General features: G+C 34.6%; 4 protein-coding genes and 2 pseudogenes across 11 annotated transcripts in view; all 6 read right to left on the reverse strand.

The window, feature by feature from the left end:
• Positions 1–617, reverse strand: part of LOC103551489 (olfactory receptor 6C3-like) — a 5,707-nt gene extending 5,090 nt beyond the window's left edge. Inside the window, exon 1 of one of the 8 annotated variants that reach the window (XR_011540098.1) lies at positions 458–599. The gene's annotated coding sequence lies outside the window, so the exon portion shown is untranslated. Of the gene's footprint in view, positions 1–150 lie in introns of all 8 variants that reach the window. The other 7 variants (XM_008521023.2, XM_070619618.1, XM_070619622.1 and 4 more) reach the window with 7 other exon arrangements.
• A 20,463-nt stretch (positions 618–21,080) lies between these two features.
• On the reverse strand, positions 21,081–22,016 carry LOC103551490 (olfactory receptor 6C74-like; annotated as a pseudogene).
• Positions 22,017–29,625: 7,609 nt separating this feature from the next.
• On the reverse strand, positions 29,626–30,567 carry LOC103551491 (olfactory receptor 6C4-like). The gene has a single exon (XM_008521024.2). It carries the CDS (start codon positions 30,565–30,567, stop codon positions 29,626–29,628), a length of 942 nt encoding a protein of 313 aa, XP_008519246.2.
• A 15,267-nt stretch (positions 30,568–45,834) lies between these two features.
• LOC103551519 (olfactory receptor 6C3-like) lies at positions 45,835–46,626 on the reverse strand. Its single transcript, XM_070622163.1, has one exon. It carries the CDS (start codon positions 46,624–46,626, stop codon positions 45,835–45,837), a length of 792 nt encoding a protein of 263 aa, XP_070478264.1.
• Positions 46,627–50,226: 3,600 nt separating this feature from the next.
• Positions 50,227–51,178, reverse strand: LOC139073318 (olfactory receptor 6C1-like; annotated as a pseudogene).
• Positions 51,179–58,220: 7,042 nt separating this feature from the next.
• On the reverse strand, positions 58,221–59,169 carry LOC103551520 (olfactory receptor 6C3-like). Its single transcript, XM_008521041.2, is given in 2 exon segments — positions 58,221–58,948; positions 58,951–59,169. Coding segments are annotated over 2 exon segments (933 nt in total). The 5' UTR covers positions 59,156–59,169.
• Positions 59,170–72,089: the final 12,920 nt, after the last annotated feature.

A 72,089-nucleotide genomic window follows, 5' to 3' on the forward strand; every position in this document is an offset into this window, starting at 1 on the left:
CCTATAAGATCATATCCACTCCTACCATTTCAGACTCATTTCATATCATCCATTTTCATTTTTTCCATCGAGAATAACTGTTGTTTTTGCTTCTTACTTTTGCTTTAATATCTGACACTTTCTCTTCTCCTTCAGAGCATTCACACTCACCTCTGTATTCTGCCTCCTGGAAGTTGTTTCTTTGGCACCTCAATTTACTTCTACTCATTCAGCAATTCTACCTTAACTTTACTGTCATTCTGGCAGTCTTCTCTGATTCTTTGATTTTCTCAAACTCTTATATGTTCCCATAATGCCCTGTGCTTCTTCTTTGCAGTAGTAAATACATTTTAATTGCTAACGAGGTCACATCTTTGCTAGACCTTAAATTTCACAGTGTAAGTTGCACATGCAGTTATTTAAATTAAAAATATGAATTAATTAAATATAATATAAACTCTTCAGTTAAATTAATTACATTTCAATACTCAGTAGTCAAGCGGAGCTAGTGGCTAATATATTGGACAGCACAGATTGTAGAACATTTCCATTAATGTAGATAATTGTGTTGGAGAGTTGTTTCTTCTTTTCGTTATGCTTAAAAAACTAATGAAGTGTATAGCACCTGTTCTAGTTCTAGAACCTAGGGCCTGTGTGACTTTTGCTCTGACCTCATCAAATTGTTAACCATTTCTTGTAATTGCTAGGCATTTTCTCACACACATACACACGCGTACATTTATTTAAGGTTTCATCTAAATGTCATGTAATCTTTGAAATCTTACCTGTTTGCAAAGCCAGAATTAGTTGTTCTCTCTTCTCTGTTTTCCTAAATGTTTGCACTCTTATCTTTCTCTATTGCGATTTTTTGTACATATGTGTGTTTCCGTTAAAAAAGCTACCTAAAGTTGAGGCAATAGCTTTGGTTAATTCGTATTTATGTATCTGGGTGTCAAGTAGAGATACACAACACCAACCTTGATTGTGATTTCTTATCCTTTTTATGTAATACTGTATTTGAATTGCTAATAAAATTTTGTTGACAATTTTTGTATTTATGTTCGAGGGAGATATGGGCTGTAGTTTCCTTTTCTTGTAATTTATTTTTTTTTTCTGATTTCAAATTGGGGTAATGCTAGCCTCATAAAAAGAGTTGGCAAATTTTCTCAACTCTTCTGATTTCTGAGAGAGTGGTACAGATTTAGTATAACTTCTCCCTTAAAAGTTTGGTAGAATTCACCAGTGAAATCATCTGCACTTGGATTTTTATTTTTGGAGTGTGTGAACTAGACATTCAAATTATTTAATAGATATGGAGATACTCATGCCTTCAGTGAATTTTGGTAGTTTGTATTTTTTAGAAATTGGTCTATTTCATTTATCAAATTTATGTGCATAGAGTTGTTTATAATTTTCCCTTATTTCCTTTTAACATCTGTAGGAAAATTCTCATATCTTCTCCTTCTTTCCTGATAGTAGTAGTTTCCGTCTTGGTTAGCCTTGTTGGATGTTTACGAATTTAAGTAATCCTTTTTTAAAAAACTATCTTTTGGTTTCATTCACTTTATTGTTTTCGTGTCCAGTGGATTCTGCTGTAATATTTAGTATGTCTTCTCCTCTGTTTGCTTTATGTTTATTTTGCACTTCTTTCTTAAATTTTCTAAGGTGGAAATAGTGTTTTCTTTTCAATACTACACATTTACTTGTGTGTATACACACAGATACGCAAACACACACATATATATAGCGTGATTTTAATTGTTCCCAAAACTATGCATTCAATGCTGTAAACTTTTTGCTATTGGGTATGATGTTTATATGAGCATTTGTGTACATGTTTTTGTGTGAATGTAAGGTTCAATTCCTGGAAGTAGAATTTCTGGATCATGTTTTAACCCATATGGTAATATAGATAACTTTTTGAGCAACTGCCAGACTGTTTTCCAAGTTGCTGTTCCATTTTATATCCCCACTAACAACGGATAAGAGTTCTAATTTCTGTACATCATCAATAATACTTGTTATGTATGTGTATTATACCCACTCTAGTGTATGCCATTGTGGGTTTGATTTGTATTTCCCTCTTGACTACTGAATTCAAGCATCTTCTCACGTGTTTTTTACTCATTTGTACATCTTCTTTGGAGAAATGTCTACTCATTCGCCTATTTTTTGTTGAGTTTTGGTCCTTTTATCATTAAGTTGTAGGAGTTATTTCATGTAAATTATCCAGGGATGTGCAATACTTGTGAAAGAAAATGACAAAACTTTTTTTAGAGACAGTAAAGAAGACCTGAATAAAGACACTTCATGTTCATGGATTGACTTAGTGTCAATTAAGATGGCAATACTTCCCAAACGGATCACAGATTTAGTGTAATACTTATAAAAATCCCAACTACTCTTTTGCATAAGTGAACAAGACAGTACTAAAATTCACATGGAATTGCAAGGGACCCTGAATAGCCAAAATAATATTGAAAAAGAGGAACAAAGTTGAAAGAGTCATACTTTCCAATTTCGAAACTTACTATAAATCTACAATAATCAAACCGGTGCGATACTGGCCTAACAATGCACATTGAGATCAATAGAATAGAACTAAGAGTCTTAGAACCATGCATGTATGGTTAATTGATTTTTAATAAGGGTGTCAAGATTATTCGATGGGGAAATAATAGTCTTTTCAACAAATCATATCGGTATAACTAGATACCTATACACAAAAGAAAACTTTTATCTCTACTTTATGCCAAATACAAAAAGCAACTCAAAAGAAATCAAAGACCTAAATGTAAGAGCTAAAACTATTAAACTAAACTATTAAACTAAAACTATTAATTTATTCAAAGAAACCACAAGTATAAATCGCTGTGATTTTGGGTTAGGTAATGGTTTCTTAAATGTGACAGCAAAAGCACAAGCAATGAGAGAAAAAAATAGATAAATTTGACTTTACTAATATGGAAACCTTTGTGATCAAAGAACACTATTGACAAGGTGAAAAGACAACACAAAGAATGGAAAAATATACATAAATCATATATCTAATAAGAATCTAGTAGTTTTTAAAGGGCTTATTAGGTTTTCAGGGCATTGAATACATACATACATAGACTAACTTCCTTCTATTAACCATGGAAAAGCAGATGGTTAGTAATGTTGGCCTAAAAATAGTAAAATGAATCAGAACACAAATCTGAACTTAAATTATTTCTATTCGGAGCTGCCTGGATAATAGTTCGCCATCAAATACCTTAATGATGTTTCACTCATATCTGTCTGATGGCATATTATGTCCAATATGGAGCTCTATACATTTCAGGGATGTCCTTATAGCTCACAGTTTTTATTCGACAGCATATCAAGAATACCCTTTCTTAACAGGCGTTAAATATACGGATGAGTATGTACAGGAGTGAGCAGAGGGGAAGTCCCAAGCAGACTCAAAACATTTATTTTTTTTTTTGAGGAAGATTAGCCCTGAGCTAACTGCTGCCAATCCTCCTCTTTTTGCTGAGGGAGACTGGCCCTGAGCTAACATCCATGCCCATCTTTCTCTACTTTATATGTGGGATGCCTAGCACAGCATGGCTTTTGCCAAGCGGTGCCATGTCTGCACCCGGGATCCGAACCCGTGAACCCCAGGCCACTGAGAAGCAAAATGTGCCAACTTAATTGCTGTGCCACAGGGCCGGCCCCCTCAACCCATTTTTTAAAAACTTTTTTCATTTGTACCAGATACCCAACACTCAATAGTTCCCTCAGTTTATTCTCTGAAATATCTCTGAAAGCATCTCCCTGAGCTACAGATTCATTGCCACTATTGCGTTTTAACCCTCAAGTAACTCATTTAATTTAACACATTAGCCCTCTAACTTGTCTTCCTGACTCCAACGTCTAAAAAACCAACTTCAATACAGTTAACAGAAAGATTTTTAAAAAATAAAAATTTGATCACACAGATTGTTGAAATAAAATAGAAAAGTCTCATATGAGCCACCTGCCTTAGAAACACCTATAGTCCAGGTTTCTATACTGTACTCCAGGTAAATTGAAAATACACTTTAGGGATGAGAAAATGGACTTTGTATATAAGTATGCTAACCAGTGATTCTTTTTCACTCCAAATTTTCAAGTCTATAGACCTACCAGTTAAAGTCCTAGTACATTTTTGTACATACAAGCTTTTAATGAGTTGAAGCCTGTCTTTTTTTTTTTTCTTTTTTGAGGAAGATTAGCCTTGAGCTAACTACTGCCAGTCCTCCTCTTTTTGCTGAGGAAGCCTGGCGCTGAGCTAACATCTGTGCCCATCTTCCTCTGCTTTATACGTGGGATGTCTATCACAATGTGGAGTGCCAAGCGGTGCCATGTCCGCACCCAGGATCCGAACCAGTGAAACCCAGGCTGCCGAGAAGCAGAACGTGTAAACTTAACTTCAGCACCACTTGGCCAGCCCCGAAGCCTGCCTTTTTTCCTTGCCTTTTGGAATTCTATCTAAACTGAGGCAATGTTTTCCCTCGAGAGCAGCTAACATTTATTGACAGTTCCTTCTGGGCCAGATGCAGATCTAAAAGCACTTTATATGTAGTATCTCATCTCCTGCTCAAAATAACCTTATAAAATAATAATTATTATTATTACTTCTATTTTATACCTGGAGAAACTTAGCAACAAAGAATTTGAGAAATTTGAACAGGCTCACACACATATCTGAATTTAAACCTTGGCCAATTGGCTCAACAGTCTACGCTCTTAATGATCAGGCTTGTGATAACAGCAAGTGACATTTAAAATACTTCCTAGAGCCCTAGTGGTAGTGCATGTTGTAATATTTATGTCTATAAAATTGTATTGTGATTAACATGGAGTTAAAATTGCGTTTTTTGAGGAGGTCAGTATCGTGTCTCGCAGAGTAATTGAAACTTAGCATTTATGTTGATAACCAGAAGAGGAAACTCTTCCAATAGCACAGAAAGGAATGCTAATCATAAAGAGAAGTAGGAGGGAAAAGCCACATTGTGCTGAAAGGTTTGGTTAAAATGTTAGGAGAAGGTTAACGAACTGAAGGACAGATTTAGTAAACTTAAAAAATGAGTAAAATCTTTTATTTACTTTTTCTCCGAGTTTAAAATAATTTTTTCTTTATTTATGAAAAAGAAATCTTTTGGAGAGTATCCTTGAAGGCTTGTTTCACTTGCTGGTTCCTTCGAGTATAAATGAAAAGGTTTAATAAAGGGGGGACTGAGGCGTAGATAACAGCTACATCTTTGGATAAAGTCGCCCTTTCCTTTGCTGATGGCTCCGTGTGAATAAAGATACAGCTCACATAAGTAGGGAAACTACATTTATATGGGAAGAACAAGTTTTTTCTGAGCAGAGGGGTTTTTTAGAATGGTCTGGATAATATATGTGTAGAAAAAACTACTAACAGCAACGTGACCATGAGTGTTCCACCAGCTAACACAAATGAAAACAATTGTAGAAAATGAGCGTCTGTGCAAGAAATCTGCAGCACAGGGGAAGTGTCATATACGAGATGATCAATTACTTTGGAAGCACAGAATTCTAGTTTCGGTCCCAAGACCAATGGTGGAAAGGCAATCAAAAATCCAGCTGTCCATGAACTGAGTACCAGTTGGTAGCACATTTGCTGTTCATAAGGATGGGGTTGTGTAGAGGTTTGCAGGTTGCCATGTAACAGTCAAAAGACATGGCAGCCAGTAGGTAATACTCTGTAACTGCTAATAAGGGTGAAAAGAATAAGTGAGAAAAACAATCATTGTGGGAAATTATTTTGTTTTTAGTTAAAATGGTGGTCAGGAATCTGGGAATACAGACTGTTGTCAATAAAACATCCAAGAAGGAGAAATTTGAGAAGAAAAAACATGTGGGAGTCTTGAGCCAGGTATCCAGCAAGGTGAAGAGGATAATGGATAAATCCTCCATCCTACTCAACATATAATTTAGAAAGAGAAATATAAAAAATCACAGTTCGCAAGTATGGGTCATCAGTCAGTCCCAGGAGAATGAATTCTCTCTCTCTTGACTGGTTCTTCATTTCAGATTTGAATCCCATTAAATAGACATAGGATAACAACTCCAAAAGTGGAAATAACCAGATTTTTTAAAAGCTACAGATATAAAAAAAAACATATTCAGAAATGTAAACAAGTTCAAAATGTTGATCCAATTTGACAAGACAGAAGCTATCTAGAATTACAGCACAGATCAAACTAAGCAGATCAAACAGATCAAACTCTGTTCCATTTAAGCCACAGCTACCCTTCAACACTACTAGATACTTTCTTTTTCCCCATTTGAACTTGAAAGATAACTTCATTTGTGGCTGATTATTTCTAAATGAGCTAAATTCTGTTTAAATGTTCTAAGTAGAGAGAACATAAGAATTACTTGAAATGTATTTTCTATGCATATTTCATATATTACTGGTAAAGTTCTCATAACATCTAGACAAGTATACCAGTATCAGTTTGCAATGTTTATTCAAAAATTCTTAGCTCATCAAAGTACTTTTTCAATATATAGTACAGATAGAAATTATGTATGTTCTCTCTGATTGAAACACACCAGTATATGGCATTAATTATTTTGTTCCATTGCAGCACTTCTCCATTGTTTTTTTTTCTCGTTTCAGTTAATTATTATTTTGTGGGAGTTTCAAGTACTTCAGTCTTCTCATACTTAGTTGTATCTAATCAGGAACTATTGAGTATTTCATCCACATGGAGAAGAGTATATGACAATTTAAAAGTCACAGGTAAAATGGTCAATAATATTAGACCTACAGTAATCAAGTTTTAAAAGCAAAATGAGTACAGGGAATATGATTAAGAATGAAGCAAGCCAGTAAGCAAAGACAAGGAGTGTGTAAACTCTCTGATTCATGATGGTCATAATGTCATAATGAAGAGGTTTGCAGATGGTGATATAACGGTCACAGGACATGGCAACCAGAGGGTAAAATTCAGTGACTCCCAAGAGAATGAGAAAAAATAACTGAGCAATGCAATCATTGAAGGAAATGGTTTTATTTCCTGAAATAATGGTACTTAGGAACTTGGGTATACCGACAGTTGTGAATGAAACTTCTAATAAAGAGAAATTTCTAAGGAGGAAATACATGGGGGTCTGGAGGGGGGAATCCAGCAGGGTGAGGGTGATGATGGTCAGGTTCCCAGTGATGCTGAGCATGTGGGTGATGAGCAGAAAGACGAAGATGACCACCTGGAGCTTTGGGTCATCTGACAGTCCCAGGAGGAGGAACTTTGTTATTTCTGTCTGGTTTCTCATTCTTCAATTGCTTATTTGTTTTTTTCCTGCCAGACCTATGGAAGGAAGCACAAAGAACAAACCTGAAGAGTGGCTTAACATATATCCAAGAGTGGAGCTGGAATTTGGCTGAAATAGTGTGTCGTTTCACCTCAGGGGAAATTTAAAGCAAATTGATAACAGTGATCCTTTAATTTCCTCTGTTTTACAGGTGAAAACTCTTTGGTTGAGGCTGACTTAAGAAAAAAAGTATCACCAGGCTTGCAGCAGTTGGGCAGGGATTTGTTCCCAGACTTTTCTGACTCCAAATGCCAGCTGTGAACTTTCAGAGATGTGCCTGTGAGGTTCCTGCCCAATGAGAACCCCTTTGTGCCATTGCTCCAATCCCTATACAGGTTTCTCAGTCTAAGTTAAAAGTTTCATTACATCAAGAATCCTCAAAAATGGGAAATTTACTTTATTAATTTTTAAGTGACTGTTTTGTCTTCAGCCATCTATCAACTTTTGCTCACACTCAGCTTTTCCAACTCCTACTACTACCGTGTTGGAAGTCAGAAACACTAAAGTCATTGCCATGAGCATCTTCAGATGTAGAGACATAGGGGAGAAAGAGGCGCAAAATAAATTAAGCTGGAAGGTCTTAAATTGGGGTTGTTTGCGTCCGAATCCATGGCGATATTTTATGCCATTTCAGCCTACTTATGTGTCATTTTTATGACTTTTATTCCTATACAACTTATTTTCCTTTCTATTTGAAATAACTATTATTATTATTATCATTATTATATTGAAGAATTTTCCGCAGTTAAAGAGTTAGATGAGTCATCTCCAAGAAAGCTAGGGTTGAAGCTGGCCTAGTTGTGTAGCGGTTAGGTTTGCATGCTCTGCTTTGGCAGCCTGAGGTTCACTGGCTCAGTTCCAGGGTGCGGACCTAGGCACCGCTTATAAAGCTAACCTGTGGCAAGCATCTCACATATAAAAATTAGAGGAAAATGGGCACAGATGTTAGCTGAAGGCCAATCTTCCTCAGCAAAAAGAGGACAATTGGAGGCAGATGTTAACTCGGCATTAATCTTCCTTAAAAAAAAAAAAGAAGAAATCTAGTGTTATTAGTTAAATTTCTTTATTTGTATGTGCTTTTAAAATAGTAAATTTTAATTTTTCTCCTTTTAAATAAAATTTAAATGGCATTACCGTAGATATTTCCATAAGGAAGACTGAGGATATCTAGGTTTGAATCCAAGACACTGACTAGGTCTGAAAGTCGATCTGTGCTTCATCTATAAATACGCAGTTTATTGCTCTGTATACAAGCCTATCTTCTAAGGTTATTGTGAGCATTAAATAAGTTAATATATGTGAGGCTTTTATAGAGATGCTTAGCATTTAATAAAAGCCCTGCAAGGCTCTGTTCAATGGAGAAAATGTTCCCTAACCACTAAGCTGAAAACCTTGAGATTAAGATGGTGTCCTGCATAAAAAGCTGCGTCTAAGATAAATAATAATGAATAAATTTAGCACCAAGAGAATCACATAGAAACAATGACAACAAAATTGAGGTCGAATCACCTGGTCGTACAGTACCTGTCAGGCATTCTAGGCAAGTGAATCCTAGCCTTGTTCTTCCACTTTGTGTGCATGGTGACCTCTCCCACCATGGTACATCTGCCTTCTCCACCCCATCACCAACCCCATCCAACCCCCAGACACAATCCACTGCTCTCATCTTCAGCTAGGATTTGATCAGCACATTTGAGGCATGTTAGGTGTTTGTAGCACGCCAACATTGCTACCAATGGCCACTTTATTTCTCAGCCCCTGATTAGCAATAGTAAATTTTATGAGAATGATTGTGAAGCTTGCATTAAATAAAATACATATATCCAGCTGGCATTGTAAGTAGCAGATTTTAATGATACTCAAATCCACCTCTTTCCTTATTCCCACAGTACTGGGTTTGATTCTCATTGTTTGAGTTCATAAAAATCTTATAATCATTCTTCCCAGCCCACCACACATCCTATGCTGAAATCTCCAGTGAACTGGTCCACTGCTCTGGCATTTCTGAAAGTTGGGACAGAGTCTCACCTTCAAAGCTATTGCAACCTAATCCAGTGCCTGGTATAGTCATGGTCGTTTCAAAAGAAACACTTGCATAATTAATTAATTACTGTTGAGTTTGTTGTTGAATCTCCTCCTGCCATAAGGTGCGGTTCTCTATTTTATGCCAAATTCTAGGCTGTACGTTATGTAGGTTGCATCTTTGTTTTACAAGATGTATCTTCATACTTTACCTACTTGTCAAGATGTATTTATCTACTTGGCCTAAATTCCCTGTAGTAAGTTAATTTATAACAAAGGATATGTAAAGGAAGTTAATATTTTTGATACATAATTTAAAATTATATATCATAAAATATTATTTCAAAGTTATTTTCCTTAAATTCCCTTACAATTCATCCTTTTAATTAACTTTACTCTTACTCAGTGCCATCACTCTTCCTTCATCAGGGTTTGCTTTTCATTGAAAGAGCTAGTTTTTCATAACACCTTGAAGTCACAAAATTCACTGTCCTCAAACAGACAAGATTTGGTTTCAATCTCAAGATTGAAATTTAAGCAATAACTTATTGACATTAGAGATCTAAATTTTAAAAAATATATATTTTATATTATTAAAATTCCATAGTCAATAATGTATCATTGCACTCTATTTTTAACCTTATTTCAACTTTTTCACATATTTATTTTTCCCCTTAAGTTTCCTGTTAATTTTAACACTTTTCTGAATAATAATACAATGACTTACGCCTTTTGGCTACTGATTAACCCTGTGAAGGAGTGTATGAAGAGCTGTGAAGAAAGGTGTTAATAGTCAGGGTTCATGGCAGCTTCACTGAAAATTAATGTTTATATAGCCAGTCTTCAAGGAGCAGAGAAAACAGGCTTAAAGAAACTCTAGCAAGAGATATCCAATAACACAGAATTGCAGATAGGATATTATACTTTTTTATGGGAAAATGTTTATTAAAATTCAGTGGATTGTATTCATTTCCCAACATCAAATAAGTCTGATAAGAATTATCTGCATTCATTCATTCGTCGCCTTTTGAGAGAAATAAACTTCAACGTTTAACAAGGTGCATATAATTCCTAGAGCTTTCAGCCATCCCAAAGATGTAGGCATGCAGAGTGTGAAGGATATCTCCGAGCACTTAACTCATCTTTTCAGCTTTTTATTTCTGAATGTGGATCCATGTTTCTCCCTGGAGGAACATGGTTTATGTTATTAGCTTTATATTTCCTTCCACCCATTTCATCAAAATCAATTCTCACTTGCCTTCTAAGAATTTCTGAGACAGGTTCTTTGAGCTGTTCAAAATGAAAATCAACAATATTTAATATTTTTTTAAATAAGATGTTTACAAAGCATCTTCAAGGCATTATTCTGAAAACACCTTAATATCTTGCCCTTCCCAAATCCCTACCATCAAGTTCATGTTAGCAGTAACCCTCTAGAAACTCAATATTGATGTTTTCTTTGATACCTAAGGTGAAAAAAGGACACTATATTAAAGGATACATTAAGTTCCAAGGACCAAAAGATGTTTCTTTGAGAGACTGAGAGAAGAGTCTTAGAATGGTTCCATTTTACTTCTGGTGTGTTTTGTTGTTGTTTTTAATGAAATTTTGTGTTGCACTGTGTGGAATTAACCTTTAGTAATGCAATAACTTTGAAAGTCTGCTTGCTTCAACTCTTTCTATGTTTAGTAAATTTTTTTTTGTCCAGTTGAACCTCATTAGAGGTCATGAGACAAATTTCACAAATCATATCTCCAGAGCAATGTGCTTTATTGATTATATCACTGTTTCTTTCTTCTTATTGCATTTGATGAGTTGTTCAGGGTTTAGGATAATACATTAGAGAAAAGGAAGATTGCTTAATTCAATGCTGTGGATAACATCTAGTTCACTTTCATGATTACTCTAAATTTATGTGGGGCACTGCTCAATCATTCTGGGTTTTGGGCTGTGACACAGGGTTTCTTTAAGAACTTCTCTTGGCCTGAATGAAACAGACTCCTCAGGAGGAACAATCCAGTGGTTGGAAGGACAGTCTTATTAGGTGGTTTTTACTCTTTTTTCTCACAATTAATTTAGATGACTAATTCCCTGGAGAATTCAGGAGAATTTATATTTATAAATTTCAATAATGATGGGCAGATTCAATTCTCAGCATTCATAGCAGGTTTCATTGAATCAAATCAAAGGAAAAGAGAGATCATCCAGTCATATTTAATAACAATTTCAGAAATAGAAACATTCATATCTGTAGGGGTTTATGGTGACAATGACACTAAGTGTGACTTGTGTTTCCCTTAGCATTATTTTTCAGACAGAGTTTAGCAACCAAATATCTTAATTCTTGATGCAGATATCTACTCAATGCTCCATGCCATTTTTTTAAGCTGATAATCTACCACATTGTACTAAGTATGTTAATTAATTCCATTATTTTTAATCTTCCTTCCAATAAGAAATTTTGGTAGCATAATACAATTAATACATAGTACTTTTTTTCCTGCTCACTCTTCCTCAGCAAGAATGGCAACTGAGGAGTTTCTTGTTTCGATTGATTAATGTTGTAATTTATATGCCAATTATGATATTTGGAGTTAGTATCTTCCCTCACTAGTCTATAGTAATATAATCATGCCCAAATGAGATAGTGTGAGTGAAAAAAAAAACAGTAAAATTGTGCAAGCCCTTAATAAAAGCTATGCTAATATTTCAGGTCCTTACAGAGATTCAAGTATGTATAAAATAGACCAAACACAAGTTTTTTCTGTTTATTTTGTTTTTCTTAAATCAAACTATCATATTGAGTATTATAGCTCAAGACCTCAGGTAAGTTACTTTACCTTTCTGAGCAACAATTTACACATTCATAAGAAATTGATAATCATGTCTAATTTGCCATAGAGTTATGAAGATTAAATAAGACCTAGTATAGAACATACTTAGTTCAGCATATGGCACAGAATAAATGCTCTCTATAGGAGAGATATTATTATTTATGAAATTCCTATCAAACTGCCAGGAGACATAAGGGTATTGGTAGCTCCCTAAATCTTCCTCTTTTACATATTTTTTAAAATAATGTAGGTAAACAAGGAGAGTATATAAAATGAGACATAACACATGCCTTCAGTATAACAAAGAAATATAGGATATGATGAGCTTCAAGTTATTTGTGAGTAGGAAAATAAATATCCAAGTCAAAAATTAGCACAAACATGTATTAACTATTCTTTGATAAAATGACTCTGAGATATATATTTGTGTTAATTTTTTAACCATAAATCTTCCTTCTGAAAAATCACCCCGATGCTCACTTTAAAAAAAACAAACCCACTTCATGCAATCTGCACAGGTTTAAAAATAAGGATAGAATATTGAATGAATGAATACATGAATGAATTTATTAACAAGTGAACAAACATAGTTTTCTTTCTAGGGTCTAGGGTTCATTGAGTGCAAAGAATTTATCCTAGAAGACATTGTAGCAGAGGTCTTATTCTCCCTGGGACACAATTCTAGAGCCTAATATATAAACTTGTAGGTCTCATGAGAAAATTAAAGTACTATAATAGTAATATGATTTGTTTCCCTACCTTTACCAAACTTTTTCTTCATTCTTTCACCCTGAGCTAACATCTGTTGCCAATCTTCCTGTTTTTGCTTGAGGAATATTTTCCCGGAGCTCATACCTATGTGGATGACATTTCCTGGAGTCCCTTTCCCTGTATGGTTCTAATTTATAGATTGTCATTTAGAGGACTTTGTGCACAATTTAGAAGTTGGAAGAGAAGCAGAGGCTCTTACTCTCCAGAGGAGTTGGTGCTTAGACTGGAAAGCAGAGGCGAGAACCATAGTGGATTCTCAGTAAGTGAGAACTACCCACTTTACTGCTAAGACTATTGGTGGATGCTTTCTCAGAGATTACCCAGAGTCACTGGGATTTCCCACTAAATTTTCTCGAACCATTCTGTACAGGGCTTCAACCTGGGATCTGTGGTATTGGTTTCCTCAACATTCTATCCAGTGTTCAAATTTTTGCTCCTTGATCTCTCCCATTATTTTTAAAAGCTGTAATTTTCCTATTATCTGCTTTATTTTCTGAATACAAACAGAAATTCTACTTTCTATTAAACCCTGACTGATGTAAAATCCATGCTGTCAGAATCATCAAATTTGTAATTCCCATGATCGCAATATTTTGTGATCCCATATATATTTGACAGTAAACTTTATACCAGATATACTGATTCATGGTTAGCAAAGACAGAAAGTAAGACAGTGTACTATTGTACAGCAAGTCCTTATGAATGAAAACTCCAAAAGTTCAAATTAGCTGATAGCACAAAAGAGAAAAGCAGATTGAATGTTCCAAACTGCTATATCAAAAAAAGGCTCCATGGAATTCGTTTGGAGGTGAGTCGAAACTCAGAAAAAGAGCAACAGAGTGGTAAATGGTGTTGCTCTACACATATCCTTCTTATTTCCCGCTAAAGACAATTGCTGTAATTCCAACTGCCTCGGAGGATAAGAATTAAGGAGTAGAGTCATCAAGGTATAGGAGAATAATTCCTTCCAGTTAATTTCCTTTTGGTCTACAGCTTATTTCAAAAGGTCATAATGGGAGGATAGAGGCTTACAAGGTTTGACATTTTGGACTATTGTATGTACTGACTTTTCACATTGGTCAAAGTAAACAATTCAGTCTTGTGAAGAGATATCACGGAGAATCAGAATATCAAGGTGTGGGAACAGGAGAGGGAAAGCTGACTATGAGAAAAGGACGCCAGAAATTCTAAATAATTACACGTGCTAAATCAAATATGCTAAATTTAGATTGGCTAAATCACTTTAGCAAGAAGGAATGAGCTAAGGATGCATTCAATAGCCTGGGTGACTCAGAAACATATGCTGAGCAAGAGAAGTCAGTCTTTTAAAGTTCATGGTTTTCAGTTTCTTTTACAAGAAATGCCAGCATATCCTTCAGAGCTTCTTCCACCTGTCGATTCCTTAGGGTGTAAATGAAGGGTGTAGGGAAGGAAGACTTTTCCTCTGCCTAAATGTGGGTTCGTCTGGCTGGAGAATGAGTTAAATTCACATGAGACAGAATAGCAAGAGAAAATTAAACAAAGCTTTATGAGGAACCATGACCTGGGGCCTTTCTCCCCGAAGGAAGAAAGGGCACTGAAGAAGTGGGGTGCACATAGTGGTTACATACCCCCAAACAGGATGTTTCACATGTGATTGAAATGTCCCTCCCACAATAGTCACAAGATTGCCCTGTCCCTGGAGGCACAGCCCTTGATGGACACAGCAGGTAGGGCTCTGCTATCTCGGAGGGTGTGGCAGGAGGCAAGTCTATTGTCTTGAGCTGGGTGGTGACAGGTGGGCACAGCAATCAGTTCCTAGCCTAAGGAAAGATGCTTAATCCTGAAGGAAATGTCAACGTTGGGAGGGGAAGGGAAGTCAGTTACAGGAGGTTACCAGACAAGCACAATAAAATGCAGATTTAAGTCCTTGCCTTTGGCATTGATTAGGAGTTTCTAGAGAGAAGGTCATCTCCTTTCTTCTTCCTGGTACAGAGAGGGAGGCACCTTTTACAGATAGAGATTTACCTTACAAATGTAAATGTGTCCTAACAAAGGGCAAGCTCCATTCCTCAGAGCCTCCTTCCCTGTCCCAGTTTATCAAAAGCAATCAGCCTCAAATAATCCTGACGCCAAAAAGACATATCTTGGGGTGGCCAATTCCAGTCCCCCACAAGGGGTTTAGTAAAGGAGCAACACAGGTATTGAGCACAGCTACACCTTTAGTTAAAGTCACACTTTCATTTGCTGATAGTTTCATATACATAAAGATACAGGTCTCACAAGTAATGAGAGACAACAACTATGTGTGAGGAACAGGTGGAAAAGGACTTTGCTCATTGTTGAACAGAACGGAATTTTAGAATGGTCTTGATGATGTCCCTGTAGGAGAGGCCCACTAACAAACCAGTGACAACAGGCGTCACCACAGCTAAGACAAAAGCCGTCAATTCAATGAAGTAAGAGATCGGCAGGATAGAAGAAGTGTCACAGAGGAAGTGGTCAATAGTTTTGTAAGCACAGAAATCCAGCTTGAAGCCCAGGACCAAAGAGGGAAACATCGTTAGGAAGCCAGTTACCCAAGGGCTAACTACAAGTCGGCAGCACAAGTTATTGTTCATAAAAATATTTTTCTGCATTCTCAACCACAGAATATTCCATATTAAGAGGCTTTATGTGCAAGTATTTTCACAAATTTACTTAGAGTTTATCGAAATGAATGTATTCTCTGATTCTTCAGTCATCTTTGCAAGAATGTTGAGATATTCTTCCCTTGGTCGTACTTGAATAAATGCTGCTTACCACTCAACAAGAGGCTTATCAGCTCTTGAAATTTAGTTCCACAATTTGATTAGTGTCAATACACGATCCATATTTCAAAAACTTTACCCCAATAGACTATTTAAAGATTTTATGTTTCCTATATCTGAATTTAGCTATAGCATGTAATTTGTTAATTGAGATATGTTCTCATTCATTACCAATTTTCACATTATATTTCCTTTTCTTTTTTTTATTACATTGCTTAAGATTTTCTAACTCCATTTGCTTGCCTATTCATGTGTGTTATCAATGTGCTTTAGGTTCAACACTTGGATAACTTCCCAGTAAATCATTAACAATGCCTCAATTCTGTGTGACTTGGAAAATAAAACAAACATAAAAAGTAACACTGATCCTCCCATAAATTTCTTTGGTTCATTGATTTAAAGTTTTTTGTATAAATACCCAGTAGTGGGATAGCTGGATCATAAGGTATTCCTATTTTTAATTTTTTGTGAAATCTCCAAACTGTTTTCCATAGAGGCTGCAACAGTTTGCATTCCCACCAGCAGCAAAGGAGCCTTCCCTTTTCTCCACATCCTCTCCAACATTTGTTGTTTTTCGTCTTGGTAATTATAGCCATTCTTATGGGTGTAAGGTGATATCTCATTGTAGTTTTGATTTGCATTTCCCTAATTAGTGATGTTGAACATCGTTTCGTGGCCATCTGTATATCTTCTTTGGAAAGATGTCTGCTCATATCCTCTACCCATTTATTGATCTGGTTGTGTTTTTTTTCTCTTTTTGTTGAGTTGTATGAGTTCTTTATATGTTTTGGAGGTCAAACCCTGTATTCTGGCCTGATAACTCTTCCCTGTCTTGTTATCTCTCCGATTTATGTCTAGCACATGATTCTCATATTTCCCAGTCTTTCCAGCTGTTTTCCATCTGAAGGTTGATATGTATTCAAAGTTCTCTGAGATTACTTTCTTCATAGTGATGTGAACAACATTTTTCTAAAGAAAAGAGGTTGAAACTCATCTTCGGGTATTTCATGCCCTGTGAAGTTAAGCCAGTTTTATGTAAGCTGTTTATCTATTCCCTATGGTTTCACAAAAGTGCTTTCATATATTACAGACACTAATCATTCTAGATAGGCAAATATTGCCTCTCAATTTGTGGTTTATATTTTTCTCATTTTCTGATGTTTTTGAAAAACTAACTCTCAGGGCTATTTCTATTTTGTGAAGTCTTTCATATTTATATTATCTTGTCTTTCTACATGGTATTCTAAATAATTTATTGAGAAGTATTTTCTTGTTGACAGACTTCATAAATATGTCAATTGACTGTTTAACCTATATATAAATTTTTATTTCTATTATTTTTATTTTCATTTAAATAAGTTCTACTTTTTCCAAAACTTTCTCTTCAACAGTCTCTTACCCCTACACAAAATTGCTTTACTCTCTTTTATTACTTTAAGCTGTTATACACTATTTGACAGGCTTTGTATGAGTCTTGAAACTTCTACAATTTTCATGACCTTAGTGTTTCAGTAGTTTATTGTTCCTGCTTGTGATTACTTGTGAAGACCTGCCATGCAAATATTATTAGATATTTTATTGTGAAGTCACATTCTTTAGAATGGTATCCGTATGAATATTTGGGTCCCAGAAAAATGATTGGCACTTGCAGCTCTTTTGTGTTTGGATGCTAATCACTGGGACCTCTGTTAGATAAATTTTGTGTTGGTGGCATTCAAAATTTGAGGGAATATTCAGTCTACTTTGAAATATGTCTATCTGTAGGGATGAGAAAGAAGTTCTAAAGGAAGCTTTCTTTTCCTTCCACCCATATCTGAGGTCAAGGGGGACGAGTGTCCACATTTATCTCTTTTTGGTGAAGATTTTATATTTCTTATTCAGGTTTCGAGGAAGGTAGCTTTCCCTTGCTCCAGCTAACGTATCTGCATGCAGCACAACTAACCATCGTATAAGGAGCCCAGACTTTGCTTCATGACCCCATTTTTTGAAGTTCAGTAACATCCAACACCTAGGCCATCACTTGTTCCCTCAATCTTACCTGTAATGACCCATTTCAGGACTTGTTCACTCTTTCCATCTTTCTAGATATTTCAAATTTCACTTACTTTCCCCCCAGCTCAGCCATTCACCTTTTCATTTTCTTTCCACTTTATTTAAGAACTTTTAGGCTTTCTGTATCAGGAAGTTTTTTTAAGACATCTGACTGCCATATTTCAGGAAGGAAAAGACTTTTTCACTTCCCTACGTTCCTAAGGGCTGGATTTTTACTAATATTGCTACTATAACTATATATATATTGTTATTTATTCTATTATTTTCGTTCTCCCTGAAGAATTTCTCTCTTAAAACATTTCTTACAAGACATATGTGCCAGGGGTAAATTGTTAATTCTATTTTTTTAATTTATTTTCTTGGTTTTCCTTTCACTTGAAGGATAATTTCACTAAGTATAGAATTCTTTGTTGGTGATTTTATTTTTCTACTTCCAGCACTTTAAATATTTCACTACATTGCCCTTCTGTTTGCATGGTTTCTGATGAGATCTCAGAAAATTCTTCTACAGGTCACGTGTTAACTTCCCCGACTCTTTTTAAGATTTCCTTTTTGATCTTCCATTTGCTGCTGTTTGACTATTTTATGCCTACCTGTGGCTTTTTGTTGGTTTGTTTATTTTGCTATATATCTTATGTGGTGTTCTCCGAACATCTTAGATCTATGGTTTATTCTCTGTCATTAATTTTGAAAGGTCTTAACCACTATTACTTTGGTTATTTCTTCTTTTTTCTTCTTCCTCTGTTCTTTCAATTGTGTGCATGTTTTACTCTGTAAATAAACCAATAGTGGTTGGACGTTCTCTTTTTCTTTCTTTCTTTTTTTTAATCTTTGTGTTTCAGTGTTTTGGTTTAGAAATTTGTCACTGACCTACCTACAAGTGCACTGATTCTTTCATCAGACATGTCCAGCTGACTGACCATGGTCCCATCGATGGCATTCTTTCTTTCTATCAAATGATTTTTCATTTCTCACATTACCTTTGATTCTTCATAGAGTTTCCATCTTTGTGCTTACTTTCCTATCTGTTCTTCAATATTGCTTATGCTTTTGGGGGCTGGCCCCGTGGCCGAGTGGTTAAGTTCGCGCGCTCCGCTGCAGGCGGCCCAGTGTTTCGTTGGTTCGAATCCTGGGCGCGCACATGGCACTGCTCATGAAACCACGCTGAGGCAGCGTCCCATATGCCACAACTAGAAGGACCCACAACGAAGAATATACAACTATGTACTGGGGGGCTTTGGGGAGAAAAAGGAAAAAATAAAATCTTAAAAAAAAAAAAATATTGCTTATGCTTTTGCTTAGAGCTCTTAACATAATAGCATATTTATTTCAAATTCTCTAGCTGATAATGCCAACATCTGTGTCCTTTCTGAGTCTGGTTTTGACAATTCCTTTCTCTCTCCAGACTACTTTTCTTGGCTTGTGTCATGTTTGTAATTCTTGTTGAAAGCTGGACATACTGTATCATGTAATAGGAATGGAGGTAAATAGGCCTTTAGCATGAGGGTTTATATTAATTTCTCTAGGAGCTGGCCTATGTTTAATATTTCCTGTAGCTTTGGTGCCAGAAACTTCTAGTTCCTCTTGTGTCCTTATTTTTCTTTCTCTCTTGACTTTGTATTTTCCTAAGAACTCCACCTCTAGATGGAGCCTGCCTCTTACAGCTCTTTCAACTGTAATCACTATTATTAAACTGGATCCCTATATTTGTGGTGGCTGTGTGAGAGGAGTCAGAGCATTCCATAATCTTCCAACTAAATCTCAGCCTTTTATTAGGCCTTTGTCCCTGGGTTGTGCTCTTCAAAATTTTTTCTCCTATGGCATATCTTTTTTCCTCACTGGCCTCTACTCTCTTCCTTGGCTATAGCATACCCAGTCATTTTCCTTAATGACATGACACATGTTGATTGGTTTTTTCCTCATCTTAGGTGAGACAGGAAGGTTAATGGAGGATAGAGTAGAAGAATATTTTGCTTTTCACATGATTAGCAATTACATCTAATTGCTAATGCTCAAATCACTTACTTTGAAAAATAAAGTAATCTAGATGCTGGTCCCATGCCATAGTGGTTAAATTTGGTTTACTCTGCTTCAGTGTCCTGGATTTGTGGATTTGGATCTCGGGTGTGGACCTACACCACCCATAAGCCATGATATAGTGGTGACCCACATAAAAATAGAGGAAGATTGGCATAGATGCTGGCTCAAGGCTAATCTTCCTCAAGCAAAAAAAAAAAAAAAAAAGAGAGAGAGAGAAAGAAGATTGGCAACAAATGTTAGCTCAGGGTGAATCTTCCTCAGCAAAAAATGAAAGAAAGAAAGTACTCCATTAGAACTCATAAGGGCTTAATTTTATCTTTGCCATTCCTTAAACTCTTTGGAATGCTCTATAAAGATCTCACTATGTTTTCGTCTCCTAAATGACATATGAACAAAGGGATTTCCACTTTATTTTCCTAACGAGGTGTGAAAGATGCATGGATATCAAGAAACTGTATTTTGTCATCAGTGAGTTGTGGGTTTCCTTTTTTTGCCATCAGCAAGTTATTTAAGCTCGAAATATGCCTTAGATTTTTATGCATAAATGAGCATATTGATGCCTGTCTTAGACAGTTTTGAAGATTGGAGCTAAATCCTAGCCATTGTAAGCAATCAATAAATGTTAGCTATAATTTCTATCTGATTACTGCAAGGGAAGTAGAACTTTAACCTCTCTGGATTTCCTTTAATCTGTTTCTAAAAATACGCTATAACTCTAAGCTTGATCGAATATTTGAAACTATCAAGATGTGTAATGTAAGAAATGCCATTAAATAAATTTGCTCCAAGTTTCTATTAAGTACAGTAAGAAATCAGATGTCAAATTCTGAATCCAACAATAAAAACCTGATTAGGTGATCAAATCTAGTTTGTGAATTGTTTTATATAAAATACATACCAAGTTGAACCTCTGAATTCCAGAACAGTGGAAAGGAAAGTGGAGAAAATGAAGTCCCACTTTGTCTCTCTCTGAGACAATTTTGAAAGAAAATCTATAGAGGCACCAAATAAAATGACAAATGAATTTGAAAATAAACAAGAGTTACCTTTTATATGTGCTCTCAGCATGAGGGAAAATTAGCAGTGAGTTTAGACTTTGAAGATTAGGTAAGCCACAATGGAAATTATAAGTCGCAAGATAGGTAACATCATTTGAATACAAATGTTGAAGAGCTCTGTGACACACTCCACTCTTCTTGTTTTATTTTACTCATAACCCCAGTAATATCACTAAAGTGGTTCACTTAATTGAGAAAGATTCTTTCATTTTGATCATATGCTTAAAAACATCTTTTACTTGTTTCTTTCTCAGGGTATAAATGAAGGGATTCAACATGGGGGCAACAGAAGTACTGAACAGAGCTATCGGTTTATTTAAAGACACTCTCTCCTTTGCAGAGGGTTTCACATACATGAAGATGCAGCCATCACAAGAAGAGGACACAACAACTATGTGAGAAGAACATGCAGAAAAGACTCTCTTCATCTGTGGGAAAGATGGAATCTTCAGTACAGTCCTGATGATGTTTGTGTAGGAGAGAACCACTGACACCAGTGTAACAAGGAGTGTCGAAATGGCTGAGAGAAGCACCATTAATTCTATTTAATCTGTGTCTGTGCAAGAGAGCTGCAGTATAGGAGAAAAATCACAGAAGAAATAATCTAAAGTGTTGACTGCACAGAAATCAAGCTGGAGACCCATAAGCAGTGGTGGAAAAATTTATGAAACCAGCCAACCATGAAGCAAAGACTAACAAGCTGCAGACTCTGCCACTCATGATGGTGGTGCAATGCAGGGGTTTGCAGATGGCCACATAGAGGTCAGAGAACACAGCAGCTAGCAGAAAAAAATCGGTTGGTCCCAAGAGAATAGTAAAAAGCACCTGTGTTCCACAACTATTGTAAGAAATGGTCATATCACCTGTTGCTATACTGACAAGAAATTTGGGGATGCAGACAGTTGTGAACAAGATTTCTAAAAATGAGAAATTTGAGAGGAAGAAATACATGGGCATCTTTAGATTTGAATCCAGCAGAGTGAGGGGGGTGATGGTCAGATTCTCAGCGACTCTCGGAATGTAGGTGAAAAGAAGGAGAAGAAAAATGACCAATGGAATTGTAGATCATCAGTCAGTCCAAGAAGAATAAAGGTTGTCACTATCGTGTGGTTTTTCATAGCTGACTTCAAAAAAATAATAAAATAAAAAATAGGAAAATAAATAGAATTAACGGGGAAAGTTTGCACGCAATACTCACTATCTTGAGATCTTCCATAAACACACTGTTACCCACACCCAACTTCTCAATATTCTGCTGTTCAGCAGTAACATCTATAAAAATTCACTCATTTAAATTCTACTCCAAATTTCATTAACTAAGTGGAATTCTTCTTTTGTTATCTTTTCTCAAGTGATGTGAATCCAGACATTTCAAAAGGATAGCCTATTGCACTGATAATATTATATACAAGTAAACACAAAGAAGCAGAAAAACTTTCATAATTTGACTTTTATCTTCTGTATTTGCAATTTTTCCCAATCTGTTTAGTTCACATTAAAATATTTTACGTCATCTGGTGACCAATTCTTCTTCTTCTTCTTCCTTTTTTTTGCTTTTGTTGAAATAATCATTCATATGTTTATGAGGAAAATGCAAAGTAATGAAACACTTTCCTTGGGTCGTAGATCTTAGGCTACACAGGACCTCAAGAGATCTTTGGAAAGCCATTTGCTTTGAGGAAGATAAAGTTTCATTATCCTCATTTTACAGAGGAATAAGATTCGTTGGTCTTTGCCAAATATTTCTTCCTTTGTCTTTCTCACTCTTTAACGTGGACTTTATTATTCTCTAAGTCACATTTAGCTGAGGCCTCTCCACCTTCAAAAATGAACATAAACTTCTCAAAACATCTCAGTCCCATATATAGTGGGAATAAATACTTTCAGCAAACTTCTGAAAACTTCAAGCTGTAAAATGGATTCCAGGAGTCTTTTCGACCCATGCCTACCAAAATTCATTGCCTCCATATTAAAAACCAATCATACCCAGCACGGTTGAGGGGGTCAATTAAATATCAAATCTCAAAGGAAAGACTTATATGTCAAAAGTATTGTGGTGAGTGATTTAGTTTGTTTGGGCTGCTATAACAAAATAGCCACGACCATGTGCTTATACACCAAGAAATGTATTTCTCACAGTTCTGGAGGCTAGAAACAGAGACCAGGGTGCCATCATGGTTAGGTGAGGGCCTTCTGGATTGCATATTTCTCATCTTATACACACATGGATATTTCTGGAGCCTCTTTTATAAGGGCACTAATCTCATTCACGAGTGTCCACCTTCATGACCCAGTCACCTCACGAGAGCCCAATCTACTAATACCATCATATTTGGGGGTTAGAATTTCAATATATGAATTTTGGGGGGGGCACATTCAGACCATAGCACTAATTCGCTAACTTATATTGACAAAAGCCTGGGGAATATATGTGAGAATAGATTCTGAGGGTAATATTCCAGAAAGAAAGTAAACATAATTTTGCATCAGAGTGAATTTATTGATATATTTTTAGTGACTGTGGATTTAATGGAAAAAATCAAGTTTCTGTGACTCCAATGTCATTGATCATTTCTACTGTGACACTGCTCCTCTCCTGAGAATCTCCTGCACAGAAACACATTGATGGGACAGGATGAGCTTCCTCTAGCTTTGGTGACTCTTTTGCTCACTTTAGTGTTAGTGATTCTGCCATAAACATTCATAAACATGCATGCCTTGACAACTTAAAAATGCCTTCCTCCAACCAGAGAGAAAAGGCTTTTTCCACTTGTTCTTCTCACATGACTGTCATCTCCTTCTAAAATGGCAGCTGCATCTCTACGTACATTAAACCCTTGGTCAAACAGAGGACATTCTTAATGAAGGGAATTGTGATTCTCAACACATATGCTGCGCCACTTTAGAGCCCTTCCATTTATAGTCTAAGGAACCAGCAGGTGAAGCAAGCATTTAAGAACTTGCTACAAAGAGATCGGTCTTTATCCAAGTAGAATCATAATAAATTCTGTGAAGGAAATTAACTATTAAGGAATTTTGCAAGGGAAGTGCTTGGATTAGGTCCCAACTTTCCTATTGCACTCTCTAATAGATAATCCTGTTTGTCCTTTCACTTCTTTCTGAAGTCTCTTGATGTTTACCTTAGCTATTGTTTCTCAATAATGCCTTCTCTTTCAAAATCTCAAAACTTTATTTTTCTCCTCCACTATAAGCATTCTCAAATTTATTCTGTTCCTCTCCTCTTTCATTTAAATGTATGAAAGATTTGAAAGGTTATTTTAATAAACTTTATGTATCGATTCATGGAGACTGTTAATTATATCCATATATGTGCAGTGTATTTTGTTCTTATAGTTGATTTTCTGTAAAATCTTAATAAGTTCAAAACAATTAAATGATGTGGCTTCCTTGGGATTTTGTTTTTCCCTGCCTTTTTATGTCCTGATACACATTCTCTATTGTTTTAAATGAAGATATTTAAAAGTGGAAAATTGATATGAAAATATCAATGTCACTCTTTGTCTTCAGAATTAAAAAAATTCACGCCATGCTAGTGTAATAAAAAAATCACATGGTATATTATATTAATGGTCTGTTTTATTCTATATGAGTAAATAAATACTGGATTGAATGTGTGTACTAAATCTAGATCACTTTGATTAGGAATAAAGTGCAGCCTGGAGAGCTCGCATTTGATACCTTTCCACGTATTCATTATTCATCCTAGAACTAACTGTGTTTCTCAAATTCTGTATCTATAACCAGTTATTTTACTCTGAGATATTTTTAAGACTAAACTAGAAAATATGAAAGAGTAATTTTAATTATGAATCTATTTATGTTACTGCATATATTTAACATGTCCTATTAGGAAAACAACACCAACAAAATAGATTACATAAATCTTTGCCTTTAGAAGCATACAATCTAGTTCTAGCAATCTAGTTCTAGCAAAATACTCAGAACAGAAACCAAAAAATCAAATCAGTTTATTTTGTTCTACCAAGTACTAGTAATGAGAGTGTGATGATAGGTGAGTAAAGTTTAGTTTAAAAAAGCTTGTGGAAATATTAAAGTTGTACATTTCAAAACTATTTAAAAATGAGATATCTATATGTAACCACCATTTTATAGGAAAGACATGGTGTAGATGAGTATGTTAAACAATATCATAAGGATCCAAACTATCCAATTTAGAATGTGGCATATTCTATACTAAAATAACCCAATTACTTCCACAAACCAAAAGCATAGGAAAAAAAAATAGATGCTAGGGGGACATTATTCTAGATTAAAAAGAAATTAAGAGATATATTCATCAAGGGAAACATGCAGTCTTCAGGTTGTCTCTTTGGATACAGCTAAGAAGGGCCTGTCTGCAGCCGGAAGAAACCTGAAAGACTGGCCTCAAAGACTATCCTTACGAAGGCGACGAAATCTAATTGGATCAGGCTATGAAGTAATATATGTCCCAGAGGTCTTCAAAACAACAAAACAAGAAGAATTAGCCGAGGCTCCCTGAGGGGTAGGAAACCTAAAGAAGCGCAACGTTCCACAGAATGACTAGGGGAAGACACAGCCACAGGCAGCCCTGACGAAACCAGTCATCCAAGAGTCACTATACACGAGCCTAAGGTTACACCTCTGAGAAATGAAACAGAGGCTTCTAGAGCAAAGAGAATTCAATAAAATAGTCCAGCAAAGTCACTAAAAAATGAACAAGCAAGCAAGAAAATACAGAAATTACTTTAAAAAATGATTCTGTTTTTCAAAGGTACATTAACTGAAGAAATGTCATACAGTCGGAATCATACAGTGTGTACCTTTTCAGATTGATTTCTTTCACTTAATAATACATATTTACAGTTCCTCCATTTCTTTCCCCAGTTGGATAGCTCATTTCTTTTTATTCCTGAATATTATTCCATTGTCTGGATGTACCACGGTTTGTTTGTGCGTTGACCTACTGAAGGCAATCTTGGTTACTTCCAAGTTATGGAAATTATGGATAAAGTTGCTCTAAATATCAATATGCAGATTTTAGTGTAGACATAAGTTTTCAACTGCTTTGAGTAAATATCAAGGAGCACAACTGCTGCATCAGATAGTAAAAGCACCTTTAGAATTATAGGAAACCACCAAACTGTCTTCCAAAGGGCTGTACCATTTTACATTCACACTAGCAATGCATGAGAATTCCTGATGCTCCAGGTCCTTGCCAACATCTGGTGAGGTCTTCTTTTTAGATTTAGGCCATTCTAATAGGTGTGTAGGAGTATCTTGTTTTTTCTTTTTTTGTTTTTAAGACCTTAATTTTTTAGAGGAGTTTAAAGTTCACAATAAAATTGAAAAGAAGGTATAGAGATCCCTTGTACCCTCTACCTCCATACTTGCATGGCTTCCCCTATTGTCAACATTCACCACAAGATTTGTATATTTTTTCCAGTTGATGTACCTACAATCACAATGCATGGTCATCAAAAATCCACACTTTACTTTAGGGTTCACTCTTCATATTGTATATTCTATGGGTTTGGAGAAATATACAATGGCATGTATCCATAATTATTGTGTTATATAGAGTAATTTCACTGCCCTAAAAACTTTCTGTGCTCTGCCTATTGATCCCTTCCCTCACCCCACAACCCTCTTGCCACTGCCAATCTTTTTTCTGTCTTCATAGTTTTTCCTTTTCCAGAATGGCATGAACTTGGAATCATACAACAGGTAGCCTTTTCAAATTGGCTTCTGTCACTTAGTAACATACATTTATGGTTCCTACATGTGTTTTCACAGCTTGATAGCTCATTTCTTTTTAACGTTGAAAACTTCTCCATTGTCTGGATGTACCACAATTTATTTATCCGTTCACATATTGAAGGAAATTTTGGTTGCCTTCAAATTTTTTCAATTAAGAATAAAACTGCTGTGTTTTGTGTGGACACAAGTTTTCAACTTGTTTGGGTAAATACCAAGATGAGCGATTGCTGAATCCTATGGTAAGGGTGCTTAATTTTATAAGAAACCACCAAACTGTCTTCGAAAGTGACTGCACTATTTTGCATCCTACCAGTAAGAAATCAGTGTTCCTGTTGCTCCGCATCCTCACCAGCATTTGGTGTTGTCAGCGTTGTGGATTACGGTCATTCTAATATGGGTGTAGTGGTTTCCCATTGTTATTTTAATTTACGTTTCCCTGATGATATATGATGGATCAAATTTTCATGTGCTTATTTTCCATCTGCATAAATATATTTGATCAAGTGTCTGTTAAGACCTTTAGCCCATTTTTTAACTAGGCTGATTGTTTTCATATTGTTCAATTTTAAGAGGTTTTTTTTCATGTATCTGAGGTAAAAGTCATTTATCAGATGTGTCTTTTGCAAATATTTTTTCCAAGTCTGTGATTTATCTTCTCATTCTCTTGACATTGTCTTTTGCAGAGCATAGGTTTTTAATTTTAATGAAGTCCAGCTTATCCATTATTTCTTTCATGAATTGTGCCTTTGGTGTTGTATGTAAAAGATCATCACCAAACCCGAACTCCTCTAGGTTTTCTCCTATGATGTCTTTTAGGAGTTTTCAAGTTTTGCACTGTACACTTAGGTCTGTGATCCATTCTGAGTCCAGTTTTGTGAGGAGTGTAATGTCTGTGGCTCGCATGGGCAGAACCACATGAGGAAGGACTGAAACCTGTGTTAGTTCTTGCTGCCTCTGCACTCAGGTTTCCTGGTATCCTACGGAAGCCAGGGCACTTTGTCATGGACCTCAACATACATGTCTGGATCTGGAGTTGGAGAAGCTGAAAAAAGATCCAGGCAAAAACAGAATAATTGCAAGCCTGGCAGCAGCCTGAGACTAACAAAATAACCAGCAGATGACTTCTGCTTCACTCCACCCTCCAAATATCCCAAATAATCTCCCTCGTGGTTCACCCTAGCCGGAAACATAGAAGGAAGGGAAATCCTAGAAAAATACTTCAGCTTAGCCACGTTGAAACACTACAAAACCTCCTAAAATGTATTGCCAGAGTGCCTAAAGAAACTTTTGAGTTTATTATCTTGAATTTTGTAGTGGTTTCACAGGTGTATACATATGCCAAATCTCCTCAAATTGTAAACTTTAATAGTCGGATTTTTTTGTGCATGAATCATAACTCAACAAAAGTGTGAAACAAACAAACAAAACAAGACAACAACAGTGAAAAACCTGCAACCCAACCTGAACTCAACTCACGATCTAGTTGAATTAAGGACTCAATTATTTTTCCCTCTTATTAGTCCTTTTGATGTCCTAGGATTCCCCAACCCCGAGCCTTAATTGACTTTAACTTTTTTTCTCCCCGCTACAGATTGTCAGCTATTTTAGTTCAAACTAGTGAACTAATGAATTAATTACCTGTTGATCTAAATAACTAACAAAGTAAGCAACTAATTCTCTTGTTAACATCAGTTATGTGTTAGGTCTTTGGTGGTTTCTGAAGTAATTATGGCTAGGTGCAGAGGAAGCAACAAGTGCAATCATTTTTCCCCTCTATGCTTTCCCAGGGTACTCTTTGAAGATCTTTGCTGCTTAGCTGATTCTCGATCATTAGATGAATAAAAAGGAATGCAAGAGTACAAATTGGGCACTAATTAGCTATGTTTTAGTAGACGCTTGGTAACCTCTTTAGGACTCAGTTTTCTTCGTCTGTATCTGGAAGGGATTGGAGTAGATATATCTATAGCTTATTTAAATTTTAAAATTACCATTTCTATGAATCTGGTCCATTCACTTTGAAAAATTAATATGGACAAGAAATGTTCAGAAAATGTCAGCTTTTACTTGTGATGGAGAACCTGCTGAAGGATATCAAATTATAAACACAAAGTTTAGCGTGAAGTTTAGAAAGAATATGATTTAAGGCTACAATATCAATAACACCAAGGATAATGTTAATATAGATTTACTTCATATTCTTGTAAATCAGAACCAGAATAATCATTAGGCACAACATTAAATTATATGCAATTTACTATAATGACATATTTCTAATTAGATTAAATTTGAATCATCACTTTACCTCTTTCATAGATTCATTCAAAGAGTTTAATCTGTGTCTACACTATAACGAAGCATTTTCCTATCAATAATTAAAGAAACACATATTGATTTTCTCTTCTTCAGAACTTTCTTACCTCAAACACTGAGTATGCCCAGGTTCTCATTAAGTGATCATTGTGGAAAGACTAAGCTTAAATCAGAATATCATAATTTGAGAATAACCAACTTTGCATCAATTCACTAATATGTTACTTAAGCTATCATTAACAAGCTAAAGTAAATTTCTTTGGGGTATGTATTTAATTGTTCAGTTACAAGTATAGAGATTGAAGAACATATGTCAATGGATAAGACAACAAAATTTAAGTTGTAAAAAACTAATAGAAGTCATATTTCCAATTCTGACTATCCCTCAAATCCTTTCTTTAAAAGTAAGGTACAAATGAAGAAAAATAGTATGAAACTGCTAAGAGTACACACACATACATACATACACACAAACACACCCCTCTAAATTTTTATGAACAATAAAATGACAATAAAATCAGCTTACTTAAGTAGTTTTACTATCTCCGTGTTCAGATAGTAATATTAGTGGCATAATATAGAAATATTTTTAAATTACAATAATGTACATTTACAGACTTCCAAACATTTATTATTTATTTTAATAATGAATCCGTTTCACTTTCTTGAAAAAGTTATTATCTTCCTGACCATATCTTTGAAGGCTATTTTCACTTGCTTGTTCCTTAGGGTGTAGATGAAAGGGTTCAACAGGGGGGCAACTGAAGTGTTTAAAACAGCCACTTCCTTATTAAAACTTTCTGCATCCTTAACCGAGGGATTTGCAAACATAAAGATACAGCTTCCATAAGAAAGTGAGACCACGATCATGTGAGAGAAACATGTAGAAAAGGCTTTTTTTCTTTGTTGAACAGAGGGGATTCTCAGAATCGTCCTGATAATGTATACGTAGGAAAGGATCACGAGCATCAACGTGAAGATGAGGGTAGCTGCAGCAGCGGCAAACTCAATCACTTCTATGAAATGTGTGTCTGAACAAGCTAAGTGCAGTAAGATAATATGGTCACAGCAATAATGGTTGATGATGTTGGATGCACAGAAAGGCAGCTGGAGAGTCATTATATATGGCACAATGACAACTAAGAAACCGGAAAACCAGCAACACAGGACAAGTTGAATGCAGAGTCTCTTGCTCATTATAGTTGTGTAATGTAGGGGTTTGCAAAGGGCAACGTAGCGATCATAGGACATGGCTGCTAAAAGGTAAAATTCGGTTGTTCCCACAAGGACGGTAAAAAAGTACTGAGTGAAACAACCAGCAAAGGAAATAGTCTTGTCTCCAGTCACTATGTTGACCAGCATTTTTGGAACAAAGACAGAGGTAAAAGATATCTCCAGAATGGAAAAATTCCGGAGGAAGAAATACATAGGAGTCTGGAGGCGAAAATCCATCAGGGTCAGAATGATGATGGTCAAGTTCCCCATGACACTTAAGACGTAAGTTAGCAGCAGAAACAGGAAAAGCACAGCTTGAAGCTTAGCGTCATTTGTCAATCCAAGAAGGATGAACTCTATCACTGATGTTTGGTTTCCCATCATGAACTTCAGACAAATTAAGGTAGAAAATAGTAATAATGATAAAGATTGGAATAAAACAAGAGGCTTCAGATATTTATTGAAATATAAAATCAAAATCAATGGCAATTAAACATAAAATTCAAAACTCTGGAAATTCTTCTACCCCTTACATGACATATCTTTTAATGAAAATTTAACATATTTTCCTAATTTCAGAAATAACAAAGGTCTGCTTTTTAGGGACATTTTCAATCATTTCTTCTGAATAGCATCAATATTTATTTCTCATCATTTTCCCACTTCTTTATATTTTTGTTTATTTCTATCCTGATTTTCCTCTCTTCATTATTATATACTGTCACATATGCACACACAAATCTAAGGCACATTTAAGAGAGTAGGTTTTATCTGAGATTTCTTAAATTAGCCTTTTAACTCTCTGTTTATTAGTCAACAAAGTCAATATAATGCAGGTATGAGCTATAGGAATAACATTGTGACTGCTTGTTTTCTTCTCGCTGTTTTGTATTTTTTGCTTATTTCAACTTTCTCCTTTCGAATAACAATTCTGTGTACTTACTGAAGCTCAAAGCCTGGATAGATTTTTCTCTTAATTCTTAATAAAGTGTTTGGAATTCATATCACTTACACTTCCTCGTTCACGTCAAATGCTCAAGAAATACCATCACCATTTAATATAGATAAGGATTAGTCCTTGGTGTAATAGTAAATCATAATAATCTCACTGATTGCATTTTCTTGCTGCATGCAGGATCTTTCTATCGAACACAATACAGTTCCTTACGAAGTCAGTTCAAGCTCAGTTTTCCATACAATTTTATCTAACAATCCCAATCGACAATAATTGTTTCTCCTCTTCTTATAAAAATTTACCATAACACTGGGTCATAAATCAAGTTATTTTCTAGTTATATCAGTACGTACACTTTATCTTTCTAATTTTAACACAAATGAATTGCCCACAAGAATAGGCTCCTCTTCTTTCTAATTTTTTTACACAGAGGCCAGATAATTGTACATATTTGGTAAAAATTTTAATGCAAAATATATTTTTGACTTATCTTTAGACTCAGCCCTATTTTATTGAACGATTTAGAGTTTTTATGCCGAGATGCTCTAAATAAGTTTATGCATATAATTCCCCAGAATTTTCTTTAAATATTTTCCATCATCAGACGTGAAGAAATATTACTAAGAGAATGCTTTTTCCTAGTCAAAAATCATAAAAAATTTTTCATTTTAGCAGTTCGTTCACTAGATAAGTTGGTGTATTTTGCTATTATAATATGTAATAAGTTCGCAATATCTTTATCAAGGTAAAAATTTAGGAAATATTTAATACAGAAAAAGGGCAGTTTTGTCAAGTTAGGAAGGCATTGTCTAGTAAAATTATATCTGGAAAATTTCAGAGTTACTAATATTATAACTTTAGCAAATTTGCCCTTTGCAGAAAATTGTATATTTAAAGACTATAATATGCTATGCAGCTATGCACTATTATATTAAAAATTCTGTTATGTTAATGAATAGTTACATTAATGTACCGATAATATAAATTTAAGTGTCAATTGGAGTTTTGGCTATCTATGTCTGAATATGTTATCTTGACTATTTTATAATGAGTGCAGAGAAACAGGTGTGGGAAATCAAAAATTGTGTACAAATAATGTTTCATAAAAATGTTTTATATTCAGAGAAATATTAGGACACTGCTTCCACTATGACAAAACAGTTCATTAAAATTGTAATATTGCTTCAGTCAGTTAAAATAAATGTTAGGTATGGGAATAACTGGTAAGCACTTTCTGTTTCTACATAAAAATAACTAGTGTATCAGATAGCTTGAAGCTATCAATGTAATCTTCTATTTTTAGATCTTAGATATCAATTAAGACAAAATTCTAACTTAGAAAGTAATTAATCAAGCAATCGCATTCACTAAAGGATATGAATGGTTTGAAATTTCCATTGCTTAAATAGTAATTTCTTTGACAAAACAAAACTTTGTAATTGATTCTCACATAATAGAAACACTTTACTGAGTGAATAAATAAATGCGTGTTCAAAAATGAGAGAAAAAACATTTTCGTATTAGTAAGTGATCTCATGATATATTAAAGAAAAGATGAACAAAATGATAATTTTTATATAAGAAGAAAAATTTATATCAAACATAGTTCCTTCATCCTAATAAAAGATGATAATCCTTTATAGTAAAGATTAGTGCTATATATATTTATATGTGTGTGTGTTTATATAAAATCATATGTGTATGCAGGTGGTGGTGTAATAAATACCTGATCCCAACAAAATTTATTTGGCAAAAAATACATTGTCTGCAAAAGCTTTACTGCTAGGTCACTGATAACAAAAAAAAAAAAGATCAGTTTATGTGTAGTTAAAAGGGTGTGGAAAAAATTCCTCAATATTTTCTGGATAACTTTAGTTGTAAATTCCCACTCTCAAAGGAAAGTCATCTTCATGACGAGGTATACGTAACTCATGTTTAGCTTCTGTCTCCTTCTGTGGTGGACCCCAAAGCTTTAAGAAATATCTATCAGTTTATAGAACATTGCTCTAGATTACATCTAAGAACAAAGTTAGGAAAACTTAATCTGTGGGAAGAAGAACAGGCTTATTGGAAAAACAGAAAATTTGTCAATTGATATATTTTACCACTAGTAAGCTTAATTCTGTGAGCACAGTGTAATATTTTCTGCCCGAAAAAATAATATATATATGTGCTAAAATGTTATGTTTTGTTTTTTACCTGTTTCCTTAAATCACTTCAATTTTTTTTAAAAAATGTATGTACAGTTATGTCAACAAGCAAATATGAAAGGTACACAAACAAAAAAATAAAGACACTATATGTCTCTAGTTAAATGTAGCCAACTCTCCTACCTCAAACAGGTGAATCAGTTCTGCCTTAGTTCCAAATCAGCCCCTTTTGTGGCTGAATTGGAGCATATAAATGTTTAGCACCCACTGAGAAACAGTCCCTGCGCCAGGAGAATTTGTCTGCTTCAAAATGCTGAGGAACGCCTTGCTTTCTGTCCCAACAAAGATGGGTCAAATTAGTAGCTATGAAGGAAACAAAACGCAGCCTGTTTTAGACTATGTAAGCAGCTTGCAATCCCCTGCCAGGCTTTCTTTACCAGTCCATTGTTCTTAGAATTTATCCATCACTGTTTTTCGTATTCATTTTGCTCTAAGTGAATTGATATCTTGCTATTCCTTGGTCATCCAAGCCCATTGCCAACTCAAAGCCTCTGTACCTGCTGTTCCATGTTTCTGTGATGTTCTTCCTCCAGACATCATGTAGCTAGCGCCCTCTTGTCATTCAGATCTCAGAACTGGGCGTGCTCCAGTGGAAGTTTCTCTGATCATGCTATCCAACACAGCCACTACTCAATCACTGTCTAACACATTCACTTGCTGGATATTCTATACATAGTAGATTTTTTTATTGTTCATATCACTCTTAAATTCTATTATTTCCTTATTTGCTTGTGTGTTTATTGTCTATCATCTTCACTAAATTGTAAGCTCCATTGAGTGAAGGACTTAATTTAATGCTGGATCTCTGGGACTCATGAAAATGACTAGCACATATTTGGAATCCTATAAATATATATTAATTGAATCTTTTTTTTACCTGATTCTTATTTTATATCAATTTTTTCTAAGCTTGAGCTATTCCAGTATATCATCTTGCCTTAATCTTTTATAGATCAAAAACAGTCTTTGAATGAACTATTCCTGTTCTTCAAAGCAACCCCAAAATACCTAAATACAGAAAAAGATAATGGTCACAAGCCAAAACCATTTTATGAAACTCCAAAGTAATATTTGATTTATATCAAGTATTTTAAATACATTGATCTGAAAGCCCTTCGTAACTGATCGGTTAGGAATTAGATTTCACTATAACATTTCCCACTCAGGGATAACACTAAAGGAAATTTGTACTCTTTTCCTGAAAAATCTTCTGATTGATATTCCTCATTAAATTACGTAAATTATGTGGATAAATATGGAAATATCACAAACAAAATAGTTAATAGCTTTTACAAGCAAATTAAATGCAAAAAACATGAAATGGAATGTCAAGATTATACAGTTAAATAAAGTGTCATCTTTACATTATTTTCTTAACTCAGTTCTATTTTTAAAAATTATATAGATTAATTCTAATTGAATAATTACATAGATGATTCTTCTAATCGCTAATATACATGTATAAATCTTCAGCATAAATTCAATTTATTGATGAGAAATATATTCAACCAAATATATGGGGGTTTTTTTAATTTTTAATTTTTATTTATTTATTTTTTTGACGAAGATTAGCCCTGAGCTAACTGCTGCCAATCTTCCTCTTTTTGCTGAGGAAGACTGGCCCTGAGCTAACATCCATGCCCATCTTCCTCTATTTTATATGTGGAACGCCCAGCACAGCATGGCTTTTGCCAAGCGGTGCCATGTCCGCACCCAGGATACGAACCAGTGAACACCGGGCCGCCGAGAAGCAGAACATGTGAACGTCACCACTCCGCCATCAGGCCAGCCCCTGTGTTTTAAAAACTCATCTGGTCTATAAGATAAACACCGTGTAAATAAATATATAAAAATAAATAAAATGCATAATATATAAATATTCATTGTTTAGATATATAGATACATATATATAAAGATAAAGCATATGTATATATGCTAAATATATCCATGCCTCAAAATGAAATCAATAAAAACTTCCTATATACAAAATAGAAATATGAAAAAATATTGGATGCAATTTGAACTTCATCCAGAGAGTCACTATTTGCTTGCCTGACACCACGTATATTAATGTTAATTATTCCAATATTTTCTCAGAAAAACAGGCACATTTAAATTCAACACAATTTTGGAGAACTAGAGGTTTATAGTGTTACATAATGTACCTCCAAAGATGCCCCTCAGGAGTTGGCCCAGTGGTGTAGTTCTTAAGTTCGCATGCTCCACTTCAGTGGCCTAGGGTTCGCAAGTTCAGATCCCAGGCGGACCTACACACCTCTCATCAAGCCATGCTTTGGCGCCATCCCAAACACTTTGGCGTCTATACAAAATAGAGGCAGGCGGGCACAGATGTTAGCTCAGAGCCAATCTTCCTCAGCAAAAAGAGAAAGACTGGCAGTAGATGTTAGCTCAGAATCAATCTTCCTCACCAAAAAACAGAACAAAGAAACAAAATCCCCGAGTATTTCTATGTAGTAAAATACCTACTATTACATTGCATGTATCCTCTGAACGAGATTCACCAGCAGTGATGTGCAAGATTTACACCGATGTCTTTTTTAAAAACTTGCAAATTGTGATTGAGTTGCCATGAGTACTACATAGCTCTAGAGAATGTATTGTTTTACTTGTTGCATGGCATTTTGGTAATTTAATGGCATTTACTTAAGTCCACTAATTTAATCAGCTATATCTTAATGAGGCCAAAGAGATTTTTCACTTCTCATTAAATAGACCAAGTTCAACCTTTTCTGGGAAAATAGACCTTATCTCTCATTCTGCCAACTTTCTCACAAATATATGGTTTTCATGAAAATGATTATGGTTCAATGCAATTATATCATCAGCATTTGGAGCACAACCTGAAGCTGAGATCATCATTAAATTTCTCTAACTGGAACAGCACTTCTAACAACCATAATTATAAATCGGTAAAAATTGGAGAGTAATTAACCTCATTATCTGAATTGAAAGTACTCTGTAGTGTTATAATCCACAGCATTTCTTAAATCTACAGTTATTGTTTTCTTAATACTCTTTTCCTTTGCATTCTATAACTTTCTAGCCAGAACAGGGCCCTATTGTTTTTGTTTCCTTCTATTTTAATAAAGCATAAGGTTATTCCCTTTTCCATAAACAAGGTCCAATACATTTTTCTTAAAATGTTTTCGTTACATAGGTACACAGATAAAACTATTTTTTTAAAAAAATTGAGGAAGAAAATAAATCTTAAAGAAAATACCTTAATATATCTTACCAAATAAAACCTTGTATTTCTTTTTTAATCAGAAGTGTAATGAATTTTTTAAAAAAAGAAGTAGTAGTCTGTGAGAATTTTTAACTGATCTTGAAATCTGTTGATTGTCTCAGATCTTCACAATTAAGCAAATACCTTAGGCAGACTAACATGCTTTGCACTGGCACAAATGTTTCACATACTTTAGTAGTAATATTTAAAAGTGTGACTGGCCTTGGGGAAATGATCCCTTGGGCATTAGAAGAGACTGCTGTTAATTAAACAATTTTCTTAATCTCATAGGGGAGAATATAGAATTTTCATGAAACTGGTATATTTTCTATAAATCATAATGACTAAAATTCAAGATGAATTTCTCAATAATACATATTTTGTGGTGGGTCGATTGGGCACACTGGTCAAGTCTCTTGGGGTTACAATCATTAATATATCAAGACTATTTGAGGAATAGAAATTTTAGTTTTCCCTTGTAAAATTTTTGTATCCGTGGGATAGTTTTTGGTCCAATACAGATAAGAGAAATGTATACCGTGCCTTTGAAACATATGATTTTACATCTCATTTTTTATTTATTTTTAAAATTTTATCATTTTAAACATCTATTTTCCTAATAACAATCTTTTGTAAATGATTAAACACATCGAGTTAAGCTGATAGGTGGCTGTATTTTATTGTTGTCCTATACTTAAATAGTTTGGAGAGTGATTTGTTTTACTATGAGAACACTGTAAGCAGTCCCAGGATTCATATATTCATTGACAGAAGCAGTATCTTATATATGACGTGGTCAATGCCATAAAGAACTGAGCAATTTTTCTTTTTTTTAAATCCTTAGTTTGTTCTATCCTTAGACTTTCTGAGACTATTTTAATTTAGAAGGTAGAGATATAACATTATTCTTCGAAGTGCTTTGTAATGAGCTAAGAAAACTGTGGAAATCACTGTCTCTATTTTATTGTAATATATTTGCTGTAGAACCAATGCATAAAGAAATACAAACTTAAAAAATTACAAATTTGCAAAGTGGGAATGATTCCAAAAAATTCTAATGAAATCTTTGGAGGGCATAAAGCCTTGAAAAGGCCCCAGGAGTTTAAGGTTAACCTAAGTCTGAACAGGAGACAGAATAAATAGCTAAATAGGAAACCTCATGACTTCCTAATTTACCTCTTTCTGGAAAAAAAACAGGGAAGCTTCCACATTTATGGAAATTAAAGGAAAATTCCTTAATCCTTATTTGCCAAGTAAGCTAAATAACAATGTTAAAGTAGTTAAAAATCTTTTTTTTAATCTTCAATTGGATACATGAATATTTACAATAAGTAAAACAAACCTGTAACCATTTCAAAGGAAAAGTTGTAAATATAGTTCATCTATCTTAATTCATACCAGTACCAAATAAGTAACTAAGCATCATACTGAAGGATTTCTTTGTAACATTGGACAGGAAAAATCAAGTGAAAAAACACTACATTACTGAATCATGTATTAGGCTTTTGTTTTCAAGAATTTTAAATAAAAGTTTTATAAGATCTCAACAGGAAACATCCCTTATCTGAAGGTGAGGTAAAAGTCAATGGAGTTATTTCTGCATTATCTGTTCCTAAATGAACACCACCTCCCCTTCCACCACCACCCAGAAAAATCAGATAAAAGACAGCTCACTGAGTGGTGTCTGATTGCCACTCTGGAGGAGTCCATCTCCTTATCAAGCAATTCCTACAGTCATATTACACAATGCATTCACTGACTATTTATTATTGCCTACTTGTGGGTAGTTCATCTTAATTATTTTTAGCCAAAAATTTTTCATGTCATTATAATTTTGCATTTGCCTGCAAACAAATTAATGATTCTTTCCCTATAGATTTCTGGCTTCACCTACTAAGTGGCATGCACTGCAATAAGCAGCAGGTTTGGAAGCTGAAATAGACACACATCTCCATCTCAAAAAGATTACATTGTTTGTAATTCTCATTTGATGAATTCATTTTGAGGGAGTAAATAATGAAGACATGTGGGGCCGGTCCGATGGCCAAGTAGTTAAAGTTCTGCGTGCTCCACTTCAGTGGCTCAGGGTTTGCAGGTTGGATCCTGGGTGCAGAAATACTCCACTCATCAGCCATGCTGTGGAGGCATCCCACATACAGTGCAGAGGAAGATTGGCACGAATGTTAGCTCAGGGCCAATGTTCCTCACACAAGCACAAAAAAGAATGAAGACATGTCAGTAAGAGAGGCTGTTTAGTGGCTCATGAAACTAGACAAAATATGACCTTACATTGGCCTAGGGTCTGGTCTGTAGGTTTCAGTTTCAGAATTTAAATGTGTGAATTAATCCAGAGGATTTCAAGCTCTTTGAGAACGGTGAACACAAATTAAATTTGTCCAAAAGTGGTATGTAAACATGAAAAATACGGAAAATCTAAAGTACTATAAAATACTATTTGTGAACTTTAAACCAAGTTATTTTTTAATAAACTTACCACCCTTGTCTACTAACCTGGAAGTTACTTTTTGGAAGTCACATCATTTTGGGGAATTAAAATAATATTTAGAAAATTTCTTTCAAAATTAAGATCAGGGCCAGCCCTGGTTGCCTAGCGGTAAAGTTCAATGCAGTCCACTTTGGCAGCCCCAGTTCAGTTCCCAGGTGGGACCCATACCACTCTATTAGCAGCCATGCTGTCCTGGAAGCCCACATACTACAAAAGAGAGGAAGATTGACATCAAAGTTAGGTCAGGGAAAATCTTCCTCAGCAGAAAAATTAAAAATAAAAAAATAAGATCAAAGAAAACTGCATGAACTTTTGAGATTTTTCATATAGGCTTTAGAAATACATTTTGAACAGCCATTTTATGAGAAGAGTGAACATCTCTTCTAACATATCAGAATATTTTTCTCAATATCAAAAAACCCCCAAACAATCTGATTAAAAAATGGGCAGAGGATCTGAATAGATGTTTTTCCAAAGAAGATATACAGATGGCCAACAGGCACATGAAAAGATGCTCAACATCATTAATCATCAGGGAAATGCAAATTAAAACCACAATGAGATATCACTTTGCAAAAAGACAACAAATACCAAGTCTTGCAGAGGATGTGGAGAACCTTCTTGCACTGTTGGCTTGAAGGTAAATTGGTCCAGCCCCTCCGGAAAACAGTTGGAACTTCTTCAAAAAATTAAAAATAAAACTACCGTACAATCCAGCAATTCCTCTTCTGAATATTTACCCAAAGAAAAAAAAATACTACAAGCATACCTCGTTTTATTATCTTTTACTTTATTGTCTTGGATGTGCATTGATATTCTCTTACTTATTCCCTACATATATGATCTTAAACAAGGTAATTAGCATTCTATTCTTTTTAAGCAAAATGGGGAATAATCTTGGCTAACAGGACAATTTTGAAGGTTAAAATAAATAATTATGGTAAAGCATCTACTATAGTAATCTAGCACGTTGCAAACAAGAAATATTAGGTTTATTTTCCTCTGATAGTTCAGTTCTGGTCTCATGGAAGAAGAGACTCTTGTATCTTCCAAAACAGACAAATATAGTAGATAAGCACCAGTTCTTCTGAATTCTTAATAATAATAAATAAAATCTAAGCTCTTGATAATGAAGATAGGATTTTTGGGCTCAAGCAGAATTTTAAACGCTTTATATTTATTCATTCCTTTAAATGTTCCAAAATTTAAAGAAACATGAATTATTTATATCACCACTTTATAGATGAAGATAAGGACACAAAGGAAGCATAATTATTGCCCCAAATCACAGTTATTAAGTTGAGAATCAGGGGAAATATTTAAACTTTCTGACTTCATAGCCCATTTACTTAATGGATAAATTATTTTAACCCTAATTTGATAGCATGATAGTTTCCAAAATCATCAAGTCCTGATTCCTTTTCACTTAACAGTTCTTGCTTCGATTTATCTCTCTCCTCTCATATTTACTGTCACTAGCAAGACATTTCTATTGTTTGCTTGGAAATTATCTCAGCTAAATATCCAAGTCCACCATTTACTAGTTTTGCTTTCTACATAACTGCAAGATATATGTCTGTTATTTGTTAAGCTTTCTGCCACCATCTAACAAGGATCCCCTTTCCCTCAGGTTCCCATAATGTTCTTTTCATTTCTCTCTAAGCCCTCGACAGTGCTTTTAACATCTGTATTTCTACTAGCCTGTTCTATTTCTACAGTCTGGTCATGACAATTTATTGGTTTTCTAAGGTGATTTAGGTTTTTCTACAATGCTTTCACTTTCTCCTGAGCCTTCATTTCTGTTAGCAGTCTCCTCAAGACAATGTAGGCTTTTTCTATCATGCTCCTCAAATTCCTCCAGTCAATGCCCACTGCCTGATTCAAAAGCCATTTCAACATTTTTCAGGATTTGCTATTGAAGCACCCAAATTTCAGGGACCAAATCTGTATTAGTTTTCTATAGCTTTCATAAAAATAAATTATTACAAGCTACGCCACTTAAAACCACAAGAAGCTGTTTTCTTACTGTTCTGTGGGTCAGAAGTCCAACATGGTCTCAAGGGTCTACATCAAGGTGCTGCAAGGCTGCATTTCTTCCTGGAGGTGGTGGAGGAGACTCTTCTTCCACCTTCAAGAAGCCACTTACATTCCTCCACTTGTACCTCCCCTTCCTTCATCTTCAAGTTTGCATCTCTCTGACCCTTCTTCCATTGACATGTTTCTTTCTGACCACAGCTGAGAAAGGTTTTACATTTCTAAGGATGCTTTCTGACCACAGCTGAGAAAGGTTTTACATTTCTAAGGACTGATGTGATTACATTGGGCCCACTCAGAATGCTCAGGATAATCTCCCCATCTTAAGGACTCCAGCATTAATTGCATCTGCAATATCCCATTTTCTCATGGAAGGTAACATATTCACAGGTTTTGGGGATTAGAATGTGGAGATCTCTGGGAAGCCACTGTTCTTCCTGCCAAATGATTTATCAATAAAGCGATCTGGAATTCATGAAATTTCTACTTAAAGTGAAATTATGTACTTATTTTTAATAGTGACACAAAATAGTGACTTAACTATCCATCCCAAGAATTTAGAAAACAACAGCAAATCAAACCAAATGAAAGTGGAAGGAAATACATTGCAAAGAAAACTTCAGAAATTAATGAAACAAAATGTATATACAGAAGAGAGTATGAGTGGAGCCAATAGTGATTTTAGAAAATAATTAAAATTTGACAATATTTGCTCTGGCAAAATAAAGTGAGGAGCAATTAACCAAAATAAATAATAAATAAAACATAGCTCCCTTCAAGAGTTCCAGATATACAGGAATGAGTCAACTAAACATAACAATGTAGATAAATAAAATTTAAAACCTTAAGAACAAAACTAGATTTACTAAAGCTGACTCAAGAAGAAATAGAAAACTGGATCAGTTAACACAAGAAATTTTTAAAAATGAATCAGTAGTCCAAAAGAATTTCACAAAGAAATATAGACCTACATGTCTTCACCAGAAAATTCTACCAAACAACTAAGGACAAAAAAAAAAAAAATCAGTCTTTCACAAACTGTTTTTTTTTGTGTGTAAATAGTAGATGTTAATATTCTAAACTTATTTTCTCAACCTGGATCACTATTGATCACTATTGAGACCAAATCAATAAATTCTGCACTGGGAAGGAAAATCACCTACCAATTTTACACTTGAACACCAACATAAAGATCCAAAATTAGATATTAGGAAAAATAATTCAGCCATGTATAAAAACGATAATAAATAACGATCAAATTTGACATTGGAAAACTAGACAATAAAACTTACCATTTTAAGAAGTTAAACATAGGAAATAATATTATCTCTTCATTAGGTGCACACAGGGCTTGAATCTATTTCACAGCCAGTCTTTATAAAAACTCTCAGTAAACAATCTATTGAAGGTGTCATAATTATCTATTGCTATGTAACAAATTACCTCAGTACTTAAAACAAAGTAAACCTTGATCTCCTCACAATTTCTGTGGTTCTGGAATTGAGGAGCAGTTTCTATGAGGGGTTTGGCTCAGAGCCTTTAATGAGGTTGCAGTCAAGATATGATCTCCAGGCGGCCCAGTGGCGCAACGGTTAAGCGCGCACGGTCCCCTTCAGCAGCTGGGGATTCCTCGGTTTGGATCCCGGGTGCAGACATGGTACCGCTTGGCATGCCATGCTGTGCTATGCCTCCCACATATAAAGTAGAGGAAGATGGGCATGTATGTTCGCTCAGGGCCAGTCTTCCTCAGCAAAAAGAGGAGGATTGGCAGCAGTTAGCTCAGGGCTAATCTTCCTCAAAAAAACAAAAAAGCTAAAGAGATGTGATTTCATTTATTTATGGAATCTAAAACAGCTGAACTCACAGAAACAGAGAGTAGAAAGGTGATTCCCAGGGGCTGGGCTTGGGGAAAATGGACAGATGTGGGTCAAAGGGTACAAATTTCCAGTTATAAGATGAAGAAGTTCTGGGGATCTAATGCATGCATGGTGATTATAATTAACAACAGGTATTGTATTGTTATTCTTGTATTACTTGTACTGTTATACTTGTTATACAAGTAGTATATGCTCGAAAGTTGCTAAAAGAGTAGATCTTAAATGTTCTCACCACGTGAACACAAAAACGGTAATTATGTGAGGTGATGGAGGTGTTAACTAACCCTATTGATGTAATCATATTACAATATGTGTATCAAATCGTCGCGTTATATACCTTCACCCTACACAACGTTGTATGTTGATTATATCATATTTTATCATATATTAAAGCTGGATAAACAAAGCTCAATAAAGCTAGGACTGCAGCCACTTGAAGACTAGGCTGGGCTGGAGGATTTGCTTTGAGACGGTTTTCCCAAATTGGTATAGAACTGACTCTGACTCAGTTCCTCTGCATAAGGCTGCTTGAGGATCTCATACGTGTCAGTTGTCCTCTCCAAGAGCAGTGATTCGAAAGAGCAACATGAAAGAATCAGTATCCTTTTTTAATTTAATTTTTGTTTTTTTAACGAGCTTCATTTATTTACTGAGATATATTTGACAATTAAGAATTTATATATTTAAGGTGTACAATTTGGTGATTTGATATACATGTACTTTGTGAAATAATCACCAAAGTCAAGCTAATTAACCCACCCATCTCTTGGATAGTTACACATCTTGCTGCACATAATGATCAGATAATGAAGTGATTTGCAGACCACAACAGAATAGTCACAGGAAATGGAAACAGAAAATTCTGAAGCTTCCAAGAGGGTAATAGAAGAAATAATCGAGCTGCACCAACCCTCTAGGCAATGGTTAGTCTTGGTCACCATAGTTATGAGGAAGTTTGGAAGACACACTATTGTGAATGAAATATCCAAGATGGAGAAATTTTGGAGGAAGAATTACATTAAAATATTTAAGCAAGGATTCATCAAAGTAAAGAGGGTAAGTTCTCCATCATGCTTAACCATGTACTTGAGAAACAGAAACAGGAAAATAACAGTTTGCAGCAGTTTCATCTGTAAGTCCAAGCCCAACGAACTCTATCTCCATTAATTCGTTATTTCACTTTTATAAATCTTACCAAAACTACACAATAAAGATGATGAAACAAGTGATAACAGTGATTTTTTTTCATTTTTAAAATATTCTGACAACCAAAGAAATACATTTTTGCAGAATCGTATCCATGAGCAAGTACTTTTTTTTCCTGCATGAAATTTCCCTTGTGATTTCTTCTTTTACTCATTGGTAGTTTATGAGTGTGTGGTTTAATTTCCATATTTTTTTAATACTTACTATGAACTGGTTCTGAAGTTTCTAAGAAGCTAAACCAGAAATTGTTTACATTATCTAACTATGTTTACATTGCCCAATATGGTAGCCACTAAAACTGAAATGTGGCTAGTCCAAATTGAGATGTACTGTGAAGATAAATACACGTCATATTTCAAAGACAGTACAAAAATAGTAAAAGATTTCATTTCTTAGTGTATATTAGATGTTTAAATGATAATATTTTGTATATATTGGGTTAAAATGTCTTATTACTGTATGTTTGTCACTATATACTTCCCTCTTAGTGTTGCTTTGCCTGTAAGGAGTTAAAGCACAGAGAAAGAGAAGGAGCAAGAGATGACTAGTTTCTTCTTAAACAATGGAACAAATTTCAAATTAGGAACCTCCAAACACAAGCCTCAGAAAATACATCCTCAGAAAAGATTTGAGAGGCCCCCAAAATCTCTGGGTAGACTGAATGGTGATTGTTTTCACCTTCATGAATTCAAAATTTTAGAAAGACTGAGAGAGGTGGTTGTTTTTTCAAATGTGTAGATATCAAGACAAAGTTACAAGGAACATGAAGAAAAAGAGAAAAATGGCCCAATTAGAGAAAAAAAAAAAATCTCCATAAACAGACTCCAAAGAAATGGAGGTATACGAACAGGTGACAAAGAATTCAAAATAACTGTCATAAAGATGCTCAGTGAGTTCAGGAAAGTGGCATGTGTTTTAGTTTATTGCACTTATCTTGAATTTTTCAAAATAAAAATATTTTCTAAAAGAAGATGGAGAACATGGAATTCCTATAAATAATAATTAATATCATGATCAGTATCTATCTTGAAAATATGAAGTAAACTTCACGAAGTATAAAGCTCTATATTTAAAGTACAATACACTAGAACATATTCACTCCAAGCACTGAATTTAAAGCACAATAATACAGACCACGCAGATTCTTTAAACATTACAAAATTATCAATGTTCATCTTGAAAATGTACAAGAAATTACACACTAATTTTGACACTTTACATTTTAAATACGTGTTATTATGTACCTTTTAGTCACTGATATTAACAGAATTGAAACCATTTTTTACATTGTGCTATAGGGTATGTCTTAAAGATCACTTCTAGAAAATTTTGTAGTTCATAGTAAATAAACTTTACTATATTTTTGAATGAGTCAATAAACAATACATTGAAGAGACATTGGTATGGAAGTGAAAAAAATGAACTGGAAAAATATTAAATTAACTGTAATTTGGCATATAGATAGACTATAAAAAACAAGCATATTTATACAGATATTTAGGAGTTTCAAGGTTTTACTTAAATTCTCTGTAGAATGTCCTTTATTTTTGACAAAAAAACAATTGATTTAATTGCAGAAAATAGAACTTTATGGACCACACCTTTGAAAGCTTGTTTTATTGCTGGATTCTCAGGGTGTAAATGAAGGGATTGAGCATGGGGGCCACAGAGGTGTTGAGAATAGCTACTCCTTTTGTCAATGATGCCTCTTTCTTCGCAGTGGGATTAGCACACATGAATGTACAGCTTCCATAAGGCATGGAAATGATAATAATTTGAGAGAAAAAAGTGGAGAAAGCCTTTTTTTCCTGACTGGCAGATGGAATTCTCAAAATAGTTCTGATAATATACATGTAAGATAAACTCACTGACGTCAAAGTGCAAAGGAAATTCACCAAAGCAAAATGAAAACAAGTTACTTCTAAGAGCCAGATATCTGAGCAAGACAGTTGTAAAAGGGGAAAATAGTCACATGCAAAGTGATCAATGACATTGGAAGCACAGTAATCCTGCTGGAGGAGCAGCATACGAGGTGGGAAAATGGTCAGAAACCCGCCCAGCCACGCACAGAGCACAAGCAGGCTGCAGAGTTTCCTGTTCATGATGGTTGTGTAGTGAAGGGGCTTGCAGATGGCAACGTAGCGGTCATAGGATATGGCGGTTAGGATGTAAAATTCAGTCACCCCCATGAAAATAAAGAAAAATAGTTGGGCTGCACAGTTGTTATAGGAAATAGTCTTATCCCTGGTGATAATTGCCCCCAGAAATCTAGGGACACATGCAGTTGTAAATGAGATTTCTAAGAAAGAGAAGTTCTGGAGGAAGAAATACATCAGTGTCTGTAAACAGGAGTCCACCAAGGTGAGGATGATGACCGTCAAGTTTCCAGTGACACTTAATATGTACATGATAAATAAAAAGAGGAAAATCACAATCTGAAGGTCAGGATCATCATAAAGCCCTAGGAGGATAACTCTGTGATCACTGTGTGGTTCATTTCCCTCTCTCTCTCTCTCCTTTTTTCTTCTTTTAAAGATATTTAGGTGGAAAGAGTACAAAAGGGAGGAGATGAAAATATGATTCACCATGATCAATATCATTATCATTGATACAATTCTAAAACATTTTCTACAATCCATGCCAATGTTATTTCCTTTTCACAATCTTGTTTGCATTATGTTTTAATACATTTTTGTGAGTCCTGTTGTATTTACTAGTTTTCTTATTTTAAATCTATCTGGAGAAGTTAGGAAATCTTCATCCAGTAAGCCACATCATTGAGAGGTGGTAAATAAAATTGATACTTCTTGCTATGTCCAATTTATGCAAATCATTACATTTTTGTTGAAATGATCATATGAAATATGTATTTTTCTTTCTTTTCTGTCATGTATTTATTATAGGATACCACCACCTAAAATCATAAATGGATGATCTTACTTCCCTCAAAGGTAAAAGTGAAACTTAGAAGACCAAATTAATAATTCATTACACTTTTTATGATATGTAGAATCAATTAAGGTTTTTCTTAGCAAATAAACTTTCACTTTTAATTATTAATTTTATTTTTAATATTAATATGCATGGGTGTAATTATCAAGATAATATGAGAATATTCTATACATATGCATTCTATGCAAATATATACATACATTTGCTATAAGATAGAACCAATAGTCTATTTTATTTAAAAAATAGAGAGCATGCTCACTTATTGGTTTGTCTTACAATTCCATCAAAACCATTCATATTTCACATCTTCTATGACTTGCTAGAAGTGTATATATAGAAACATTTTTATTTCTGAGCTTGAAAGGTCATACGGTGTTTATCCACTTTTCATTTTGCACTGAAACACAAATTGGAAGACTCGTTGCCTCAGATCTTAGCAGCTCTGTCACCCAGATTGTAGCCCAGTGCATTTTCCAGTTGGACATCCTTCTTTCTGAGCTATGAAGCTTTGGGAAAAAAATGTTTTATTCCTTTGTAATTCTGTCCCACATTTATCTTTCACATAAGACTGCTATCTCAGAAAAGTATAGGAAAACCTCTTCCATTTGTCCTAAACTATTCAGTTAATTCCCAGCTGTGCTGGATATACCATGCTGTAGATTTGGTTTGCCAGAATTATGACAGTTGCTTCCTCCATATTTTAGATAGTCAAATTTCTACTGTGAAGGATAGAATGTAAAATTATTGCTTTCCTGCCAGATGCTAGCCAAATTCACACTAATCAGAGTTTCCCATCTGTTTGGATGAATCAATAGGTCATATTGTACATGAGTTAGAGCCGGACTATATTTTATATGGCCAGGTGTAAAATAAATGGTTTATGGTTTGTTTATTAATGCCTCTCGACAATTTTCAAAATGCATCAAGTTGGCCTCTGAGGATTTCCCACTGGCCTGGGTTAGAAGGGAAAGGTAAGAGTGTGCTTTTTTTTCTCATGAAGTTACAGAAAATTCCTTTCAGGAAGAAACAGTAAAATGCACTGGCAGTTCTCCTAACTAACTTGCTTTCACCCTCAAGACTAAAATCAGAAAAATCTCCTAAAGAGTCTAAAACAGCTCTAAATCAATTATTATAGACCATAGAAATGTTTCAGGTTAGTTTTCAATGATTTCTATAATTTGTTCCTGATTTATCACCCACGTATAACCTATTCCCCAATACTGCTGTATGCTGTAATATTCATCACTATCAACATTCCGAGGATACTCCACCTTCTCTGGCTTTTAAAAACTCCCCACATCTCGGAATTCTTATCCATGCCAAGTCTGATAATGTGTAATTCATTTCTCAATTCTGTGTCAATATACAATCTTCTCTGTCATCTTTCCATAAATATCCCCAATTGAGTAACTCTTTTCCTCCTCATCTGTTACTGAGTTTATTTATGTATCCTTTCCAATACTGATAAAAATCTATTTCATTTTTATATTTATGAATGTATCTGTCAGTTATAGTAGACTTGAAATTCTAAAGGAATGAAAATATTATCATTTAATTTTGAATCTGAACATATTCACAGTGATACTAGCATACATAAAAATAATGATAATAATTATTAATATTTATTAATAGCTCATTATGTTATGTGCATTACAGATTTCATTCCACCCTTGCAGTATCTTATTTAAGATATGCCTGGTTTATAGATAAGGAAATATGTGCTCAAAGGGTATATATATCTCAGGTTTTCAACCATTTTTCCTCTTTAGCACCCAAATGTTAAATTTACTAGGAAAGGATGAAGTTAAGAAACAATTCTTAACCTCCGTATAACATTTTGAATTCCTTTCAATTTTCTACCATTTTTTCCTCAGTAAATCTTGTGCTAAGTCTCCCAATTGGATATATTGCATGAGGGTCATTAAGAATTTTGCTCTAATGGTTAAAATTATAATATTCTTTCTATTACTAAAAATTATAGTTTGTTTTCCATTGATGAAATTTAGAATATTATTTAGTATCATAAAACCTTGTTTATCTTTTGACTTCATGGGAAAACACACACACACAAGACACATCTTGCTTAAATATTTTGGACATTTATTAAAGCACTAAGTAGAATGGGTATAAGTAAATTTTCACAGATTAACTCATAATTTTATATGTACTGGAAAACTTTTGCATTTATTTTGTACAAAACTTAACCTTAAATCATTTTGTTTAGGTGTAAATAATTGCTATTTTCAAACTAGTGCAAAACTTGAGAATGAGACCTATGTATTTAGTTTTTAGCTATTGATAGAAAATAGTTTATTTTCTACTCAATTACAGAAAATGAATGTATCTTAGGTATCTAACATATATTTCTTCACTATTTTTGACAACATCTATGTATGTATGCATACATGTACATATGTATCTATCTATCATCATCATTCTTTATAGACAGATATCATGGAATTCAACAAATGGAAATATAAATAGTACCTATTCCTAAAAAGGTGTATACCGATAACGGTATATGCTTCTTTAAAATAGATAAATTCCATGGGCATACCCAATTAAAATGAATAATGAAAATACTTTTTGCCTTTAAAATGAATGAATTTACATTTTCTTTAAATTATAAGGAAACTTCTCATATATTTCCTGGAACATCAGTAACATAGAGAAGGGAATTTCTATCAAAAATAAATGAAAATCATAAAATTATATTTTCTGTGTATAGCAAGTGAAATATCTTATCAATATTTATAAAGACATTCCAACATTTCTGGGGATCATTTTAGTTTCCTGAAAAAAAACTCAAGCACAATTTCACTTTCAAAATAATTATTGAAAAGGCTGTAATATAAAACATTGTTCAAAGAAGGGAGAGTCACAAAGACACAAAGAATGTATTTTAATGGAATGAGAAGTATATTCAACAAATATGCCTGTAAAGTCTTAGAAAAAGGAAAGAGATAAACAAGGATGACAGGGAGGCTATGCTGATTTGAAGGGGTTACTCAAAACTCATATCTTTATTTTAAATTTCCCTTCACTGTGGCTCTAATTCATGACACTACATATTTACATTCCTTTGTGAATGATAGAGTCTTCCTCGCCATGTCCAGGAAGGCTCGCTTGACTTGCTGATTCCTCAGGCTGTAAATAAAGGGGTTCAGCATGGGGGCTACTGAGATGTTTAGCACAGCAACTCCCTTGCTCAAAGACACTCTGTCTTTTGCTGATGGATTAATGTACATGAACATGCAGGTGTCATAGGAGATGGAGATGAGAATCATGTGGGAAGAACACGTGGAAAATGTCTTTGTCCTCTGACTAGTAGAAGGAATTTTCAAAATTGTTTTGATGATATATATGCAAGAGAGAATTATTAATGCCAATGTGAACAGTACACACAGCACAGGAAAATCCCATATCTCTAGGAGTTTTGTGTCTGAACAAGAAAAGTATAGGAAGGGGAAATAATCACAAGTAAAATGGTCTATAACATTGGACTTACACTAATCGAGCTGTCTGAAAAGTATAAGTAATGGGGATGTGATTAAGAATGAAGCCAGTCAAGAAGCAAAGGCAGGGAGTGTGCAGATTCCACAATTCATGATGGTCATGTAATGCAGAGGTTTGCAGATGGCAATATAACAGTCATAGGACATGGCAGCCAGAAGGTAAAATTCAGTGACTCACCAAAGAAAGAAAAAAAAATAACTGAGAAATACAACCATTAAAGGAAATGGTTTTATGTCCTGAAATAATAGTATCCAGGAACTCGAGTATACTGACAGTCATGAATGAAACCTCTAATAAAGAAAAATTTCTGAGGAAGAAATACATGGGGGTCTGGAGGTGGGAATCCAGCAGGGTGAGGGTGATGATGGTCAGGTTCCCAGTGATGCTGAGCATGGAGGTGATGAGCAGGAAGACAAAGATCACCACCTGGAGCTGTGGGTCATCTGACAGTCCCAGGAGGATGAACTCTGTTATTTCTGTGTAGTTTCTCATTCTTCAGTTGTTTATTTGTTTTTTTCCTGCCAGATGTATGGGAAAAATCGCAAAGAACAAACCTGAAGAGTGGTGTAACACATATCCAAGTGTGGAGCTGTAACATGGCTGAAATATGATGTCATTTCACCTTCAGGGGAAATTTAAAACAAGTTGACACTGGCAATGATCCTCTGATTTCCTGTTTTACAGGTGAAAACCTTTGGTTGAGGCAGCCTTAAAAGAAATCAATATCAAAAAGTTTGAAGTGTTTCGGCAAGAATTCCTTCCAGACTTTTCTAACTCCAAATATTACCTGTGAATGCTCAGAGACATGCCCAGGATATTCCTTCCCAATGAGATCCCCCTTTATGCTATTCCTCCAATTGTTATACAACTTTCTCAGTCGATATAAAAGTTCAATTACATTGAGAGTTCTCAAAAGTGGGAAAGATGCTTTATTGTTTAAGTGACTGTTTTGTCCTCAGCCATCTATCCACTTTTGCTAACACTCAGCTTTTCCAACTCCTACTACTACATTGTTGGAAGTCAGAAATGCTAAAGTCATTGCCATGCGTAATTTCGGATGCAGAGATAGAGAGGAGAAAGAGGTGGAAAATAATTTAAGCTGGAGGGCTTAAAATTGAGGTTAAGGGGCCGGCCCCATGGCCAAGTGGTTATGTTTTTGCATTCTACTTTCACAGCCCAGTGTTCACCAGTTTGGATCCTGGGCATGGACTTACACACTGCTCAAGCCATGCTGTAGCAGCATCCAACATAGAAGAACTAGAAAGATTTACAACTAGGATATACAGCTATGTACTGGGGCTTTGAGGAGGAAAAAAAAGAGGAATATTGGCAACAGATGTTAGCTCAGGGCCAACCTTCCTCACACACACAAAAAATTGACGTTGATTACACCTGAAACCTCGTCAACATTTTATGACATATCAGCCTACCTCTGTGTCATTTTTATGACCTTTTTATATTACTTATTTCTTTCTATTTAAAGGAACTGTTATTATTATGATGATGATTATTATTATTACAATGGAGAATTTCCCTCCGTTAAAGAGTTAGATAGTTTCCTGTTTTTATGTGTATGTGTTTTTAGAATAGTAAGTTTTAAGTTTTCTTTTTTAAAAGTAAAATTTAAATGGTATTACCATAGATATTTCCATAAGGAAGAGAGAGGACATCTAGTTTGAATCCAAGCCACTCAGTAGGTCTGAAAATCACTGACTCCCTCTGTGCTTCATCTATAAATGCAAACTTTATTCCTTTGTAGACAAGCCTATCACATAAGGTTATCGTGAGTACTAAATAAGTTAATACATGTGGAGTGTTTAGAAAAATGCTTAGCATTTAATAAAAGCCTTTTAGGCTTTGTTCAATGTAGAAAACATTCCCTAACCACTGAGCAGAAAACCTTGAGATTAAGATGGTGTCCTGTGTAAAAAACTATGTCCAAGATAAGGAGTAATGAACAAATTTAGCACCAAGAGAACCACATAGAAATAATCACAACGACAAAAATGAGGTAGCACCACCTGGTTGTACAGTACCTGTCAGGCATTCTAGGCAAGTGAATCTTAGCCTTGTTCTTCCACTTTGTGTACGTGGTGACCTGTCCCGCCATGGTGTATCTGCCTTCTCTACCCCATCACCACACACCATCCCAGCCACACACTCAATCCACTGCTCTCATCTTCAGCTAGGATTTGATCAGCACATTTGAGGCAAGTTAGATATTTGCAGCATGTCAACGTTGCCACCAATGGCCACTTCATTTCTCTGCTCCTCCTTAGTAAAAGAACTTTCCTGAGAAAGACTATGAAGCTTGCATTAAATACAATTTATGTATGGAACTGGCAATGTGGGGAGCAGATTTCAATGACACCCCAAAATCACTGCTTTTATTATTCCTCCAACACTTGGTTTAATACTTGTTGTAGGAGGTCTATAAGAATCTTATACTCATTCTTCCCAGCCCACCACACATCCTGTGCTGAAATCTGTTGTGAACTCCTCCACTGCTCTGTGTGTTTTTGAAAGTTAGGACAGACCCTTAACTTCAAAATTAATGCAACATAATCCAATGCCTCGTATAGTCATAGTAGGTTTAAAATAAGCATTTATCTAATGAATTATTTGAATAATGTTGAGCTTGCCATTGAATCAAACATTGCCATCAGGTGCAATTCTCTATTTTATGCCAAATTCTAGGCTGTACATTATGTACTTTCTCTTGTTTTACAAGGTATATTTTCCTACTTTACCTGCTTCTTGAGATATATTTATCTACTTGGCCTAAATTTCCTGTATTAAGTAAATTTATAGCAAAGACATGTAAAGGAAGCCCAAGTTTTTAATATATAATTTAAAAGAAAATTTCATAAAACATTATTTGAAAATTACTTTTCTTAAATTTTTTTACAATTCATCCTTTTAAATAACTTTCCTCCTGCTCAGTAATATTACTGTTGCTTCATCAGGGTTTGCTTTTCATTGAATGAGCTAGTTTTTCATAACACCTTGAAGTCACAAAATGCATTCTCATCAAATAGACAAGATTTGGCTTCAATCTCATGATTGAAATTTCTGCAATAACTTATTGGCATCCAGGTTTTTTAAAAAATATACCATTATGATTCCATAGTGAATAATGTATCATTACACTAGATTTTTAATCTTCAACTTTTTTTTGCATATTTGCATTTCCTCTTCAGTTTCCCCTTAATTTTAACACTTTTCTGAATAATAATACCATAACTTATACTTTTTGGCTACTGATTAAGCCTGTGAAGGAATGTATGAAGAGCCGTGAAGAAAGATATTAATAGATGTTGGAAAGCTTCATGAGTGCATCACTGAAAATTAATATTTACATAACCAGTCTTCTAGGACCAGAGAAAACAGGCTTGAAGAAACTCTTGCAAGTGATGACCCAATAGTACAGAATTGGAGACAGTATACTATGCTTTTATGTAAAAATGTTTATGAAAATTCAGCAGATTCTGTTCATTTACCAACATCAAATAAGGCTCATAAATATTATCTGCAGTCATTTATTCACTAATCAGCCTTTTGAGGGAAATAAACTTCAATGCTTAACAAGGTGATGTGGTTCCTAGAGCCTTACCCATCCTAAGGATGTACTGATTCAGAGTATGAATGATATCTCCAGCATTTAACTTGGCTTTTCAGCTTTTTATTTCTGAATGGTGATCCATATTTCCCCTTGGATGAACATGATTGAGGTTATTAAGCTTTATATTTCCTTCCACCCATTTCATCAAAATCAATTCTTACTTGCCTCCTAAGAATCCCTGAGACAGACTCTTTGAGATATTCAAACTGAAAATTAACAACAATATCTCGTATTTGTTAAATAAGATGGCTACAAAGTATATTCAAGGAGTCCCTTCCAAAATCCCTACCACAAAGTTAATATTAACAATAATCCTTCAGATAAACTATCTATTGATGGTTTCTTTGATGCCCAAGGTGAGAAAGGGGCTCTATATTAAAGGATACATTAAGTTGGAAGGACCAAAGGATGTTCCTTGGAGAGACTGAGAGAAGAGACTTAGATTGGTTCAATTGGTTCAATTGGTTCAATTTTCTGGGTGTTTTTCTGTTGTAGTTTTAAATATTCTATATTCCACTGTGTGGAAATATCCATTAGTAATGAAATAACTTTGAAAGTCTAACTGTTTCAACATTTTCTATGTATACTAATTCTCTTTTCTTCAGTTAAATCTCATTAGAGGTCATTAGAAAAATTTCATAAATCCTATCTCCAAAGCAATGTGCTTTATTGATTATATCACTCAGTTTCTTTCTACTTTATGAGTTTAAAGAGTTGTTCAGGGTGACAGATACGATGTTAGAGAAAAGGAGAATTACTTAATTCAATGTTCCAGGTAAAACTGGTTTGGCTTCTTAAGTACTCTGCATTTACTTTGGGCGCTCCTCAATTATTCTGGGGTTTGGGCCATGACACACAGTTCATTTAAGAACTTCCCTTGGCCTGAATGAGGCCAGACTCCTTAGGAAAACCCACTGAGTCATTGTACAGATTGTTTAATTATGTACTTTTAAGTTTATTCTCACAATTCTTTTAGATGACTATAGCCCTGAGAAATCTGAATAATTTATAATCTTCATTTCAGTAATGATGGACAGATTCAATTCTCAGCATTCACGAAATGTTCATAAAATAAAATCAAGGTAAAACAGAGCTCATCAAATAATATTTAATAATAATTTCAGAAGTAGTAAAACTAATATCTGTTTATGGCAATTATCAACTCATAACTTCATACTTTTAGTTCTTTCACTAGCCACCTATAATTTAAAGAAAAGTAAAAAAATAAGATTATCTTATCAAAACACTATTAATTTATTATGAAATTCTAGGGTAAATTATTATCACAGTAAGTATATGGGTTTTGCACTTAGAGAAACATGGGTTAAAAATACAAATGGGTCACTTAATGAATTTGTGACTTCGAAAGAGTTACCCAATTTCTTTAAGCTTCAGTTTTCTCTGTTTAAAATGTAGTTGAAATTTCAAGGGTGTTTTTGAGAATTAATAGCAATACAATAAATGAAAATACTCTATAAATCATGTGGCACTTAGTTTTCATGAATAGTTGTTTTATTTACTTTATTTTTTCTGTCAGTTGGAATTAACTCAGGGAAGGACATTCATAGTAATTGTGATTTAGCAAAGACACTATTTATTCCAGTGAAATGCTAAGTACTTTTACATTTTATCTCATTTAGCCATCTTAACACACCTATGAAACTTTTGTCTTTATTCCCAAACAAAGAGTTAGGTTCAGAGAGGTTATACAGTTGGTTATGTTCCTATAACTAGCAAACGTCGAATATAATCTCAGACCACCTGAAACTAAAATCTATTCTTTTAAGCAAGAACTACATAGCCTACATTCAATTAGAAACACGCAGAGACAGGGATAGTAGTTTTCTGCCTTTAACAGAGAATGAATAAGTTGATAGGATAAAACAAAATATATTCACCTATTTTTATAATTTTTAATATGTCCATTTGTAAAATACAACTCCAATATATCCTATTTAATTGATTGAAGCTGAGCTGATAAGTAGTAAATCAATGATAAGGCTTGGAAGACTTCCATTGCCATCTGTATGTCCGACTTACCTCTGATTTTCATACAGGTTCACTAACACTCAGAATAACTAGACTATAAAAAATTTTAGCAACGGCCATTGCTGTAATCCAGGGAAACCAGCATTTCTGAAAATATTTGCTCTCGTTGAACAAATTTGTTCTCTATTGTCAATGTTTTTGTCTTAAATTTTCTATTTTATCCAGATGGGATATATTTCTTTGACTACAGAGAGTGAGAAAGGAGCAAATATATCAAAGAGAAAAAAATACCGGGAGGCATTTAAAAACTCTCTGGTGTGGTTTCTACACAGATTTTATGTAGCACAACCAGTTAATTTTTTTGTCCGTTCTCTCTGCTGCTGGCTTAAGAGGAATAATTCAGTGAATCGAAATTGCCAGAACAGGAATGTACACATAACACTAAGAAATATGAAACATACTACACATTACTATTGAAATTGGAAAAGGAAGCTTGGGAGACAGTGTCCAATGAGAACGAAAAAGTACCAACAAGCAAACAACAACACTAAATGAGGAATTTGTTTCCTTTAACATTATTTTTCAGACAGAGATTAGTAACCAAATGTCTGAATTCCTGATGCAGATCTCTACCCAATACTCCATCTCATCTTTTAATCTGGTTATCTACCACATTGTACTAAGTACATTTGTTAACTCCATTATTTTTAATATGCCCTCCAATAAGAATTTTTGGTAGCATACCACTGTTTATACTTTTTTCCCTATTCACTCTTGCTCACCAGGAATGGCAGTTGAAGAGTTACTTGTTTTGATTGATTAATGTTGTAATTCATATGCCAATTATAATATTAGGATTTAGTACCTTCTGTGACTAGACTATAATAATATAATCATGACCAAATGGGATTATGTGAGTGACAAAAAACAATAAAATTGTGCAAGTCCTTAGTAAAAACTATGTGGAATTTTCAGGCCTTGCAGAGTTTCAAATATGTATAAAATAGAGCAAACACAAGTTTTTTGTTTACTTTGTTTTATTTTTTCAGATCAGGCTATCATACTGGCTATTATAACTCAACACCTCAGGCAAGTTAGTCAACTTTTCTAAGCATCAATTTACACATTTATAAAAAAAGAGATAATCATGTCTAATTTGCCATAAAGCTGTGAAGATTAAATAAGATCTAGTATAGAACAAACCTAGTTTAGCATATGACGCAGGATAAATGCTCTCTACAGAAGAGATATTATTTATGAAATTCCCGTCAAATTTCCAGGAGGCATAAGACTAACGGTAATTATGCAAATATTCTTTTTACGTTTTATTAAATATAATACTGATAAACAAGGAAAATATATAAAATGAGACATAACACATACCTTCAGTATAACTAAGAAATATAGGATATTATTAACTACAAATTATTTGTAAGTAGGAAAATAAAATATCTGTGTCCATCAGATAAGTGGGAAGAATTGAACAGATACTGCAGATAGTGTGCAAAAATATGGTTGTTGTAAATATTCAATTTAGGTCATATTTCTTATAACTTCAAGAAAGAAACCGTTATATTAGGAACAAGAAAAAAAATTGAGTAATTTGACCAAAACAATTTACACGGCTTTAGCCCTTACCCTATAAAGTATTTTTATTATTGGGGACAATAAGTAAAATGATTTCCATTCTATAGCTGTTGGTTTCCTGTTCAAAATTATAAATCCATGATTCCATGGAACGTATAGGTAATTTGAAAGGAAAACACGACATAGTCGCTTTTAGGTTAGAAAGGAAGCTTAAGCAAGTGAGCTCAGCGTTGCAGGTGTCTGCGAGATGGACATAGGAGGACATTGTAGAAGTTAAAACTCATTTGTCCTTTATTGCCTCTTCACAATGACATTCATTCATGCTCACACATGCTTTCATTTGTTTCTAGAAAACACTACTTTATGAACCAAGTTTTTGAAAGCTTGTTTTACTTGCTGGTTCCTCAGTGTATAAATAAAAGGGTTCAACACTGGGGCAATTGAAGTGTTGAGAATAGCTACTCCTTTGGTCAATGATGCTCTTTCTTTGGCTGAAGGCTTGACATACATGAATACACAGCTTCCATAGGAGATGGAAATGACAATCATGTGAGAGGAGCATGTGGAGAAAGCCTTTTTCCTCTGACTGGCAGATGGAATTCTCAGAATGGTGCTAATGATGCGCAGGTAGGATAGAATCACTAATGCCAACGTGAACAGCAGAGTAACAAAAGCAAAGTAAAAGCCAATCGTCTCTAAAAGCCATGTGTCTGAGCATGAGAGTTCTAAAATGGGGAAATAATCGCAAGAGAAGTGATCAATTACATTGGAAGCACAGAAATCTAACTGGAGGATAAGCATGAGCAGTGGGAAAATAGTAAGAAAACCTCCCAGCCATGAACACAAGACGAGCAGAGTGCAGATTTTCTTGTTCATGATGGTGGTGTAACGGAGAGGCTTACAGATAGCAATATAACGATCATAAGACATGGCAGTTAGAAGAAAAAATTCAGACACACCCATGCAGATGAAGAAAAATAATTGAGCCAAACAATTGTTATAGGAAATGGTCTTGATTCTAGTTGTGATTGCCTTCAAAAATCTGGGGATAGAAACACTGGTGTAATTTCTAAGAAGGAGAAATTCCGGAGGAAGTAATACATAGGAGTCTTCAGACGACAGTCTATCCAGGTGAGGATGATGATGGTTAGGTTTCCAGTGACACTTAATACATAAGCCATAAATAAAACGGTGAAAATTACAACCTGAAGCTCTGGGTTGTCTGATATGCCCAAGAGTACAAACTCTGTAATCATTGTGTGGTTTCTCATACTGACGTTTTTTCTTTAAGCAAAACCTATTGGCGAAAAACAAAGAAAAATATAGAATAATTGAATTGTACATGAATTGAAGATTTAAATATTGGTATTAGTAGCTCCAATGAAATGAAGCAATAGACTTTCTTCCCTGTAGCGTGTTTGCAATATCCACTCACTCTTATTAAAGCAGAAAAGTTTCGCACATCCTCCATTGAAAAGAAAACGTATTCATGGATGTACGTTAAAAGTCCCCACATCAAAGACTTTCCAAAAACATCTACATGTAACCACATTTTCTATGTGAGCAATACACCTTTAATTGTATGTTTCTACAACAATATTTATTAATTAGTTTGGATATGAAGACATCTTTTTCCAGTTTTGAAGATTGTATGGTTTTTAGGACTGAAATATCTAATTTGGGTTTTAATTCAGATGCCAGTTACAAATTTTATTGACTTGCAAGGCTTCGGTGGAAATTGATGACCCAGTCACAATTCCTGAACTTAACAATAGCTAAGATAATAATTTTTATTCTTAATACATATTCTTTTAAATATGACCATCAGAAGTAAATGTGTTTGCAATCACAGAAATATAGGACTAGAATTGCCTTGGTTGTAAACAAAAGTGAAGTTCTTAATTAATGGGAAAGAAACCAGAAGCCAGAGAAATTGATTAATGCTCACATAGATAGAGCTATAACAGTAATATGGTTCTACAATATACCAATCTGATTGTGTCATGTTTATGTTCCTTATTTAGATTAAAAATCATGTGTGTATATATTTATATATATACACACACATTTTTTTTTTTTACTATCTTCACTTTGTCTTTTTACTCTTAAACTTGCCTGAGGACAAGAAGGACCACATAAGGGAGTTTTTTGATGACAAAATCTCTCATTGCCTTCTTTCTAGAAATAATTAGAATAAATAAAATTCTCTTTAAGATTTACCTTATAGAAACTAGCAATTTCTAAAATGTAATCTAAATGATTTTTATCTACCCATTTTCTCTTTTTTCTTAGCAACCAGCATTTTATCGATAATATAGGTTCTCAATAACATTTGTTGTACTCTTTTATTTCTATAGCATGAACTGGGTGAGTCAGCAGCTGATAAGTATCAAAGCTGAATTGTGCCTTTTTTTCTTTTATTGATTTCTGACAATCAACATTCTCTTTCTTTAGGAATATACACGTTTTTGTCATTAACATATCAGCAAAATTGGAAGATCAAGAGGCAGAGACTGCTACTATGTTTTGAACAATGACTGAAATATTATAATATAGAAGTAGTAATAGGAAATATGTTAAAGTGATAATGTGGAGATCCCTGCAATTATTCTAACAAAATAAACTTTTGAATGCAAGGAAGATAAAACTACATTTATTGACAAATAGGGAACATACTTTTTTGATGTGTCCAATAATTTCAATCAGGAATATAATCCCATATTTTTCTTAATTTTTTAAAATATGAGATGTAATGCATTCATAATGTACCTCAGGAGACTTTTAGTCATTTTGTTCTCCCTTGCCTCCATCTATCACATAGAAGCCTCTCACATGGAGAAAGTACCGGTTTGATTGCATGCAAGGTTTCCGTAGATTCTGCTATAAGATTCTTCATTATCTCCTTTATCTTTCCATATAAACATAAACATTGGTCTGACCTGAACTTCAAGAAGTTACTACTGCAATCTTGAGAGTACTTTATGTAAATTTCCAGGGAATCCTGCTGAATGACTGGAGGGTAAAACATTTCAGAGTCCCCTGGCTGAGATGAAGACTGGAAACTACCCAAAGATAAAACAATGCTACCTTCTCTGGTCATCAGATAAATCCTCAAAAGACCAGAGTGAAGAAAGACGGGGTGCAAGGGAGGAGAAACCCAAGAGATGTAGTGATGTCATGACACAAACTTTTCTAAAAACCTAAGCAACATAGTCAGAGAAAAGCAGGAGTGAACCAGACACCTTATAGCATCAACCTGGTTTCCCTTTGGCTGGACTTGATTTTCCGAATATGCACATGGTGCTCAGTCTACACTCGGGAGATTATTTATCTCAATTCCTCTGGGGTTGGTTAAACACAGGGCTGAGCTACACCACAGTGGACCCTTCACTGAGGGTATTATTCATGTTTTTTTCATCTATACATCTCCCCAATAACAAAGCAGAATTAATGAATAAAGAAAGCATTTTAATATCTTTCAAAGTCAGAAGAGTATTGAAACTTTAGTTTTTCACTTTTAAACATTTGAAGAGCAATATATACTTAATGATATGAGAATCAAGTGTCAGAGAATCAATTGTCGAATTAATGGAATACAGTGATTTATGGAACGGCCCTTATGTGTCCAATCAATCCTCCATTTGTCCTTAGATCTCCAAATTAATCAGTATTAAACACTTACAGTATGTGCTACCAGATTTATTTTTATGTACTCACCCACACACACAGTCATATGCACACAATCAAAGAGATACTGTTTTTCTTTATACACTAATGCAATTTTACTACACAAAATATTCTGCAATTTTCCTTTTTTTCAGTTAACAGAATGTAATAGATATCATTCCTTATCAAATTATGCTGTTGGAACTCATTCTTTAATAGCAATTGCATAGATACTATATATATATATAGTAGACATATATAATTTAATAATTTCATTATTTATTAAGATCTAGGGAATTAGGTTACTCCCAATTTCATACCATTATTTACAACGCTGTTCATTTTTATGCATTCCTTTGCATATATACAAGTATTGGTATTATACGTGAGTGCTAAATTTTTATACTTAAATATTTCCCTCCTACAGACAAGTCCTTTTCATTACATCCTAACCAACACTGGATATTATGAATCATTTACAAATCTTACAAACAGAGAGACAAAAGTGATCCCACAATTCATTTAGTTGTAAAGACAGTAACATAAAGACCAAGTCACGATGCCTGGATTTCGAGGTTACAGACATCCACTATCATTGTAAACTTGCAAAATTTATTTAATTTTTCTAAGTATCAGTTTTTCTACTTACAAAATGAGAACAGTAATAGTCTTAACTCAGGATATAGTAAAGATTCAATGAGATAGTGTATAACAGTGCTTAGCAGTGTAGTTAGGGCATAATAAGGGGTTAGTGTATAAACATTATATATTCTCTTAAATTTCATATTCTTCAGTCAATAGAGAAACTGAATTTTCTTAATATTCATATTTCTCATCCATGAATTGCCTATTCATAACTTGTGTTCACTTTTCATTGTGTTTATGTGATCTTATTTATTAGTAGGACATATTTATGTATTATGGCTATAAACCCCTGGTGTGTCTTATATGTTGCAACATGTGTTTTATCGCCTATCCTTATCTTTTACCTTTTTTATAGTGTGGCTCAACTCAAAAAGATCGTATAGGCTATCATGAATTCTTGATGACATATTCTTCTTAGCACATCCTTCCACACATACTTCAAAATTATGTAAATACTCGTTTATATTTAATAATTCTATGGCTTTGCTTTTTATACTTACATGTTTAATTCATCCAGAATTTATTCTAGATGAGAAATATGGGTCTATTTTTATTGTTTTTTTAACAGATAGCAAACTGCCTTAACATCATTAGGCGAGAGACAATCAGAGTTTGGACAGTGAGTTACAAAGAGCACCAATGTCATGCTACCCCTTCCTAGCAATGCTTCCAGCCAAGAGTTCTCATTAACATGTTCCACGTGTCATCTTTCAGCAAGAGGTGGAATTGAGTCCATTGAAATATAATCTCAGCCTGAGAATTCATACTTCTTCTATTTCAGGAAAAAATATCGGTTTCTTAGTATCCTCAACATAAAGTGGATAATTTTAACAGATCCAAGGCCCTATGAGTTCTAACCCATTCCTACCATTTCAGCCTTGTTTCATACCAACCACCTTCACTTTTTCCATTCCAAAATATCTGTGGTTTTTGTTTGCTATTTTTGTTTTAATATTTGACACTTTCTCTTCTCCTTCAGAGCATTCACACTCACCTCTGTATTCTGCCTCCTGGAAGTTGTTTCTTCGGCACCTCAATTCACTTCTACTCATTCAGCAATTCTACCTTAATTTTACTGTCATTCTGGCAGTCTTCTCTGATTCTTTGATTTTCTCAAACTCTTATATGTTCCCATAATGCCCTGTGCTTCCTCTTTGAAGTAGTAAACACATTTTAATTGCTAACCAGGTGACATCTTTGCTAGACCTTAAATTTCAGTGTAAGTTGTACATGTAGTTATTTAAATTAAAAATATGAATTAATTAAATAAAATATAAATTCTTCAGTTACATTAATTACAATACTCAGTAGTCAAGTGAACCTAGTGGCTAATATATTGGACAGCACAGATTGTAGAACATTTCTATTAACATAGATAATTGTTTTAGACAGTTGTTTCTTCTTTTCGTCACTCTTAAAAAATTTAATGAAGTATATAGCACCTTTTCTTGAACGTAGGCCCTGTATGACCTTTGCTCTGACATCATCAAATTGTTCACCATTTCTTGTAATTGATAGGCATTTTCTCACACACGTGCACACACACGTATTTTTCTTTAAGTTTTCGTCTAAATGTCATGTAATCTTTGAAATCTTACCTGTTGGCAAAACCAGAATTAGTTTCTCTTTCTTCTCTGCTCTCCTAAATATTTGTATTCTTACCTTCCTCTGTTGCAATTTTTTGTACATATGTGTGTTTCCACTAAAAAGCTACCTAAAGTTGAGGCAATAGCTTTACTTGATCCATATTTATATATCTGGGTGCCAAGTAGAGACGCACAATGCTAAACTGGATTGTGATGTCTCACTCTTTTTATATAATGCTGTATTTGAATTGCTAATCAAATTTTGTTAAGAATTTCTGTATTTACGTTCGAGAGAGATGTGGGCTGTAGTTTCCTGTTCTTGTAATTTATTTTTTTCTTGTTTCAAATTCGGATAACGCTAATCTCATTAAAAAGAGTTGGCAAATTTTCTCAACTCTTCTCATTTCTGAGAGAGTTGTACAGATTTGGTATAAGTTCTCCCTTAAAAGTTTGGTAGAATTCACCAATGAAGTCATCTGCACTTGGACTTTTATTTTTGGAAGTGTTTGAACTAGACATTCAAATGCTTTAATAGATATAGAGATACTCATGCCTTATTCAGCGAATTTCGGTAGGTTGTATTTTTTAGGAATTGGTCCATTTCATTTATCAACTTTATGAGCATAGTGTTGTTCGTAATTTTCCCTTATTTCCCTCTAATATCTTTAGGAACATAGTCATGCCTTCTCCTTCTTTCTTGATATTGGTAGTTTCTGTCTTGGTTAGCCTTGCTACTTATTTATCAATTTAACTAATCCTTTTTAAAAAAACATCTTTCGGTTTCATTGATTTTACTGTTTTCATGTTCTCAAGTCCATTGAATTCTGCTGTAATATTTATTGTCTTCTCCTCTGTTTGCTTTCTGTTTATTTTGCACTTCTTTCTTAAATTTTCTAAGGTCAAACATGTTTTCATTTCAAAAGTACCATTTACTTGCGTGTATACACACAGACATACAAACACGCACACACGACACACAAACACACACACACACACACACATATATATATAGTATGATTTTATTGTTCCCCAAGCTATGCATTTAATGTGGTAAATTTTTGGCTATTACGTATGATATGTCTATGAACATTTGTGTATATTTTTTTGTGTGAACAGTTTTGAATTCCTTGAAGTAGAATTTCTGGATCATATTTTAACCCATATGATAACATATATAAATTTTTGAAGAATTGCCAGATTGTTTTCCAAGTTGCTGCACCATTTTACATTCCCCCCATCAACGTATGAGGGTTCCAATTTCTGCACATCATATATAATACTTGTTATGTATGTGTCTTATAGCCACTCTAGTGCCTCTGACATGGTATGCCATTGTGGGTTTGATTTGTATTTCCCTCGTGACTACTGAATTTGAGCATCTTTTCATGAGTGTTTTACCCGTTTGTACATCTTCCTTGGAGAAATGTCTACTCATTCTCCTATTTTTTGTTGCGTTTTGGTCTTTTTATCATTCAGTTATAGGAGTTATTTTAGGTAAATTTAACCAAGGACGTGCAATACTTGTAGAAAAAAATGACAGCACTTTTTTTGGAGACATTGAAGTAGACCTATATAAAGACACTGCGTGTTCATGGATAGTAGACTTTAACATTGTCGGTTAAGATGGCAGTACTTCCCAAACGGATCACAGATTTAGTGTAATACTTATGAAAATTCCAACTACTCTTTTGCATAAGTGAACAAGACAATACTAAAATTTATATGGAATTGCAAGGGACCCTGAATAGTGAAAACAATTTTGAAAAAGAGGAACAAAGCTGAAAGAGTCATACTTTCCAATTTCAAAACTTACTCTAAAGGTACAATAATCAAGAGAGTGTGAGACTGGCCTAACAATACACATTCAGATGAATAGAATAGAATGAAGAGTCTTATAACAGAACCATACATTTATTGTTACTTGATTTTTAACAAGGATGTCAAGATTATTCAATGGGAAAATAATAGTCCTTTCAACAAATCATGTTGGTATAACTAGATATGTATACATAAAAGAAAATTTTCAACTCTACTTTATGCCAAATACAAAAATCAACTCAAAAGAAATCAAAGACCTAAAGGTTAACAGCTAAAACTATTAATTTTCTTAAAAGAAACCATAGGAATAAATCATTGTAACTTTGGATTAGGTAATGGTTTCTTAAATATGACAACTAAAGCACAAGCGAACAAGAAAAAAAATAGATAAATTTGACTTGATCAAAATCGGAACCTTGGTGATCAAAGAACATTACTGAGAAAGTGAAAAGACTAAACATAGAATAGAAAAAATATTGACAAATCATATATCTAATAAGAGTCGACTAGTTTTTAAAAGGCTTATTGAAAAGCTTTCAGGGCATTGAAAACAGTAATATAGACTTTCTTCCTCCTATTTGCCAAAGAAATGTAGATAGATAGTAGTGTTGGCCTAAAAATAATAAAATGAAGCAGAACGCAAATCTGAACTTAAATTATTTCTATTCGGGGCTGCATGGATAACATTTCCATCAAATATATTAATTATTTTTTACTCGTATCTCTCTGATGGTATATTATATCCAATATGAAACTCTGTATATTTTAGGGATTTCCTTGTAGGTCATATTTTTTATGTGACAAGATATCAAGAATACCCATTTCTTAAAGGGCATTAACTATATGGATGAGAATCTGCAGGAGTGAGCAGAGGGGAAGTCCCAAGAAGACTCAATGCAGGTTTTAAAACCTCCTTCCATTTATACCAGAAATCCAATGCTCAACATTTCCCTCAGTTTATTCTCTGAAATATCTCTGGAACCATCTCCCTGAGCTACAGATTCATTGCCACTATTGTGTTTTAACCCTCAGGTAGCACATTTAACTAATACATTAGCCTCTAACTTGTCTTCCTGACTCCAGCATCTAAAAACCCACCTTCAATACAGTTAACATAACAATTTTTAAAAAATAAAAATCTGATCACATAGATTGTTAGAATCAAATTGAAAACTCTCATATGAACCACCTGCCTCAGAATCGCCTACAGTCTATGTTTCTACATGGTACACCAGGTAAATTGAAAATATACTTTAAGGATAAGAACATGGACTTTGTATTTAAATATGCTGACGAGTTGGGTGATTCTTATTCACTCCAAATTTTCAAGTCTATAGACCTACCAGTTAAAGTTGTAGTACATTTTTGGACATACAATCTTTTCATGATTTGAAGCCTGTCTTTTTGTCTTGCCTTGTTGAATTCTATCTAAACCGAGGCAACGTTTTCCCCCGAGGGCAGCTAACATTTATTGACAGTTCCTTCTGGGCCAGATGCAGACCTAAAAGCACTTTATATATACTATCTCATCTCATGCCCAAAATAACCCTATTAAATAATAATTATTATTATTACTTCTATTTTATACCTGGAGAAACTTAGCAACAAAGAATTTGAGAAACTTGAACAAGCTCACACACATATCTGGATTTAAACCTTGGCCAACTGGCTCAACAGTCTACACTCTTCATGATCAGGCTTGTGATAACAGCAAGTGACATTTGAAATGCTTCCTAAAGGCCTAGTGGTAGTACAGGTTGTAATATTTATGTCTATAAAATTGTCTTATGATTTATATAGAATTAAAATTCAGTTTTTTTGAGGAGGTCAGTAGCATGTCTTGCAGAGTAAATGAAGTTTAGCATTTATGTTGATAACCAGAAGAGAGGACTCTTCCTATAGCACAGAAAGGAATGCTAATCATAAAGAGAAGTAGGAGGGAAAAGCCACATTGTGCTGAAAGGTTTGGTTAAAATGTTAGGAGAAGGTTAACGAACTGAAGGACAGATTAAGTAAACTTAAAAAATGAGTAAAAATTTTTATTCACTTTTTCTCCAAGTTTAAAATGAATTTTTTTCTTTATTTTTGAAGAAAAGAAATCTTTTGGAGAGTGTCCTTGAAGTTTTGTTTCACTTGCTGGTTCCTTAGAGTGTAAATGAAAGTGTTTAATAAAGGGGCAGCTGAGGTGTAGATAACAGCTACACCTTTGGACAAAGGCTCCCTTTCCTTTGCTGATTGCTCCGCGTGAATAAAGATACAGCTCACATAAGTAAGGGAAACTTCATGTGGAAGGAAAACAATCATGTGGGAAGAACAAGTTCTTTCCTGAGCAGAAGGGATTTTTAGAATGTTCTTGATAATATATGTGTAGGAAAAAACTACTAACGGCAACATAGCCACGAGTGTTCCACCAGCTAAGACAAATGAAATCAAGTCTAGAAAATGAGTGTCTGTGCAAGAAATCTGCAGCACAGGGGGAGTGTCACATATGAAGTGATCAATTACTCTGGAAGCACAGAATTCCAGTTCATTTGATGTGCAATTGGAAAAAAAGATAATCTTAATTTTTCCAAAAATGTTTAAATTTTGATTTTGCCAGGCGCCTGAAGCCCTTAGTAATCCAGGATAATCTCAGTCCAAATGCACATATTGAGACAATTTAAAGCTGAAAATATACTACCTGTGAGGGTCTGCCTATTAGAATTTCTCAACTCAAAATTAGAGGTGTTCATCAAGTCTTCTCTGATGCGCCCTATCTCTGTCTCCCTGGACCAAGGAATCAGCCAAAAACACTGGTGTTTCCTCAGTGATGACACTTCTGAATCAGCAGTTCTCTTGGGAAAATGAGGCCCAAGGGCTAAAGTTATTTTCCTGGATCTTGCTTCCCCGTATTATGGACTGATCATTCTTCCTTATCTTGTTATCTCTCCAATTTATGTCAAGCACATGATTTTCATATTTCCCTTTCCTTCCGACACTTTTCCCACTGAGGATTGATATGTATTCAAAGTTCTCTGAAATTTGTTTCTTCATAGTGATGTGAATGACATTTTTCTAAAGAAAAGAGGTTGAAACTCATCTTTCGATGTTTCAAGCCCTGTGAAGTTAAGGCAGTCGTATGCAGGTTGTTTATCTATTCCCTATCGTATCACAGGTCTGTTTTTATATATCACAGATACTAATCCTTTCTGGCTGCAAATATTGCTTCTCAATGTGTGGCTTATATTTTCATCATTTTCTGGTGTTTTTGAAAAATTGACTCTCATAGCTTTTAAATTAATTTTGAATTTTTGGTATTCAAATTTTGGGGAAGTACGCAATTCACTTCCAAATATGTCTAAGCGTAGGGATGAGAAAGAAGTTCCTAAGGAAGCTTTTTTTTCTTCCACGCATAGCCAAGGTCAAGGGAGGCAAGTGTTCACACATTTATCTCTCTTTGGTGAAGATGTTATATCTCTTATTCAGATTTTGAGGAAGATAGCTTTCCCTGGTTCCAGCTCAGCATATCTGCATTCAACACAACTAACCACTCTATATGGAACCCAAATTTTGCTTCATTACCCCATTTTCTGAAGCCCAGTAAAGTCCACACCTGGGCCAACGCTTGTTCCCTGTCTCTTACCTGTGATGATCTGTTTCAGGACTCATTCATTCTTTCTATCTTTTTAGACATTGCAGATTTCACTTACTCTTCCCCCAGCTTAGATATTCACTTTTTCATTTTCCTTTTCAATTTATTTCAGATCTTTTAGGATTTTTGTAACAGAAAGATTTTTTTTAAGACTTCTGAATGCCATATTTTAGGAAGTAGAAGACTCTCCTTTCTTATATTTCTAAGGATGAATTTTTATTAATATTGATACTATAACTATGTACATATTGCCACTTCTTTTACTGTGCAGTGTATTAGCTTTCTGAGGATACTGTAACACATTAAACAAAATGGGTCACTTAAGACAGAAAATTTTCTTTCACGTTTCTGGATGCCAGAAGTCTGAAATCAGTTTCACTGGGCCAAAATCAAGTTGTTGGCAGGGCTGTGCTCCCTCCAGATGTGCTGGAAGGAGATTCCATTCCCTGCCTTATCCTGGTTCTGGGGGCTGCTGGCTTTCTTTGGCTTGAGGTCAGATTATCCAGTGTCTGCCTCTGTGTTCTCGTTGCCTTCTCCTCTTCTACCTGTGTCAAATATCGCTCTGCGTCTCTTTTATAAGAACACTTGTGATTGCATTTCAGGTCTACCTGAATAATCCAGGATAATCTCCCCATCTTAAGATCTTTATTTTAACCACATATGCAAAGACCATTTTTTTTGGAAAGCAGGTAATGTTTACACAGTTCCAGGGATTAAGTCCTATTATCTTTGGAAACCATTACTGACCTATCAGTTACATAATCATCACTATCTCCTTATTAGTAGATTTATTATTCTCATTATTCTGGTTACTTATTTTTAATTAATATGCTAAGAGGGAGTCCATCAATTTGGTGATGAGGATCATGGAAATGTGTAAAGTTTATAATTTTTATGGTCTTTTCCCATGGAAATCAATTCTTTTCAAATAATATATCCTGACTCACAGCATCAAATTTGATTTATTTCATTGTCCAAGTTTGTTTTGTTATCCTTACATTCCTTAGGTACTGTGATAACTAAATTGACAAATGCATTATACATGTATTGATTACTACTAAGTGTTAAGTCAAGTACAAATATTATGTCATCAATACTAATAATAACTCCATAATAAAACAAAGCCTCACCATCTCCTTTTAGCCAACTAGGAAAGAAATGCTGGAATGATCAATTGAGTGTCACAGTACAGCTAAGCACTTTGGAGCTGGGATTGCAAAGAGCATTTCAAGGAGGCTAGTAATGACTGTTAAGTAGATGTGCCATTTGTTTGAGAAATAATAGGTTTTGGTGGTATTTATTTATTAATTTTCATTTTGCAGAACCTAAACAAATTATGTGAAATTCGACAAGCGTATGTGTCTGAAAAAACAGGGAAGTTGTTGTCACAAGATTAGAGGGACTTTCTTTTCACATGTTTCTGCAGCCCAGTCAATGAGACATGAAATGGGGCAAAAAAAAAAACTCACCAAACCAAATTAATATCTTACGGACATAGTGTAAGAGAACATAAGTGAGGCCATCTTGTTACACTAAATGACCCCAGCCCCTGCTCTATGTGACTATTCGCTGCTCTGCACATACTCTAAATTCACATGCTCTCCTGATTTATAGCCTACTCTGACACATGTAGTCCCCTATGACTTGATAAATTAAAACTTCGTTCTACGAGTTTCTCTCCAGTAACAGGCTGACACTGGTGGGAACACTCCAACAAGGTGTCCATCACAGCTGACAGAAGAATGGAACAATGTGATGCCTGGTGCCCTTCATACCTGGAGACCAACACCGCTTGGCCCCCTCCTCACTGGCCATTTTCCTTGTGTAACTACCTGATGATTCTGTAATTTTTGGAAGGCAGATTTTTTGAGACACCACTCACCCATCTTCCAATTTACCAGCTAATTTGATCTAATGAAAACTCCCTCTCTCAATCCCTAACTTGTTTTTATTAATTGGCTTAGATCATGGCTGGCAGAGCGAGCCCATTGCTCAGTATCAATAATTTTTTTCTTCCCACATAGAAAAAATCCATGTTAGAAATTATCCCTAAAATTCAGAATTTTTAGTTAAAATAAATTGTGTTCAAAATTATTAGAGAACAGTCGTTAAAAACCTGATATCTGATACACTGACTGAATAATGTAGAAAAAAGGTATGTATTGGCTTTGAATATGAATCAATTTGAGACAAATATGTTATTTACGTGGCGTTTAGAAGCCAGTCATGAAAATGGGTAGATCCGTGAGAGAATTTTGGGAAGAAGGTGAAGTAGGAAGGATCAGGACTCTGTCTCCCCGCCCAGACAACAACTGCACTGACAGAAGCTGCTGTAATCATTTGGGAACTGTGGAGTCTACTGAAGGCTTGCAACTTCAAAGGGAAGAGTGGGGTGACAAATTATTGTTAATTATCATAATTTCAGCTCTTAGCACAGTAGCAGCTACCCATCCTGCACCACCACACTCATGGCAGAAAGCAATGCATGTGTTCCTGGATCAGCTTGCAGGAGCCAAGGTGGGCAAAAAGGATCCTGTCCTCCAAATATCAGCAATCTGTAGTCTGACACCTGCTTCTGCTTCAGAGGTGCAGACAAAAAGGCAGGCAGCCGTTGTTGTTAAACCTTCCCCACATTGTAGTAAGTCCTTCCCCCTGTGGCTGAAGGGACTTTCAGGGCACTGAAAGGGCTGGTGCAGTCTTCCCCCCTCTTCGTTTACTGCTTTTTCCCTTTTTGGGAACCACACATTAAAGCAAGGACATTCATAAGAAAATGCATATACAAGAAAATTAGAAAGTGATTGTGCGTGCCCAGGGAAAGCACAGGCTCAGAAGATACCTGAGAAGAACTTAAGTTTACGC

The sequence above is a fragment of the Equus przewalskii genome, chromosome 5 (genome assembly GCF_037783145.1).
Source record: "Equus przewalskii isolate Varuska chromosome 5, EquPr2, whole genome shotgun sequence".
Taxonomy (NCBI): domain Eukaryota; kingdom Metazoa; phylum Chordata; class Mammalia; order Perissodactyla; family Equidae; genus Equus; species Equus przewalskii.

Coding starts and splice junctions, on each gene's coding strand:
- LOC103551491 (XM_008521024.2), bottom strand. CDS start 30,567: ATGATGGGAAACCAAACATCAGTGATAGAGTTCATCCTTCTTGGATTG.
- LOC103551519 (XM_070622163.1), bottom strand. CDS start 46,626: ATGTACATATTAAGTGTCACTGGAAACTTGACGGTCATCATCCTCACC.